Raw genomic sequence first — 72,089 nt, 5'->3', positions numbered from 1 at the left:
TATTATGGACCCTACAGTTAATGGGCAGAACTGTGGTCTTAGACCAGTTGATAGAGTAGTCAGAAAGTGCTGAGAATTTATTTATGAGTGTGATCGTGTGAGTGAGAGACGTCTGTGAGTTCTGAAGGAAAAGTAATACATCATCAGCATAAAGACTTATTTTATGCTCAATATTTTGGGATTAATTACTCACAAACGGGTAAGAAAAGGTAGTATTGCCAGACCATACATGATCAAAACAGGGAGCGGAGGTGGTTCAGCTGCAAGGTGTGAATGTCTGACTATAGTTTGTAAAAAGCGGGTAAGATAAGGTGCGAAAATTTTCGAATATCAAATAGGTTTGAATGCCCGAACATACACTATCAAAACAGGGAGCTGAGGTGGCTCAGCTGCAAGGTGTGAATGTCTGACAATAGTTTGTAAATAAGGTGCGAATGCCCAACAATGTATAATCAAAAGAGGGAGCGGAGGTTTTCGGCTACAAGAAGGTTTGAATGTCCGACCATAGTTTGTAAAAAGCGGGTAAGAAATGTTCAAATGCCTGACTATACACCATCAAAAGCGGGAGCAGAGGTGTTCCGCTGTAAGACGGTGTGATTGTCCGACCATATTTGGTAAAAAGCGGGTAAGAAAAGGTTAAAATACCCGACTGTACACAATCAATAGCGGGAGAGGAGGTGTTCAGCTGCAAGAAGGTGTGAATGTCCACCCATAATTACTGAAAAATGGGTAAGAAAAGGTGCGAATGCCAAACCATACATTATCAAAAGCAGGTGTTAATGTCAGATCATAATTTGCAAAAAGGTGATGAGAAAGGGTGAGAATGCCCGACTATACACCATCAAATGCGGGAGCGGAGTTGTTCGGCTGTGAGTAAGTGTGAATCTCCGACCGTAATTTCTGAAAAATGTGTTAGAAAAGGTAAGAATGCCAGTCCATACATCATCAAAAGCGAGAGAGGTGGTGTTCGGCTGCAAGTAGGTGTGAATGTCCAGCCATAATTACTAACAAACGGGTAAGAAAAGGTAGTATTGCCAGACCATACATGATCAAAACAGGGAGCGGAGGTGGTTCAGCTGCAAGAAGGTGTGAATGTCTCACTAAAGTTCAAATATATTAACAAAAGCGGGAGGAGAGGTCTTCGGATGAGAGTGGTTGAGAATTTCCAACCATAATCTATAAAATTCGGTGAAAAAAAGGTTTGATAGAACACTAAAAGGTGGAGCGGAAGTGTTCGGCTGCAAGAAGGTGTGAATGTCCGACTATATTTGGTGAAAAGCAGGTGAAGCAAGGTCTGAATGCCCAACCTTACATCATCAAAAGCGAGATCAGAGGTGTTTGGCTGCATGAAGGCCATAGTTTGCCAAAAGCGGGTAAGCTGCGAATGACCGACTAAATATCAACAAAAGGTCTTCGGATGCAAGTGGGTGTGAATATCCCACCATACAAGTATGGTGGAGAGGAAGCTGTGAACAGCCGACCATAGTTGGCAAAAAGCGGGTGAGAAAAGGTGCGAATGTCCAACCATACATGATCAAAACAGGGATCGGAGGTGTTTGGCTGTAACAAGGTGTGAATGTCCACCCAAAATTAATGAAAAGCGGGCAACAAGTAGGTTTGAATGCCCAACCATACATCATCAAAAGCAGGAGTGGATGTGTTCGGCTACAAGAAGGTTTGAATGTCCGAGCATAGTTTGTAAAAAGCGGGTAAGAAAAGGTTCGAATGCCCAAACATACACCATCAAAAGAGGGAGCGGAGGTGTTCCGCTGTAAGAAGGTGTGAATGTCCCCGACCATAGTTGGTAAAAAGCTGGTAAGAAAATGTTCGAATGCCCGAATATATACCATCAAAAGCGGAAGCGGAGGTGTTCGACTGCAAGTAGGTGTGAATGTCCAGCATTAATTACTCACAAACGGGTAAGAAAAGGTAGTATTGCCAAACCATACATGATCAAAACAGGGAGCTGAGGTGGTTCAGCTGCAAGGTGTGAATGTCTGACTATAGTTTGTAAAAAGCGGGTAAGACAAGGTGCGAATGCCCGACGATATATGATCAAAAGAGGGAGTGGAGGTCTTCGGCTGCAAGGTCTGAATGTCCAACCATAATTTCTAAAAACCGGGTAAGAAAAGGTTCGAAATTCCGACTATACACAATCAAAAGCGGGAGCGGGAGGTTTTCAGCTGCAAATCCTTCACTCAAACCAAGTGAAAACTGCTTTGTCCTTCATATTTATCAATGTCTAGATCGACTTCAACAAAGAACAACATTGTACTTTGCAGTAAAGAAAGAGCAAATCAAAAGTTTTAGGAATCCGAGAATAAGCTTATTTTCATGAGTTCTGCACGATTATTGATTTTACTATAAATGAATGCCTTCACTCAAACTATGTTAAAACTGCTTTGTCCTTCATATTTATCAATGTCTAGATTGACTTCAACAAAGAACAACACTGGATTTTGCAGTAGAAGAAAGAGCAACACTGAAGGATCAGTAATCCGAGAATAAGCTTATTTTCATACGTTCTGCATGATTTGGGATTTTATGTATAAAATGAATTCCTTCACTCAAACCAAGTTAAAACTGCTTTGTCCTTCATATTTATCAATGTCTAGATCGACTTCAACAAAGAACAACATTGTATTTTGCAGTAGAAGAAAAAGCAACACTGAAGGATCAGGAATCCGAAAATAAGCTTCTTTTCATACGTTCTGCATGATTTGGGATTTTATGTATAAAATGAATTCCTTCACTCAAACCAAGTGAAAACTGCTTTGTCCTTCATATTTATCAATGTCTAGATTTACTTCAACAAAGAACAACATTGTATTTTGCAGTAGTAGAAAGAGCAACACTTGAAGGAACAGGAATCCGAGAATAAGCTTATTTTCATACGTTCTGCATGATTTGGGATTTTATGTATAAAATGAATTCCTTTACTCAAACAATGTTAAAACTGCTTTGTCCTTCATATTTATCAATGTCTAGATTGACTTCAACAAAGAACAACATTGTATTTTGCAGTAGAAGAAATAGCAACACTGAAGGATCAGGAATCCGAAAACATGCTTATTTTCATACGTTCTGCTTGATTTGGGATTTTGCTATAAAATTAATTCCTTCACTCAAACAAAGTGGAAACTGCTTTGTCCTTCATATTTATCAATGTCTATATCGATTTCAACAAAGAACAAGGCTGTATTTTGCAGTATAGGAAAGAGCAACACTGGAGGATCAGGAATCCGAGAATAAGCTTACTTTCATGAGTCCTGCACGATTTGGGATTTTGCTATAAAATGAATTGCTTTGCTCAAACCAACTTAAAATTGCTTTGTCCTTCATAGTTATCCATGTCTAAAATGTATCAAGCATAAAGTTCCTCATATTACCCTGAATGAGAAAGAAGTATCCCTTTGGTTGAGCAATACGTTCCTTATACGGAGTTATGCATGATTTCGGATTTTGCTATAAAATTCATTCCTTCACACCTTTTTTTTTTCACCGCATTTTATAGATTATGGTTGGAAATTTCAACCACTCTAATCCGAAGACCTCTCCTCCCGCTTTTGTTAATATATTTGAACTTTAGTTGGACATTCACACCTTCTTGCAGCTGAACCACCTCCGCTCCCTGTTTTGATCATGTATGGTCTGGCAATACTACCTTTTCTTACCCGTTTGTGAGTAATTATGGCTGGACATTCACACCTACTTGCAGCCGAACACCACCTCTCTCGCTTTTGATGATGTATGGACCGGCATTCTTACCTTTTCTAACACATTTTTCAGAAATTACGGTCGGAGATTCACACCTACTCACAGCCGAACAACTCCGCTCCCGCATTTGATGGTGTGCAGTCGGACATTCTCACCCTTTCTCATCAGCTTTTTGCAAATTATGATCTGACATTCACACCTACTTGCAGTCGAAAAGCTATGCTCCCGCTTTTGATTATGTTTGGTTGGATATTCAAACCTTTTCTTAACTGCTTTTTACAAACTTTGGTTGGACGTTCACACCTTCTTGTAGCCGAACACATCCACTCCTGCTTTTGATGATGTATGGTTGGGTATTTTAACCTTTTCTTACCCGCTTTTTACCAACTATGGTCGGACATTCACACCGTCTTACAGCGGAACATCTCCGCTCCCGCTTTTAATGGTGTATAGTCAGGCATTTGAACCTTTTCTTACCCGCTTTTTACAAACTATGGTCGGACATTCAAACCTTCGTGTAGCCGAAAACCTCTGCTCCCTCTTTTGATTATACATTGTCGGGCATTCGCACCTTATCTTACCCGCTTTTTACAAACTATAGTCAGACATTCACACCTTGCAGCTGAACCACCTCAGCTCCCTGTTTTGATCATGTATGGTCTGGCAATACTACCTTTTCTTACCCCTTTGTGAGTAATTATGGCTGGACATTCACACCTACTTGCAGTCGAACAGCTCTGCTCCCGCTTTTGATTATGTTTGGTTGGATATTCGAACCTTTTCTTAACTGCTTTTTACAAAATATGCTCGGACTTTCACACCTTCTTGTAGCCGAACAACTCCGCTCCCCCTATTGATTGTGTACAGTCGGGTATTTTAACCTTTTCTTACCCACTTTTTACCAACTATGGTCGGACATTCACACCTTGTCACAGCCAAACACCTCCGCTCCCTGTTTTGATCATGTATGGTTGGACATTCGCACCTTGTCTCACCCGCTTTTTGCAAACTATGGTCGGCTGTTCACAGCTTCCTCTCCACCATACTTGTATGGTGGGATGTTCACACCCAGTTGCATCCGAAGACCTCCGCCCCCACTTTTGTTGATATTTAGTTGGTCATTCGCAGCTTACCCGCTTTTGGCAAACTATGGCCTTCTTGCAGCCAAACACCTCTGATCTCGCTTTTGATAATGTAAGGTTGGGCATTCAGACCTTGCTTCACCTGCTTTTCACCAAATATAGTCGGACATTCACACCTTCTTGCAGCCGAACACTTCCGCTCCACCTTTTAGTGTTCTATCAAACCTTTTTTTCACCGAATTTTATAGATTATGGTTGGAAATTCTCAACCACTCTCATCCGAAGACCTCTCCTCCCGCTTTTGTTAATATATTTGAACTTTAGTGAGACATTCACACCTTCTTGCAGCTGAACCACCTCCGCTCCCTGTTTTGATCATGTATGGTCTGGCAATACTACCTTTTCTTACCCGTTTGTGAGTAATTATGGCTGGACATTCACACCTACTTGCAGCCGAACACCACCTCTCTCGCTTTTGATGATGTATGGACCGGCATTCTTACCTTTTCTAACACATTTTTCAGAAATTACGGTCGGAGATTCACACCTACTCACAGCCGAACAACTCCGCTCCCGCATTTGATGGTGTGCAGTCGGACATTCTCACCCTTTCTCATCAGCTTTTTGCAAATTATGATCTGACATTCACACCTACTTGCAGTCGAAAAGCTATGCTCCCGCTTTTGATTATGTTTGGTTGGATATTCAAACCTTTTCTTAACTGCTTTTTACAAACTTTGGTTGGACGTTCACACCTTCTTGTAGCCGAACACATCCACTCCTACTTTTGATGATGTATGGTAGGGCATTCGCACCTTTTTTTTTACCCATTTGTCAGGAATAATGGGTGGACATTCACACCTTCTTGCAGCTGAACACCTCCTCTCCCACTTATGATCATGTGCGGTTTGATTTTCGAAAATTTTCTTTCATGTTTTCTAGCAATTATTGATGGACATTTAGACCTTCTTGCAGCTGAACACCTCCGCTCCTGCTTTTGATCATACCTTGTCAAGCATTCGCACCATGTCTTACCCGCTTTTTACAAACTTTAGTCGAACATTTACACCTTTTTGCAGCCGAACACCACCTCTCTCGCTTTTGATGATGTATGGTCCGGCATTCTTTCCTTTTCTAACACATTTTTCAGCAATTATGGTCGGACATTCACACCTACTCAGAGCCGAACACCTCCGCTCCCGCATTTGATGGTGTATAGTCGGGCATTCTCACCCTTTCTCATCAGCTTTTTGCAAGTTATGATCTGACATTCACACCTGCTTTTGATAATGTATGGTTGGGCATTCGCACCTTTTTTTACCCATTTTTCAGGAATTATGGGTGGACATTCACACCTTCTTGCAGCTGAACACCTCCTCTCCTTCTTATGATCATGTGCGGATGATATTCGAAAATTTTCTTTCATGTTTTAAAGCAATTATTGATGGACATTCAGACCTTCTTGCAGCTGAACCACTCTGCTCCCGCTTTTGATGGTGTATAGTCGGGCTTTCGAGCCTTTCCTTCCCGGTTTTTACAAATTATGGTTGGACATTCAGACCTTCTTGCAGCCGAACACCTCCGCTCCCTCTTTTGATCATACATTGTCGGGCATTAGCACCTTTTCTTACCCGCTTTTTACAAACCATAGTCGGACTTTCACATCTTTTAGTAGCCGAACAACTCCGCTCCCGCTATTGATTGTGTACAGTCGGGTATTTTAACCTTTTCTTACCCGCTTTTTACCAACTATGGTCGGACATTCACACCTTCTTACAGCGGAACACCTCCGCTCCCTCTTTTGATGGTGTATGTTCGGGCAGTCAAACCTTTTCTTACCTGCTTTTTACAAAGTATGGTCAGACATTCAACCCTTCTTGGAGCCGAACACATCCACTCCTGCTTTTGATTATGTATAGTTGGGCATTCGCACCTTTTCTTACCCATTTTTCAGTAATTATGGGTGTACATTCACACCTTCTTGCAGCCAAACACCTCCGCTCCCTCTTTTGATCATACATTTTCGGGCATTCGCACCTTTTCTTACCCGCTTTTTACAAACCATGGTCGGACTTTCACACCTTTTAGTAGCCGAACAACTCCGCACCCGCTACTGATTGTGTACAGTCGGGTATTTTAACCTTTTCTTACCCGTTTTTTACCAACTATGGTCGGACATTCACACCTTCTTACAGCGGAACACCTCCGCTCCCTCCTTTGATGGTGTATGTTCGGGCATTCGAACCTTTTCTTACCCGCTTTTTACAAACTATGGTCAGACGTTCAAACCTTCTTGTAGCCGAACATATCCACTCCTGCTTTTGATGATGTATGGTTGGGCATTCGAACCTACTTGTTGCCCGCTTTTCATTAATTATGGGTGGACATTCACACCTTGTCTCAGCCAAACACCTCCGCTCCCTGTTTTGATCATGTATGGTTTGACATTCGCACCTTTGCTTACCCTCTTTTTATACTGATTGCTCAAGATTAAGTTGTTCTTTCTCAAACTACAAAATTTTTTTAATTGTTGAAACTTGATTTGAAGTGGATAAATAAGGAAGACAAACAGTTTTAAGTCAGGCTGATAGCAATTAATTTTATAGCAAAATCTGTATTTCGTCATTTGTCGAGAGATGCTTATTGCTGAAGAAGTTCTTTCTCATTCTACAAAGTACAACGTTGTTTATCATTGAAACTTGATTAGACATGAATAAATATGAAGGACAAAGCAGTCTTAACATGGTTTGAGTTAAGGAATTCGTTTTATAGGAGAATCCGAATTCGTGCATAACTCGTAAAATAGAGCTTATTTTCGGATTCCTGAAGAATGAGTCTGGTTCTTTCTCATAATACAAAGTTTGTTGTTTATTGTTGAAACTTCATCAGACCGTTAGATATAGTCGGACTCACCTCGACGCACGGCTTGGGATCTGGAACCAGTACTCTTGAGAGGGGTTGGACTCTCTTCCACTCTGGAGTTGCCCGTGGTGAGAGGCGCAGAGCAGGTGTGGGCATACTTATTGCCCCCCGGCTGTGTGCCAGTACATTGGGGTTTACCCCAGTGAACGAGAGGGTAGCCTCCCTCCGCCTTTGGGTGGGGGGACGAGTCCTGACTGTTGTTTGTGCCTATGCGCCAAACAGCAGTTCAGAGTACCTACCCTTTTTGGAGTCTCTGGGGGAGGCACTGGAGAATGCTCCTACCGGAGACTCCCTCATTCTGCTGGGGGACTTCAATGCTCACGAGGGCAATGACAGTGAGACCTGGAGGGGTGTGATTGGGAGGAACGGCCCCCCCGATCTGAATCAGAGTGGTGTTATGTTGTTGGACTTCTGTGCCAGTCATAGACTGTCCATAACGAACACCATGTTCAGGCATAAGGGTGTCCATATGTGCACTTGGCACCCGCACACCCTTGGCCGCAGTTCGATGATCGACTTTGTGGTTGTATCATCGGACTTGCGGCCATATGTCCTGGACACTCGGGTGAAGAGAGGGGCGGAGCTGTCAACTGATCTGAGGATGCCGATCAGACCTGGCAGGCCCAAACGTATTGTGGCCCCAGCCGAGGCAGCTGGTCGGAGTTGTGGCCGTAAGGTGGTCGGTGCCTGTCGTGGCGGCAACCCTCGAACCTGCTGGTGGACACCAGTGGTGAGGGAAGCCGTCAAGCTGAAGAAGGAGTCCTATCGGGCCTTTTTGGCCAGTGGGACCCTGGAAGAAGCTGATAGGTACCGACGGGCCAGACGGGCCGCGGCTTCGGCGGTTGCTGAGGCAAAAACTCGGGCCTGGGAGGAGTTCGGTGAGACCATGGAGAACGATTTCCGGACGGCCTCGAAAAGATTCTGGTCCACCATCCGGCGTCTCAGGGGGGGGGGGAGCGGCTCACAGTCAACACTGTTTACAGTGGGGACGGGGCTTTGCTGACCTCAACTAGGGATGTTGTGAGTCGGTGGGGGGAGTACTTCGAGGAACTCCTCAATCCTACCAACACGTGCTCGGAAGAGGCAGAGTCGGAGAGCTCGGAGACGGGGCCTCCCATTTCTGGGGCTGAGGTTGCCGAGGTGGTTAAAAAGCTCCTCGGTGGCAAGGCCCCGGGGGTGGATGAGGTCCGACCTGAGTTTCTCAAGGCTCTGGATGTTGTAGGGCTGTCTTGGCTGACACGCCTCTGCAGTATCGCGTTGACATCGGGGACAGTGCCTCTGGACTGGCAGATTGGGGTGGTGGTCCCCCTCTATACCCTCGGCAGGATCCTGGAGGGTGCATGGGAGTTCGCCCAACCAGTCTACATGTGTTTTGTGGACTTGGAGAAAGCGTTCGACCGTGTCCCTTGTGGAGTCCTGTGGGGGGTGCTCCGGGAATATGGAGTGCCGGACCCCTTGATAGGGGCCGTTCGGTCTCTGTATGACCGGTGCCAGAGTTTGGTCCGCATTGCCGGCAGTAAGTCGGATACGTTTCCGGTGAGAGTTGGACTCCGTCAGGGCTGCCCTTTGTCACCGATTCTGTTCCTAACTTTTATGGACAGAATTTCTAGGCGGAGCCAGGGCGTTGAGGGTGTCCCATTTGGCGACCTCAGAATCGGGTCTCTGCTTTTTGCAGATGATGTGGTTCTGTTAGCGTCGTCAGGCCGTGACCTTCAGCTCTCACTGGAGTGATTCGCAGCCGAGTGTGAAGCGGCTGGGATGAGAATCAGCACCTCCAAATCCGAGACTATGGTTCTCAGCCGGAAAAGGGTGGAATGCTCTCTCCGGGTCGGGAATGAGATCCTTCCCCAAGAGGAGGAGTTCAAGTATCTCGGGGTCTTGTTCACGAGTGACGGACGAATGGAGCGGGAGATTGACGGGCGGATCGATGCGGCGCCTGCAGTGTTGCAGGCTCTGCACCGACCCGTCGTTGTGAAGAGGGAGCTGAGCCAGAAGGCGAAGCTCTCTACTTACTGGTCAATCTACGTTCCCATCCTCACCTATGGTCACGAGTTGTGGGTAGTGACCGAAAGAACAAGATCGCGAATACAAGCGGCCGAAATGGGTTTCCTCCGCAGGGTGTCTGGGCTCTCCCTTAGAGATAGGGTGAGAAGCTCAGTCATCCGGGAGGGGCTCGGAGTAGAACCGCTGCTCCTCCGCATTGAGAGGAGTCAGATGAGGTGGCTCGGGCATCTGGTTAGGATGCCCCCTGGGCGCCTCCCTGGGGAGGTGTTCCGGGCACGTCCCACTGGGAGGAGACCCCGGGGGAGACCCAGGACACGTTGGAGAGACTATGTCTCTCGGCTGGCCTGGGAACGCCTCGGGGTCCCCCCGGAAGAGCTGGAGGAAGTGGCCGGGGACAGAGACGTCTGGGTTTCTCTGCTCAAGCTGCTGCCCCCGCGACCCGACCCCCGGATAAGCGGCAGATGATGGATGGATGGATGGATATATCCTCCACCAACCAGACTTACAACCCCCGACTAGGGTAGCAGAATTTCTAAGCATCTGTACCCCAAAACTACTATCAAAAATATATAAATTATTGTCTAAGATAGATGACACAATGTCTCTTCCATCCTCAAAATGGGAGGCAGATTTATCCATCAGTTCTGGTCATAGCTTCTAACCACAAACTCGAAATCCTAATTTACAGCTCATACAATACAAAATCCTTCATAGAACACACTATACAGGACAAAGGATGTTCAGGATGGGTCTAACACACTCAAACATCTGCTCACATTGCACAGATAACACACCTGATGATTATGCACACGCTTTGTGGTTTTTCTGCGCCTGTCCAGAAGTTCTGGCTTGAAGTCTGTGAGGACCTATCAACATGGCTAAAGTGTAGCATCCCTGCATGCCCCACACTGTGCATACTGGGTGACTTAGACAACATCAACATGGAAATTAACTCAGCACACATGGTTGTCACAGTGTTATGTATCGCAAAGAAAACTATTCTCATGAACTGGAAAGCGAAGAACAATCTGTGTATTAACCAGTTTAGAAATTTTCTTTTAGATTATATTAGCATGGAAACAATGTCTGCCTCCTCAAAACATCAATTGGCTGAATTTCATTCTCTCTGGTCCCCTCTGATTAGTTTTATCACATAGTGGTGGGTTGCTGAGTGATGGTGGGTCTCAGGCCCGGGCTGCTGCGACTGGTGTGACCGGGTGGTTTGTTTGTTTGTTTTTTGATGTTGTTTGTTTGTTTTTTGTAGAGGTCCTCCTGGGTGGGGTTGGGTTGAGTGGGGTGGGGCGGGATGGGTACCTTCTGGGGGTACAGTAGCTCCCAGAATATGGTCGCTGCAGCCTCGAGCCTGGTGGACATCAGGCCCTCCTGCCCATTGTTGGCTCCCAGGTAGCGGGGATGCCTATTGCAGCCAGTCCCTGGCTGCCCTCTCTGGGGGAGAGTAGCTCCCCCGGTATATATCCCCATACCCCTCTCCCTTCTGGCTCCTGTACACAGCACACACTCACACATGAAGGGTTTTGGGGGCGTGTGTGTTCGGTGGGGTGTAGTGGATGGGGCCACGTAGGTGGTCCCCTTTGGTTGCACTCTGCAGTTCCCTGCCCCTGTTTTAATTACACCTTAGACATTACTACTTATCAAACACACTCACACACACACACATTAGGTCTTGGGGGGTGGTTACACTGAGTGGCATCTGGTGGGCGGGGCTCTTTGGGTATGTAGGCTGCCCAGAGTGCCGCGCTCCCAGTTCTACAAGTTTGGCTGCCCCTCAATTTTAATTGCTCACTATTAGAAAATATTGAAGAGCCAGAAGGGTGAGGGGAGGGGTCTTCTTCGCACACCCCTGCTTCCTGGTGTCTGCTCGGGGCCGGAGGGGCCAGGAGGATTAATTAATTGTTCTGCTGGTTCGGGGTCTGTGGTGGCTGGGGGGTTGCTGGCCTCCTGGTTTGCCCGCTGCACTACATCCCAGCAGAGTCGAGGGAGGTAGGATGTGTGGATGTGTGGATGTATGGGACGTGAAAGTGTGTGTGGTAATGATTGGGCCTGGATCTGGGACTTGCTGTCGCCTGGCCTGCCTGTGTTTCTCCCGATGGGGCATCAGCGTTGCCTCTCCCCACTGCTCGCGACTTCACCCACCTGTGGGCACGTCTTGACTCCCAGGGCACTTGGCCAGGGGCGCTGGGGCAGGCGCTGACCCACTTTGTGGCTGTCTGGGGCGCTTGGCCCTCCTGGGTATTGGGTGGGGCCTCTGCCGGGGGGTTTGGGGGCGCTCGGGCTCCTGGGGCCCAGGTCCAGTGCACGGCCCATGTCTGGGCGGCTGGGGCCTGGCGGGGTCGGTGGGCTGTTACCCCTGGTTCCCGGAGTGCCTCTGCCCTATGCTTATGGGGGCTCTTTCCGGGGGCTTCCTCTGCAGTCTTCTGGGTGGATGCGTGGTTGCCCCTGCGGTGGGCTGCCTGGGTTCTGTGCTCTGTGGGGGCTGCTGGTGGCCTGGGTCTTGTGGCCCTCTCTGCCTGCTTCTGATTGCTTGGGGGGGGGGGGGGGGGGGGGGCTGTGGATTGTGGCCCTGTACGCTTATACACTCATAACTAAGCACGGTTATCATGTAGGTCCTGTGCCATGGGTGTTGCATGTTCTCACACACACACACACACATTCATTAGTCCAGTAGCATGGTCACTAAGCAGTTGATGTATTATCATGTCGTCTCAGGTCATCTATATCCACAGCTGTGTTGTATGCGATTGCCGCTTCTTGTGCTTGTTTTTGTTTGTTTGTGTGTTTGTTTTTTCTCTGCTTGTCTGCTTTCAGGTGCTCCTGGTGGCGCTAAGGCTGGATTCCCCTCAGAGGCCATGGATTGTTGTCTGTTTTGTTTTTTACAGGTGTAGCAGCTGGTTGTCTGGTTTTTGTTTCTATTTTTTTTTCTGTTTCCTCTTCTTTCCCTCTTCTTCTTTCCTTGTCCCCCGGTCCGGTTCAGTTCAGTTCATGTCATATATTGTAAACAGAAATAAATAAATGGGCATCAAGGGGAGCTTTACATTTATAAAACTTCCCTTGGTAAAGCAAATCTGTTTGGCATCAAAGGTATTCAGACTACAATTCTTCTGACATAATGCTGAACAGGACAAGGGGAAAAAAAAAAAAAGTAAAGAAGACAGTTCTGCCGAAAGTCAGGGACTAGACCTGTTCTAAGTTCTATACTTTTTGAAAGGGGCATGTTTATCAACTATGGAATTAGAAGATTTACAAAAATGGTCAAGTGCTAGATCTTCATCTGAGATTTTAACAGTGTCATATAACTATTCAACAGATCGGTTAAAAAAAAGCCTGCTCATGGAGATGTTTCAGGATCTGGATACCAAGCGTGGACCTAATGTTTTCATTTTTGCAATTCTGATACAGGCTATTGAGCAGTGATAACTAACACCAAGTTCAGATACTGCGGATATTCTACCTTTGATTTGTTAAGATTGAGCCAATCAGGGACAACCTTGAAGGATCTCTTTGGTTTTGTAGGATCAGTAATTACCTGAGAAAGGTTGATATTGGTACACACCTTTTTTAAATGATCAGAGGCAGAGTTCAACTTGTTTAAATTAAAATTGCCACACAGAGATTGGGTTTAGGCCACATGCACACAGAATGACATCAACAAATATAAGAAATATTAAACATTTACACATAGATTTTTGAATACATGTAGAGGAATGATACTTTGAAATGTGCTCATTGCGGAGTTATGATCAGTTGAGTAATGAAGGTTGAACTATTCTGGGAAAGAGGTTCTATTCCCACCATCATGATGGACACTCCTGATATAGAAGGTTTCGCTAACGCATTGGAATTGTTTTACTATTTTCATATGCATGTGCAATGAAGAATTGCTTGCTGCTGATAAATGCAAAGAAGAACAGCTTACACATAGATGCTCACATATAGGTTGCTGAATGCAATGAAGACCTGCTTATCCAGTAAAGTTCAATGTCAATGTGTAATATTCAATTAGGATTTGCAAAACAGCGAAGTTAAACAATGAATGGGTCCATAGTCGGTATGAGAAGACTACAGGAATATTTACCTGGGTGTACGTTCAAACAGAGATGAGAAAATCGCGATAAATAATTGTTTGTTTGTTTGTTAGTATGTATATGAATGTTACGTGTATAAACTGTGTTGAGTTATAGTTACTCAGTAGTGTCTCAGTGAAACAACCGACGGGGGATGCCTTGCGGTGACAACAAAAGCAGTGTTTTACTGATCAGTCAAGTTGCTCCAGTGTACTCCATACAAACTGGTTGGCTACTGAAGGGATAGAAAATGGGGAATTCTTGTTTTAAAGCAAACAAGGAATTAGATGGGAAAAATACATGTTTTAACGGGACCTAGACAATATTAAATACTCAGACAGATGGGAGAAGAAGTGTAGTTTTGTAGGAAATCACAAAATTATTACATAGAATTAGTGAAATCAATTGAAGAATGCCTTTCTGAGGAGCTGTTTACCACAGATGAGCAGCTTTGCGACCAAGCACAATGTAGATCGCTTTACTGACAAAATGATCTAATTTAATGGATTGGTTTAGACATGCATAACAGCATTTTAAGAACAAAGAGAGAAACAAAAAGGGACAACGCTTCATGGTGGAAGGTGATGTATAAATAACTGTGTATATGATGAAGGGGGTGGCAACACCCATTCCGAAATCCCGCCATTCCGACATCCCGCTATTCCGACATCCCACCATTCCGACATGCAAACGTCCCACCATTCCGACGTTCAAATGTCCCACCATTCCGACATACCACCATTCCGACATGCAAACGTCCCACCATTCCGACGTTCAAATGTCCCACCATTCCGACAAGGCTTTCTGTATAAGGAAATGTGTGTTACTCAAAAGGTGAGTCCCTTCTTTCTGTTCATGCAATTTATATGTTTAACACGTTTATAGACAAGCGTTATTAAAAACACAAAGTCTCGGCAACTGGAGGAGGAGAAGCAGTCCGCGGTGGTTTTCAATCACACACTCCAATGCCACTTGTTTCAACTTCCGAAAATTTAATCCAGGAAAAAAAGGCTTACAAACATGGACCAAAACGGCTCCATAACACGCACAAGAATCCAAAAGAAACGAAAATTAACTAAAAGAAAGCAAATAAACAGTATGAAGTGGTCAAAATTGGTTTTACGCATGCCTATGTGCGTCTGGCACATGCGTCTTCGGGCTCTCCCACATTGGTTTGTGGATGAAAGCTATATGTTCAGCTGTAATGTCATGTAAAAACAATCTCTACATGACATTTACTACCAGGTGTGACCAGTTACGTCCTTAAGATATCAACAGGCTGTATAAAGCCTTGCGCAACGGCTGTGTGTTTGTGCCAAATGCGCAAAGCCCATCCGCGCTTCCCAAAATTGGAGCGAGTACTCATAAATCACGTGAATAACATGAATAAACGTTTTTACTGCATTTTGTTGTGTTTTATACGTTCTATGCTGTCATTTCTCTCTTCTCCTATTGGCAAGGCAAGGCAGAGTGCTCGCAACTGTGTCCTGTGCCGTAGCCGTGATATCTGTGCAATTATTACTTTTGCATATGATGACAGCGTGCAAAAGACGCATGGGCTCTGTGGAGAGCTCCGCTCCAGCTGGCTGCTGTGACAGCTCACTGACAATGTATTTCTGCTTAATCAGTTTCAGTCTCGCCAGAGTTACATTAATATCTGTATTTTTATATTTGAAATTCAGGGGATTTTGATAATAGATTATTAAAGTTTGTTTGCGAGGCTGTGGCCTCTGCATGTGCAGAGCTTGTGCGCCAAACTTTAGGGCGTATTTGCGCCGGCATATCATTAGTGCAAAATGTTTTGGGTAAAAAATAGGCTATTAAAAGGAACTGTCGGAATGGCGGTATGTTAAAAAAAAAAAACATACCGCCATTCCGACCATAGGAGGAAAAAAGTGTCGGAATGGTGGGACGTTTGATAAAAAATTAAGTGTCGCCATTCCGACAATTGGAGACCCATGTCGGAATGGCGAGATGTCGGAATGGCAGCATGTAACCATGATGAAGGAGAGACCATTTGAGCAGCACAGCCATTTCGCAGCACAGGGACAGCAGTCCAAGTTACAGGATCTCCCACGTGGTATCACCTGTCACATTGTGTCAAGGCATCAAAAGAAGAAAAAATCACCAAACTCAAGGACAAAAAGACGAAGACGCCGGTGAACGAAGAGAGAGCACTGACAAACCAGAAATACAAAAGGATTCTCGATATCAAGATCCAGAAGAAGAGGCTAACAATGCCACGAACACTTACGATGCTGGGAATGATGCCAGCAATGAACAGAGAAGAAGATTCAGTGTCATCAATCTGCAACACGTGCCTCTAATGAGGGGGTGAATATAGAATCCTCAACGATTACAACGTCTCTGGGAACTGTGACAAAAACAAGGTTTAAACCATTTTGATATATATTGTAACCTATTGGCTAAGGAATAGTGCTGAAAATGAGGTAAATCTAATCCACCATTGTCCTTGGTCTTCTGTAGGGTTTTTAAACTAATACGTGGTGGTTTGTTTTTCCACAGAAATTTGGAGATGCATGAATCTAGTGACTTAAACCAAGTAGCAGATGGTTTTATGGGGATCATTGAGAACAAATAGTTAACTTTTGGTAGTATCATCATTTTAATGGATGTAACTCTCCCCATAAGTGATATAGGTAAGGACTTCCAACGAGAGATCGTCCTCTACTGTCTTTAATAATTGCACATAATTTAGCTTTGTTAGCTCTGAGAGCCTGGAGGAAATGTTTATGCCTAAATATCTAATATTTCCTGACTGTAAAGTGATCGCAGGTATATTATGGACCCTACAGTTAATGGGCAGAACTGTGGTCTTAGACCAGTTGATAGAGTAGTCAGAAAGTGTTGAGAATTTATTTATGAGTGTGATCGTGTGAGTGAGAGACGTCTGTGAGTTCTGAAGGAAAAGTAATACATCATCAGCATAAAGACTTATTTTATGCTCAATATTTTGGGATTAATTACTCACAAACGGGTAAGAAAAGGTAGTATTGCCAGACCATACATGATCAAAACAGGGAGCGGAGGTGGTTCAGCTGCAAGAAGGTGTGAATGTCCAACTAAAGTTTATAAAAAGCGGGTAAGACAAGGTGCGAATGCCCGACAATGCATGATCAAAAGAGGGAGCGGAGGTTTTCGGCTGCAAGAAGGTCTGAATGTCCACCCATAATTCCTGAAAAATGGGTAAAAAAAGGGTGCGAATGCCAAACCATACATCATCAAAAGCAGGAGTGGATGTGTTCGGCTAGAAGAAGGTTTGAATGTCCGACCATAGTTTGTAAAAAGCGGGTAAGAAAAGGTTCGAATGCCCAAACATAGACCATCAAAAGAGGGAGCGGAGGTGTTCCGCTGTAAGAAGGTGTAAATGTCCGACCATAGTTGGTAAAAAGCGGGTAAGAAAAGGTTAAACTACCCGACTGTACACAATCAATAGCGGGAGCGGAGTTGTTCGGCTACAAGAAGGTGTGAAAGTCCGACCACGGTTTGTAAAAAGCGGGTAAGAAAAGGTTCGAATGCCCGAATATATACCATCAAAAGTGGAAGTGGAGGTGTTCGGCTGCAAGAAGGTGTGAACGTCCGACCAAAATTTGTAAAAAGCAGTTAAGAAAAGGTTTGAATATCCAACCAAACATAATCAAAAGCGGGAGCAGAGCTGTTCGACTGCAAGTAGGTGTGAATGTCAGATCATAATTTGCAAAAAGCTGATGAGAAAGGGTGAGAATGCCCGGTTATACACCATCAAATGCGGGAGCGGAAGTGTTCGGCTGTGAGTAGGTGTGAATGTCCGACCATAATTGCTGAAAAATGTGTTAGAAGAGACTAGAATGCCGGACAATACATCATCAAAAGCGGGAGAGGTGGTGTTCGGCTGCAAGTAGGTGTGAATGTCCAGCCATAATTACTCACAAATGGGTAAGAAAAGGTAGTATTGCCAGACCATACATGATCAAAAGAGGGAGCAGAGGTGTTCAGCTGCAAGAAGGTCTGAATGTCTACCAATAATTACTGAAAAATGGGTAAGAAAAGGTGCGAATGCCCAACCATACATCATCAAAAGCAGGAGTGGATGTGTTCGGCTACAAGAAGGTTTGAATGTCCGACCAAAGTTTGTAAAAAGCAGGTAAGAAAAGGTGAAAATACCCGACTGCACACAATCAAAAGAGGGAGCGGAGTTGTTCAGCAACAAAGAGTGAAAGTCTGACCATGGTTTGTAAAAAGTGGGTAAGAAAAGGTTTGTATGCCCGAATATACAACATCAAAAGCGGAAGCGGAGGTGTTCGACTGCAAGTAGGTGTGAATGTCCAGCCATAATTACTCACAAACGGGTAAGAAAAGGTAGTATTGCCAAACCATACATGATCAAAACAGGGAGCTGAGGTGGTTCAGCTGCAAGGTGTGAATGTCTGACTATAGTTTGTAAAAAGCGGGTAAGACAAGGTGCGAATGCCCGACGATATATGATCAAAAGAGGGAGTGGAGGTCTTCGGCTGCAAGGTCTGAATGTCCAACCATAATTTCTAAAAACCGGGTAAGAAAAGGTTCGAAATTCCGACTATACACAATCAAAAGCGGGAGCGGGAGGTTTTCAGCTGCAAATCCTTCACTCAAACCAAGTGAAAACTGCTTTGTCCTTCATATTTATCAATGTCTAGATCGACTTCAACAAAGAACAACATTGTACTTTGCAGTAAAGAAAGAGCAAATCAAAAGTTTTAGGAATCCGAGAATAAGCTTATTTTCATGAGTTCTGCACGATTATTGATTTTACTATAAATGAATGCCTTCACTCAAACTATGTTAAAACTGCTTTGTCCTTCATATTTATCAATGTCTAGATTGACTTCAACAAAGAACAACACTGGATTTTGCAGTAGAAGAAAGAGCAACACTGAAGGATCAGTAATCCGAGAATAAGCTTATTTTCATACGTTCTGCATGATTTGGGATTTTATGTATAAAATGAATTCCTTCACTCAAACCAAGTTAAAACTGCTTTGTCCTTCATATTTATCAATGTCTAGATCGACTTCAACAAAGAACAACATTGTATTTTGCAGTAGAAGAAAAAGCAACACTGAAGGATCAGGAATCCGAGAATAAGCTTCTTTTCATACGTTCTGCATGATTTGGGATTTTATGTATAAAATGAATTCCTTCACTCAAACCAAGTGAAAACTGCTTTGTCCTTCATATTTATCAATGTCTAGATTTACTTCAACAAAGAACAACATTGTATTTTGCAGTAGTAGAAAGAGCAACACTTGAAGGAACAGGAATCCGAGAATAAGCTTATTTTCATACGTTCTGCATGATTTGGGATTTTATGTATAAAATGAATTCCTTTACTCAAACAATGTTAAAACTGCTTTGTCCTTCATATTTATCAATGTCTAGATTGACTTCAACAAAGAACAACATTGTATTTTGCAGTAGAAGAAATAGCAACACTGAAGGATCAGGAATCCGAAAACACGCTTATTTTCATACGTTCTGCTTGATTTGGGATTTTGCTATAAAATTAATTCCTTCACTCAAACAAAGTGGAAACTGCTTTGTCCTTCATATTTATCAATGTCTATATCGATTTCAACAAAGAACAAGGCTGTATTTTGCAGTATAGGAAAGAGCAACACTGGAGGATCAGGAATCCGAGAATAAGCTTACTTTCATGAGTCCTGCACGATTTGGGATTTTGCTATAAAATGAATTGCTTTGCTCAAACCAACTTAAAATTGCTTTGTCCTTCATAGTTATCCATGTCTAAAATGTATCAAGCATAAAGTTCCTCATATTACCCTGAATGAGAAAGAAGTATCCCTTTGGTTGAGCAATACGTTCCTTATGCGGAGTTATGCATGATTTCGGATTTTGCTATAAAATTCATTCCTTCACACCTTTTTTTTTTCACCGCATTTTATAGATTATGGTTGGAAATTTCAACCACTCTAATCCGAAGACCTCTCCTCCCGCTTTTGTTAATATATTTGAACTTTAGTTGGACATTCACACCTTCTTGCAGCTGAACCACCTCCGCTCCCTGTTTTGATCATGTATGGTCTGGCAATACTACCTTTTCTTACCCGTTTGTGAGTAATTATGGCTGGACATTCACACCTACTTGCAGCCGAACACCACCTCTCTCGCTTTTGATGATGTATGGACCGGCATTCTTACCTTTTCTAACACATTTTTCAGAAATTACGGTCGGAGATTCACACCTACTCACAGCCGAACAACTCCGCTCCCGCATTTGATGGTGTGCAGTCGGACATTCTCACCCTTTCTCATCAGCTTTTTGCAAATTATGATCTGACATTCACACCTACTTGCAGTCGAAAAGCTATGCTCCCGCTTTTGATTATGTTTGGTTGGATATTCAAACCTTTTCTTAACTGCTTTTTACAAACTTTGGTTGGACGTTCACACCTTCTTGTAGCCGAACACATCCACTCCTGCTTTTGATGATGTATGGTTGGGTATTTTAACCTTTTCTTACCCGCTTTTTACCAACTATGGTCGGACATTCACACCGTCTTACAGCGGAACATCTCCGCTCCCGCTTTTAATGGTGTATAGTCAGGCATTTGAACCTTTTCTTACCCGCTTTTTACAAACTATGGTCGGACATTCAAACCTTCGTGTAGCCGAAAACCTCTGCTCCCTCTTTTGATTATACATTGTCGGGCATTCGCACCTTATCTTACCCGCTTTTTACAAACTATAGTCAGACATTCACACCTTGCAGCTGAACCACCTCAGCTCCCTGTTTTGATCATGTATGGTCTGGCAATACTACCTTTTCTTACCCCTTTGTGAGTAATTATGGCTGGACATTCACACCTACTTGCAGTCGAACAGCTCTGCTCCCGCTTTTGATTATGTTTGGTTGGATATTCGAACCTTTTCTTAACTGCTTTTTACAAAATATGCTCGGACTTTCACACCTTCTTGTAGCCGAACAACTCCGCTCCCCCTATTGATTGTGTACAGTCGGGTATTTTAACCTTTTCTTACCCACTTTTTACCAACTATGGTCGGACATTCACACCTTGTCACAGCCAAACACCTCCGCTCCCTGTTTTGATCATGTATGGTTGGACATTCGCACCTTGTCTCACCCGCTTTTTGCAAACTATGGTCGGCTGTTCACAGCTTCCTCTCCACCATACTTGTATGGTGGGATGTTCACACCCAGTTGCATCCGAAGACCTCCGCCCCCACTTTTGTTGATATTTAGTTGGTCATTCGCAGCTTACCCGCTTTTGGCAAACTATGGCCTTCTTGCAGCCAAACACCTCTGATCTCGCTTTTGATAATGTAAGGTTGGGCATTCAGACCTTGCTTCACCTGCTTTTCACCAAATATAGTCGGACATTCACACCTTCTTGCAGCCGAACACTTCCGCTCCACCTTTTAGTGTTCTATCAAACCTTTTTTTCACCGAATTTTATAGATTATGGTTGGAAATTCTCAACCACTCTCATCCCAAGACCTCTCCTCCCGCTTTTGTTAATATATTTGAACTTTAGTGAGACATTCACACCTTCTTGCAGCTGAACCACCTCCGCTCCCTGTTTTGATCATGTATGGTCTGGCAATACTACCTTTTCTTACCCGTTTGTGAGTAATTATGGCTGGACATTCACACCTACTTGCAGCCGAACACCACCTCTCTCGCTTTTGATGATGTATGGACCGGCATTCTTACCTTTTCTAACACATTTTTCAGAAATTACGGTCGGAGATTCACACCTACTCACAGCCGAACAACTCCGCTCCCGCATTTGATGGTGTGCAGTCGGACATTCTCACCCTTTCTCATCAGCTTTTTGCAAATTATGATCTGACATTCACACCTACTTGCAGTCGAAAAGCTATGCTCCCGCTTTTGATTATGTTTGGTTGGATATTCAAACCTTTTCTTAACTGCTTTTTACAAACTTTGGTTGGACGTTCACACCTTCTTGTAGCCGAACACATCCACTCCTACTTTTGATGATGTATGGTAGGGCATTCGCACCTTTTTTTTTACCCATTTGTCAGGAATAATGGGTGGACATTCACACCTTCTTGCAGCTGAACACCTCCTCTCCCACTTATGATCATGTGCGGTTTGATTTTCGAAAATTTTCTTTCATGTTTTCTAGCAATTATTGATGGACATTTAGACCTTCTTGCAGCTGAACACCTCCGCTCCTGCTTTTGATCATACCTTGTCAAGCATTCGCACCATGTCTTACCCGCTTTTTACAAACTTTAGTCGAACATTTACACCTTTTTGCAGCCGAACACCACCTCTCTCGCTTTTGATGATGTATGGTCCGGCATTCTTTCCTTTTCTAACACATTTTTCAGCAATTATGGTCGGACATTCACACCTACTCAGAGCCGAACACCTCCGCTCCCGCATTTGATGGTGTATAGTCGGGCATTCTCACCCTTTCTCATCAGCTTTTTGCAAGTTATGATCTGACATTCACACCTGCTTTTGATAATGTATGGTTGGGCATTCGCACCTTTTTTTACCCATTTTTCAGGAATTATGGGTGGACATTCACACCTTCTTGCAGCTGAACACCTCCTCTCCTTCTTATGATCATGTGCGGATGATATTCGAAAATTTTCTTTCATGTTTTAAAGCAATTATTGATGGACATTCAGACCTTCTTGCAGCTGAACCACTCTGCTCCCGCTTTTGATGGTGTATAGTCGGGCTTTCGAGCCTTTCCTTCCCGGTTTTTACAAATTATGGTTGGACATTCAGACCTTCTTGCAGCCGAACACCTCCGCTCCCTCTTTTGATCATACATTGTCGGGCATTAGCACCTTTTCTTACCCGCTTTTTACAAACCATAGTCGGACTTTCACATCTTTTAGTAGCCGAACAACTCCGCTCCCGCTATTGATTGTGTACAGTCGGGTATTTTAACCTTTTCTTACCCGCTTTTTACCAACTATGGTCGGACATTCACACCTTCTTACAGCGGAACACCTCCGCTCCCTCTTTTGATGGTGTATGTTCGGGCAGTCAAACCTTTTCTTACCTGCTTTTTACAAAGTATGGTCAGACATTCAACCCTTCTTGGAGCCGAACACATCCACTCCTGCTTTTGATTATGTATAGTTGGGCATTCGCACCTTTTCTTACCCATTTTTCAGTAATTATGGGTGTACATTCACACCTTCTTGCAGCCAAACACCTCCGCTCCCTCTTTTGATCATACATTTTCGGGCATTCGCACCTTTTCTTACCCGCTTTTTACAAACCATGGTCGGACTTTCACACCTTTTAGTAGCCGAACAACTCCGCACCCGCTACTGATTGTGTACAGTCGGGTATTTTAACCTTTTCTTACCCGTTTTTTACCAACTATGGTCGGACATTCACACCTTCTTACAGCGGAACACCTCCGCTCCCTCCTTTGATGGTGTATGTTCGGGCATTCGAACCTTTTCTTACCCGCTTTTTACAAACTATGGTCAGACGTTCAAACCTTCTTGTAGCCGAACATATCCACTCCTGCTTTTGATGATGTATGGTTGGGCATTCGAACCTACTTGTTGCCCGCTTTTCATTAATTATGGGTGGACATTCACACCTTGTCTCAGCCAAACACCTCCGCTCCCTGTTTTGATCATGTATGGTTTGACATTCGCACCTTTGCTTACCCTCTTTTTATACTGATTGCTCAAGATTAAGTTGTTCTTTCTCAAACTACAAAATTTTTTTAATTGTTGAAACTTGATTTGAAGTGGATAAATAAGGAAGACAAACAGTTTTAAGTCAGGCTGATAGCAATTAATTTTATAGCAAAATCTGTATTTCGTCATTTGTCGAGAGATGCTTATTGCTGAAGAAGTTCTTTCTCATTCTACAAAGTACAACGTTGTTTATCATTGAAACTTGATTAGACATGAATAAATATGAAGGACAAAGCAGTCTTAACATGGTTTGAGTTAAGGAATTCGTTTTATAGGAGAATCCGAATTCGTGCATAACTCGTAAAATAGAGCTTATTTTCGGATTCCTGAAGAATGAGTCTGGTTCTTTCTCATAATACAAAGTTTGTTGTTTATTGTTGAAACTTCATCAGACCGTTAGATATAGTCGGACTCACCTCGACGCACGGCTTGGGATCTGGAACCAGTACTCTTGAGAGGGGTTGGACTCTCTTCCACTCTGGAGTTGCCCGTGGTGAGAGGCGCAGAGCAGGTGTGGGCATACTTATTGCCCCCCGGCTGTGTGCCAGTACATTGGGGTTTACCCCAGTGAACGAGAGGGTAGCCTCCCTCCGCCTTTGGGTGGGGGGACGAGTCCTGACTGTTGTTTGTGCCTATGCGCCAAACAGCAGTTCAGAGTACCTACCCTTTTTGGAGTCTCTGGGGGAGGCACTGGAGAATGCTCCTACCGGAGACTCCCTCATTCTGCTGGGGGACTTCAATGCTCACGAGGGCAATGACAGTGAGACCTGGAGGGGTGTGATTGGGAGGAACGGCCCCCCCGATCTGAATCAGAGTGGTGTTATGTTGTTGGACTTCTGTGCCAGTCATAGACTGTCCATAACGAACACCATGTTCAGGCATAAGGGTGTCCATATGTGCACTTGGCACCCGCACACCCTTGGCCGCAGTTCGATGATCGACTTTGTGGTTGTATCATCGGACTTGCGGCCATATGTCCTGGACACTCGGGTGAAGAGAGGGGCGGAGCTGTCAACTGATCTGAGGATGCCGATCAGACCTGGCAGGCCCAAACGTATTGTGGCCCCAGCCGAGGCAGCTGGTCGGAGTTGTGGCCGTAAGGTGGTCGGTGCCTGTCGTGGCGGCAACCCTCGAACCTGCTGGTGGACACCAGTGGTGAGGGAAGCCGTCAAGCTGAAGAAGGAGTCCTATCGGGCCTTTTTGGCCAGTGGGACCCTGGAAGAAGCTGATAGGTACCGACGGGCCAGACGGGCCGCGGCTTCGGCGGTTGCTGAGGCAAAAACTCGGGCCTGGGAGGAGTTCGGTGAGACCATGGAGAACGATTTCCGGACGGCCTCGAAAAGATTCTGGTCCACCATCCGGCGTCTCAGGGGGGGGGGGGAGCGGCTCACAGTCAACACTGTTTACAGTGGGGACGGGGCTTTGCTGACCTCAACTAGGGATGTTGTGAGTCGGTGGGGGGAGTACTTCGAGGAACTCCTCAATCCTACCAACACGTGCTCGGAAGAGGCAGAGTCGGAGAGCTCGGAGACGGGGCCTCCCATTTCTGGGGCTGAGGTTGCCGAGGTGGTTAAAAAGCTCCTCGGTGGCAAGGCCCCGGGGGTGGATGAGGTCCGACCTGAGTTTCTCAAGGCTCTGGATGTTGTAGGGCTGTCTTGGCTGACACGCCTCTGCAGTATCGCGTTGACATCGGGGACAGTGCCTCTGGACTGGCAGATTGGGGTGGTGGTCCCCCTCTATACCCTCGGCAGGATCCTGGAGGGTGCATGGGAGTTCGCCCAACCAGTCTACATGTGTTTTGTGGACTTGGAGAAAGCGTTCGACCGTGTCCCTTGTGGAGTCCTGTGGGGGGTGCTCCGGGAATATGGAGTGCCGGACCCCTTGATAGGGGCCGTTCGGTCTCTGTATGACCGGTGCCAGAGTTTGGTCCGCATTGCCGGCAGTAAGTCGGATACGTTTCCGGTGAGAGTTGGACTCCGTCAGGGCTGCCCTTTGTCACCGATTCTGTTCCTAACTTTTATGGACAGAATTTCTAGGCGGAGCCAGGGCGTTGAGGGTGTCCCATTTGGCGACCTCAGAATCGGGTCTCTGCTTTTTGCAGATGATGTGGTTCTGTTAGCGTCGTCAGGCCGTGACCTTCAGCTCTCACTGGAGTGATTCGCAGCCGAGTGTGAAGCGGCTGGGATGAGAATCAGCACCTCCAAATCCGAGACTATGGTTCTCAGCCGGAAAAGGGTGGAATGCTCTCTCCGGGTCGGGAATGAGATCCTTCCCCAAGAGGAGGAGTTCAAGTATCTCGGGGTCTTGTTCACGAGTGACGGACGAATGGAGCGGGAGATTGACGGGCGGATCGATGCGGCGCCTGCAGTGTTGCAGGCTCTGCACCGACCCGTCGTTGTGAAGAGGGAGCTGAGCCAGAAGGCGAAGCTCTCTACTTACTGGTCAATCTACGTTCCCATCCTCACCTATGGTCACGAGTTGTGGGTAGTGACCGAAAGAACAAGATCGCGAATACAAGCGGCCGAAATGGGTTTCCTCCGCAGGGTGTCTGGGCTCTCCCTTAGAGATAGGGTGAGAAGCTCAGTCATCCGGGAGGGGCTCGGAGTAGAACCGCTGCTCCTCCGCATTGAGAGGAGTCAGATGAGGTGGCTCGGGCATCTGGTTAGGATGCCCCCTGGGCGCCTCCCTGGGGAGGTGTTCCGGGCACGTCCCACTGGGAGGAGACCCCGGGGGAGACCCAGGACACGTTGGAGAGACTATGTCTCTCGGCTGGCCTGGGAACGCCTCGGGGTCCCCCCGGAAGAGCTGGAGGAAGTGGCCGGGGACAGAGACGTCTGGGTTTCTCTGCTCAAGCTGCTGCCCCCGCGACCCGACCCCCGGATAAGCGGCAGATGATGGATGGATGGATGGATATATCCTCCACCAACCAGACTTACAACCCCCGACTAGGGTAGCAGAATTTCTAAGCATCTGTACCCCAAAACTACTATCAAAAATATATAAATTATTGTCTAAGATAGATGACACAATGTCTCTTCCATCCTCAAAATGGGAGGCAGATTTATCCATCAGTTCTGGTCATAGCTTCTAACCACAAACTCGAAATCCTAATTTACAGCTCATACAATACAAAATCCTTCATAGAACACACTATACAGGACAAAGGATGTTCAGGATGGGTCTAACACACTCAAACATCTGCTCACATTGCACAGATAACACACCTGATGATTATGCACACGCTTTGTGGTTTTTCTGCGCCTGTCCAGAAGTTCTGGCTTGAAGTCTGTGAGGACCTATCAACATGGCTAAAGTGTAGCATCCCTGCATGCCCCACACTGTGCATACTGGGTGACTTAGACAACATCAACATGGAAATTAACTCAGCACACATGGTTGTCACAGTGTTATGTATCGCAAAGAAAACTATTCTCATGAACTGGAAAGCGAAGAACAATCTGTGTATTAACCAGTTTAGAAATTTTCTTTTAGATTATATTAGCATGGAAACAATGTCTGCCTCCTCAAAACATCAATTGGCTGAATTTCATTCTCTCTGGTCCCCTCTGATTAGTTTTATCACATAGTGGTGGGTTGCTGAGTGATGGTGGGTCTCAGGCCCGGGCTGCTGCGACTGGTGTGACCGGGTGGTTTGTTTGTTTGTTTTTTGATGTTGTTTGTTTGTTTTTTGTAGAGGTCCTCCTGGGTGGGGTTGGGTTGAGTGGGGTGGGGCGGGATGGGTACCTTCTGGGGGTACAGTAGCTCCCAGAATATGGTCGCTGCAGCCTCGAGCCTGGTGGACATCAGGCCCTCCTGCCCATTGTTGGCTCCCAGGTAGCGGGGATGCCTATTGCAGCCAGTCCCTGGCTGCCCTCTCTGGGGGAGAGTAGCTCCCCCGGTATATATCCCCATACCCCTCTCCCTTCTGGCTCCTGTACACAGCACACACTCACACATGAAGGGTTTTGGGGGCGTGTGTGTTCGGTGGGGTGTAGTGGATGGGGCCACGTAGGTGGTCCCCTTTGGTTGCACTCTGCAGTTCCCTGCCCCTGTTTTAATTACACCTTAGACATTACTACTTATCAAACACACTCACACACACACACATTAGGTCTTGGGGGGTGGTTACACTGAGTGGCATCTGGTGGGCGGGGCTCTTTGGGTATGTAGGCTGCCCAGAGTGCCGCGCTCCCAGTTCTACAAGTTTGGCTGCCCCTCAATTTTAATTGCTCACTATTAGAAAATATTGAAGAGCCAGAAGGGTGAGGGGAGGGGTCTTCTTCGCACACCCCTGCTTCCTGGTGTCTGCTCGGGGCCGGAGGGGCCAGGAGGATTAATTAATTGTTCTGCTGGTTCGGGGTCTGTGGTGGCTGGGGGGTTGCTGGCCTCCTGGTTTGCCCGCTGCACTACATCCCAGCAGAGTCGAGGGAGGTAGGATGTGTGGATGTGTGGATGTATGGGACGTGAAAGTGTGTGTGGTAATGATTGGGCCTGGATCTGGGACTTGCTGTCGCCTGGCCTGCCTGTGTTTCTCCCGATGGGGCATCAGCGTTGCCTCTCCCCACTGCTCGCGACTTCACCCACCTGTGGGCACGTCTTGACTCCCAGGGCACTTGGCCAGGGGCGCTGGGGCAGGCGCTGACCCACTTTGTGGCTGTCTGGGGCGCTTGGCCCTCCTGGGTATTGGGTGGGGCCTCTGCCGGGGGGTTTGGGGGCGCTCGGGCTCCTGGGGCCCAGGTCCAGTGCACGGCCCATGTCTGGGCGGCTGGGGCCTGGCGGGGTCGGTGGGCTGTTACCCCTGGTTCCCGGAGTGCCTCTGCCCTATGCTTATGGGGGCTCTTTCCGGGGGCTTCCTCTGCAGTCTTCTGGGTGGATGCGTGGTTGCCCCTGCGGTGGGCTGCCTGGGTTCTGTGCTCTGTGGGGGCTGCTGGTGGCCTGGGTCTTGTGGCCCTCTCTGCCTGCTTCTGATTGCTTGGGGGGGGGGGGGGGGGGGCTGTGGATTGTGGCCCTGTACGCTTATACACTCATAACTAAGCACGGTTATCATGTAGGTCCTGTGCCATGGGTGTTGCATGTTCTCACACACACACACACACATTCATTAGTCCAGTAGCATGGTCACTAAGCAGTTGATGTATTATCATGTCGTCTCAGGTCATCTATATCCACAGCTGTGTTGTATGCGATTGCCGCTTCTTGTGCTTGTTTTTGTTTGTTTGTGTGTTTGTTTTTTCTCTGCTTGTCTGCTTTCAGGTGCTCCTGGTGGCGCTAAGGCTGGATTCCCCTCAGAGGCCATGGATTGTTGTCTGTTTTGTTTTTTACAGGTGTAGCAGCTGGTTGTCTGGTTTTTGTTTCTATTTTTTTTTCTGTTTCCTCTTCTTTCCTCTTCTTCTTTCCTTGTCCCCCGGTCCGGTTCAGTTCAGTTCATGTCATATATTGTAAACAGAAATAAATAAATGGGCATCAAGGGGAGCTTTACATTTATAAAACTTCCCTTGGCAAAGCAAATCTGTTTGGCATCAAAGGTATTCAGACTACAATTCTTCTGACATAATGCTGAACAGGACAAGGGGAAAAAAAAAAAAAGTAAAGAAGACAGTTCTGCCGAAAGTCAGGGACTAGACCTGTTCTAAGTTCTATACTTTTTGAAAGGGGCATGTTTATCAACTATGGAATTAGAAGATTTACAAAAATGGTCAAGTGCTAGATCTTCATCTGAGATTTTAACAGTGTCATATAACTATTCAACAGATCGGTTAAAAAAAAGCCTGCTCATGGAGATGTTTCAGGATCTGGATACCAAGCGTGGACCTAATGTTTTCATTTTTGCAATTCTGATACAGGCTATTGAGCAGTGATAACTAACACCAAGTTCAGATACTGCGGATATTCTACCTTTGATTTGTTAAGATTGAGCCAATCAGGGACAACCTTGAAGGATCTCTTTGGTTTTGTAGGATCAGTAATTACCTGAGAAAGGTTGATATTGGTACACACCTTTTTTAAATGATCAGAGGCAGAGTTCAACTTGTTTAAATTAAAATTGCCACACAGAGATTGGGTTTAGGCCACATGCACACAGAATGACATCAACAAATATAAGAAATATTAAACATTTACACATAGATTTTTGAATACATGTAGAGGAATGATACTTTGAAATGTGCTCATTGCGGAGTTATGATCAGTTGAGTAATGAAGGTTGAACTATTCTGGGAAAGAGGTTCTATTCCCACCATCATGATGGACACTCCTGATATAGAAGGTTTCGCTAACGCATTGGAATTGTTTTACTATTTTCATATGCATGTGCAATGAAGAATTGCTTGCTGCTGATAAATGCAAAGAAGAACAGCTTACACATAGATGCTCACATATAGGTTGCTGAATGCAATGAAGACCTGCTTATCCAGTAAAGTTCAATGTCAATGTGTAATATTCAATTAGGATTTGCAAAACAGCGAAGTTAAACAATGAATGGGTCCATAGTCGGTATGAGAAGACTACAGGAATATTTACCTGGGTGTACGTTCAAACAGAGATGAGAAAATCGCGATAAATAATTGTTTGTTTGTTTGTTAGTATGTATATGAATGTTACGTGTATAAACTGTGTTGAGTTATAGTTACTCAGTAGTGTCTCAGTGAAACAACCGACGGGGGATGCCTTGCGGTGACAACAAAAGCAGTGTTTTACTGATCAGTCAAGTTGCTCCAGTGTACTCCATACAAACTGGTTGGCTACTGAAGGGATAGAAAATGGGGAATTCTTGTTTTAAAGCAAACAAGGAATTAGATGGGAAAAATACATGTTTTAACGGGACCTAGACAATATTAAATACTCAGACAGATGGGAGAAGAAGTGTAGTTTTGTAGGAAATCACAAAATTATTACATAGAATTAGTGAAATCAATTGAAGAATGCCTTTCTGAGGAGCTGTTTACCACAGATGAGCAGCTTTGCGACCAAGCACAATGTAGATCGCTTTACTGACAAAATGATCTAATTTAATGGATTGGTTTAGACATGCATAACAGCATTTTAAGAACAAAGAGAGAAACAAAAAGGGACAACGCTTCATGGTGGAAGGTGATGTATAAATAACTGTGTATATGATGAAGGGGGTGGCAACACCCATTCCGAAATCCCGCCATTCCGACATCCCGCTATTCCGACATCCCACCATTCCGACATGCAAACGTCCCACCATTCCGACGTTCAAATGTCCCACCATTCCGACATACCACCATTCCGACATGCAAACGTCCCACCATTCCGACGTTCAAATGTCCCACCATTCCGACAAGGCTTTCTGTATAAGGAAATGTGTGTTACTCAAAAGGTGAGTCCCTTCTTTCTGTTCATGCAATTTATATGTTTAACACGTTTATAGACAAGCGTTATTAAAAACACAAAGTCTCGGCAACTGGAGGAGGAGAAGCAGTCCGCGGTGGTTTTCAATCACACACTCCAATGCCACTTGTTTCAACTTCCGAAAATTTAATCCAGGAAAAAAAGGCTTACAAACATGGACCAAAACGGCTCCATAACACGCACAAGAATCCAAAAGAAACGAAAATTAACTAAAAGAAAGCAAATAAACAGTATGAAGTGGTCAAAATTGGTTTTACGCATGCCTATGTGCGTCTGGCACATGCGTCTTCGGGCTCTCCCACATTGGTTTGTGGATGAAAGCTATATGTTCAGCTGTAATGTCATGTAAAAACAATCTCTACATGACATTTACTACCAGGTGTGACCAGTTACGTCCTTAAGATATCAACAGGCTGTATAAAGCCTTGCGCAACGGCTGTGTGTTTGTGCCAAATGCGCAAAGCCCATCCGCGCTTCCCAAAATTGGAGCGAGTACTCATAAATCACGTGAATAACATGAATAAACGTTTTTACTGCATTTTGTTGTGTTTTATACGTTCTATGCTGTCATTTCTCTCTTCTCCTATTGGCAAGGCAAGGCAGAGTGCTCGCAACTGTGTCCTGTGCCGTAGCCGTGATATCTGTGCAATTATTACTTTTGCATATGATGACAGCGTGCAAAAGACGCATGGGCTCTGTGGAGAGCTCCGCTCCAGCTGGCTGCTGTGACAGCTCACTGACAATGTATTTCTGCTTAATCAGTTTCAGTCTCGCCAGAGTTACATTAATATCTGTATTTTTATATTTGAAATTCAGGGGATTTTGATAATAGATTATTAAAGTTTGTTTGCGAGGCTGTGGCCTCTGCATGTGCAGAGCTTGTGCGCCAAACTTTAGGGCGTATTTGCGCCGGCATATCATTAGTGCAAAATGTTTTGGGTAAAAAATAGGCTATTAAAAGGAACTGTCGGAATGGCGGTATGTTAAAAAAAAAAAACATACCGCCATTCCGACCATAGGAGGAAAAAAGTGTCGGAATGGTGGGACGTTTGATAAAAAATTAAGTGTCGCCATTCCGACAATTGGAGACCCATGTCGGAATGGCGAGATGTCGGAATGGCAGCATGTAACCATGATGAAGGAGAGACCATTTGAGCAGCACAGCCATTTCGCAGCACAGGGACAGCAGTCCAAGTTACAGGATCTCCCACGTGGTATCACCTGTCACATTGTGTCAAGGCATCAAAAGAAGAAAAAATCACCAAACTCAAGGACAAAAAGACGAAGACGCCGGTGAACGAAGAGAGAGCACTGACAAACCAGAAATACAAAAGGATTCTCGATATCAAGATCCAGAAGAAGAGGCTAACAATGCCACGAACACTTACGATGCTGGGAATGATGCCAGCAATGAACAGAGAAGAAGATTCAGTGTCATCAATCTGCAACACGTGCCTCTAATGAGGGGGTGAATATAGAATCCTCAACGATTACAACGTCTCTGGGAACTGTGACAAAAACAAGGTTTAAACCATTTTGATATATATTGTAACCTATTGGCTAAGGAATAGTGCTGAAAATGAGGTAAATCTAATCCACCATTGTCCTTGGTCTTCTGTAGGGTTTTTAAACTAATACGTGGTGGTTTGTTTTTCCACAGAAATTTGGAGATGCATGAATCTAGTGACTTAAACCAAGTAGCAGATGGTTTTATGGGGATCATTGAGAACAAATAGTTAACTTTTGGTAGTATCATCATTTTAATGGATGTAACTCTCCCCATAAGTGATATAGGTAAGGACTTCCAACGAGAGATCGTCCTCTACTGTCTTTAATAATTGCACATAATTTAGCTTTGTTAGCTCTGAGAGCCTGGAGGAAATGTTTATGCCTAAATATCTAATATTTCCTGACTGTAAAGTGATCGCAGGTATATTATGGACCCTACAGTTAATGGGCAGAACTGTGGTCTTAGACCAGTTGATAGAGTAGTCAGAAAGTGTTGAGAATTTATTTATGAGTGTGATCGTGTGAGTGAGAGACGTCTGTGAGTTCTGAAGGAAAAGTAATACATCATCAGCATAAAGACTTATTTTATGCTCAATATTTTGGGATTAATTACTCACAAACGGGTAAGAAAAGGTAGTATTGCCAGACCATACATGATCAAAACAGGGAGCGGAGGTGGTTCAGCTGCAAGAAGGTGTGAATGTCCAACTAAAGTTTATAAAAAGCGGGTAAGACAAGGTGCGAATGCCCGACAATGCATGATCAAAAGAGGGAGCGGAGGTTTTCGGCTGCAAGAAGGTCTGAATGTCCACCCATAATTCCTGAAAAATGGGTAAAAAAAGGGTGCGAATGCCAAACCATACATCATCAAAAGCAGGAGTGGATGTGTTCGGCTAGAAGAAGGTTTGAATGTCCGACCATAGTTTGTAAAAAGCGGGTAAGAAAAGGTTCGAATGCCCAAACATAGACCATCAAAAGAGGGAGCGGAGGTGTTCCGCTGTAAGAAGGTGTAAATGTCCGACCATAGTTGGTAAAAAGCGGGTAAGAAAAGGTTAAACTACCCGACTGTACACAATCAATAGCGGGAGCGGAGTTGTTCGGCTACAAGAAGGTGTGAAAGTCCGACCACGGTTTGTAAAAAGCGGGTAAGAAAAGGTTCGAATGCCCGAATATATACCATCAAAAGTGGAAGTGGAGGTGTTCGGCTGCAAGAAGGTGTGAACGTCCGACCAAAATTTGTAAAAAGCAGTTAAGAAAAGGTTTGAATATCCAACCAAACATAATCAAAAGCGGGAGCAGAGCTGTTCGACTGCAAGTAGGTGTGAATGTCAGATCATAATTTGCAAAAAGCTGATGAGAAAGGGTGAGAATGCCCGGTTATACACCATCAAATGCGGGAGCGGAAGTGTTCGGCTGTGAGTAGGTGTGAATGTCCGACCATAATTGCTGAAAAATGTGTTAGAAGAGACTAGAATGCCGGACAATACATCATCAAAAGCGGGAGAGGTGGTGTTCGGCTGCAAGTAGGTGTGAATGTCCAGCCATAATTACTCACAAATGGGTAAGAAAAGGTAGTATTGCCAGACCATACATGATCAAAAGAGGGAGCAGAGGTGTTCAGCTGCAAGAAGGTCTGAATGTCCACCAATAATTACTGAAAAATGGGTAAGAAAAGGTGCGAATGCCCAACCATACATCATCAAAAGCAGGAGTGGATGTGTTCGGCTACAAGAAGGTTTGAATGTCCGACCAAAGTTTGTAAAAAGCAGGTAAGAAAAGGTGAAAATACCCGACTGCACACAATCAAAAGAGGGAGCGGAGTTGTTCAGCAACAAAGAGTGAAAGTCTGACCATGGTTTGTAAAAAGTGGGTAAGAAAAGGTTTGTATGCCCGAATATACAACATCAAAAGCGGAAGCGGAGGTGTTCGACTGCAAGTAGGTGTGAATGTCCAGCCATAATTACTCACAAACGGGTAAGAAAAGGTAGTATTGCCAAACCATACATGATCAAAACAGGGAGCTGAGGTGGTTCAGCTGCAAGGTGTGAATGTCTGACTATAGTTTGTAAAAAGCGGGTAAGACAAGGTGCGAATGCCCGACGATATATGATCAAAAGAGGGAGTGGAGGTCTTCGGCTGCAAGGTCTGAATGTCCAACCATAATTTCTAAAAACCGGGTAAGAAAAGGTTCGAAATTCCGACTATACACAATCAAAAGCGGGAGCGGGAGGTTTTCAGCTGCAAATCCTTCACTCAAACCAAGTGAAAACTGCTTTGTCCTTCATATTTATCAATGTCTAGATCGACTTCAACAAAGAACAACATTGTACTTTGCAGTAAAGAAAGAGCAAATCAAAAGTTTTAGGAATCCGAGAATAAGCTTATTTTCATGAGTTCTGCACGATTATTGATTTTACTATAAATGAATGCCTTCACTCAAACTATGTTAAAACTGCTTTGTCCTTCATATTTATCAATGTCTAGATTGACTTCAACAAAGAACAACACTGGATTTTGCAGTAGAAGAAAGAGCAACACTGAAGGATCAGTAATCCGAGAATAAGCTTATTTTCATACGTTCTGCATGATTTGGGATTTTATGTATAAAATGAATTCCTTCACTCAAACCAAGTTAAAACTGCTTTGTCCTTCATATTTATCAATGTCTAGATCGACTTCAACAAAGAACAACATTGTATTTTGCAGTAGAAGAAAAAGCAACACTGAAGGATCAGGAATCCGAGAATAAGCTTCTTTTCATACGTTCTGCATGATTTGGGATTTTATGTATAAAATGAATTCCTTCACTCAAACCAAGTGAAAACTGCTTTGTCCTTCATATTTATCAATGTCTAGATTTACTTCAACAAAGAACAACATTGTATTTTGCAGTAGTAGAAAGAGCAACACTTGAAGGAACAGGAATCCGAGAATAAGCTTATTTTCATACGTTCTGCATGATTTGGGATTTTATGTATAAAATGAATTCCTTTACTCAAACAATGTTAAAACTGCTTTGTCCTTCATATTTATCAATGTCTAGATTGACTTCAACAAAGAACAACATTGTATTTTGCAGTAGAAGAAATAGCAACACTGAAGGATCAGGAATCCGAAAACACGCTTATTTTCATACGTTCTGCTTGATTTGGGATTTTGCTATAAAATTAATTCCTTCACTCAAACAAAGTGGAAACTGCTTTGTCCTTCATATTTATCAATGTCTATATCGATTTCAACAAAGAACAAGGCTGTATTTTGCAGTATAGGAAAGAGCAACACTGGAGGATCAGGAATCCGAGAATAAGCTTACTTTCATGAGTCCTGCACGATTTGGGATTTTGCTATAAAATGAATTGCTTTGCTCAAACCAACTTAAAATTGCTTTGTCCTTCATAGTTATCCATGTCTAAAATGTATCAAGCATAAAGTTCCTCATATTACCCTGAATGAGAAAGAAGTATCCCTTTGGTTGAGCAATACGTTCCTTATGCGGAGTTATGCATGATTTCGGATTTTGCTATAAAATTCATTCCTTCACACCTTTTTTTTTTCACCGCATTTTATAGATTATGGTTGGAAATTTCAACCACTCTAATCCGAAGACCTCTCCTCCCGCTTTTGTTAATATATTTGAACTTTAGTTGGACATTCACACCTTCTTGCAGCTGAACCACCTCCGCTCCCTGTTTTGATCATGTATGGTCTGGCAATACTACCTTTTCTTACCCGTTTGTGAGTAATTATGGCTGGACATTCACACCTACTTGCAGCCGAACACCACCTCTCTCGCTTTTGATGATGTATGGACCGGCATTCTTACCTTTTCTAACACATTTTTCAGAAATTACGGTCGGAGATTCACACCTACTCACAGCCGAACAACTCCGCTCCCGCATTTGATGGTGTGCAGTCGGACATTCTCACCCTTTCTCATCAGCTTTTTGCAAATTATGATCTGACATTCACACCTACTTGCAGTCGAAAAGCTATGCTCCCGCTTTTGATTATGTTTGGTTGGATATTCAAACCTTTTCTTAACTGCTTTTTACAAACTTTGGTTGGACGTTCACACCTTCTTGTAGCCGAACACATCCACTCCTGCTTTTGATGATGTATGGTTGGGTATTTTAACCTTTTCTTACCCGCTTTTTACCAACTATGGTCGGACATTCACACCGTCTTACAGCGGAACATCTCCGCTCCCGCTTTTAATGGTGTATAGTCAGGCATTTGAACCTTTTCTTACCCGCTTTTTACAAACTATGGTCGGACATTCAAACCTTCGTGTAGCCGAAAACCTCTGCTCCCTCTTTTGATTATACATTGTCGGGCATTCGCACCTTATCTTACCCGCTTTTTACAAACTATAGTCAGACATTCACACCTTGCAGCTGAACCACCTCAGCTCCCTGTTTTGATCATGTATGGTCTGGCAATACTACCTTTTCTTACCCCTTTGTGAGTAATTATGGCTGGACATTCACACCTACTTGCAGTCGAACAGCTCTGCTCCCGCTTTTGATTATGTTTGGTTGGATATTCGAACCTTTTCTTAACTGCTTTTTACAAAATATGCTCGGACTTTCACACCTTCTTGTAGCCGAACAACTCCGCTCCCCCTATTGATTGTGTACAGTCGGGTATTTTAACCTTTTCTTACCCACTTTTTACCAACTATGGTCGGACATTCACACCTTGTCACAGCCAAACACCTCCGCTCCCTGTTTTGATCATGTATGGTTGGACATTCGCACCTTGTCTCACCCGCTTTTTGCAAACTATGGTCGGCTGTTCACAGCTTCCTCTCCACCATACTTGTATGGTGGGATGTTCACACCCAGTTGCATCCGAAGACCTCCGCCCCCACTTTTGTTGATATTTAGTTGGTCATTCGCAGCTTACCCGCTTTTGGCAAACTATGGCCTTCTTGCAGCCAAACACCTCTGATCTCGCTTTTGATAATGTAAGGTTGGGCATTCAGACCTTGCTTCACCTGCTTTTCACCAAATATAGTCGGACATTCACACCTTCTTGCAGCCGAACACTTCCGCTCCACCTTTTAGTGTTCTATCAAACCTTTTTTTCACCGAATTTTATAGATTATGGTTGGAAATTCTCAACCACTCTCATCCGAAGACCTCTCCTCCCGCTTTTGTTAATATATTTGAACTTTAGTGAGACATTCACACCTTCTTGCAGCTGAACCACCTCCGCTCCCTGTTTTGATCATGTATGGTCTGGCAATACTACCTTTTCTTACCCGTTTGTGAGTAATTATGGCTGGACATTCACACCTACTTGCAGCCGAACACCACCTCTCTCGCTTTTGATGATGTATGGACCGGCATTCTTACCTTTTCTAACACATTTTTCAGAAATTACGGTCGGAGATTCACACCTACTCAGAGCCGAACAACTCCGCTCCCGCATTTGATGGTGTGCAGTCGGACATTCTCACCCTTTCTCATCAGCTTTTTGCAAATTATGATCTGACATTCACACCTACTTGCAGTCGAAAAGCTATGCTCCCGCTTTTGATTATGTTTGGTTGGATATTCAAACCTTTTCTTAACTGCTTTTTACAAACTTTGGTTGGACGTTCACACCTTCTTGTAGCCGAACACATCCACTCCTACTTTTGATGATGTATGGTAGGGCATTCGCACCTTTTTTTTTACCCATTTGTCAGGAATAATGGGTGGACATTCACACCTTCTTGCAGCTGAACACCTCCTCTCCCACTTATGATCATGTGCGGTTTGATTTTCGAAAATTTTCTTTCATGTTTTCTAGCAATTATTGATGGACATTTAGACCTTCTTGCAGCTGAACACCTCCGCTCCTGCTTTTGATCATACCTTGTCAAGCATTCGCACCATGTCTTACCCGCTTTTTACAAACTTTAGTCGAACATTTACACCTTTTTGCAGCCGAACACCACCTCTCTCGCTTTTGATGATGTATGGTCCGGCATTCTTTCCTTTTCTAACACATTTTTCAGCAATTATGGTCGGACATTCACACCTACTCAGAGCCGAACACCTCCGCTCCCGCATTTGATGGTGTATAGTCGGGCATTCTCACCCTTTCTCATCAGCTTTTTGCAAGTTATGATCTGACATTCACACCTGCTTTTGATAATGTATGGTTGGGCATTCGCACCTTTTTTTACCCATTTTTCAGGAATTATGGGTGGACATTCACACCTTCTTGCAGCTGAACACCTCCTCTCCTTCTTATGATCATGTGCGGATGATATTCGAAAATTTTCTTTCATGTTTTAAAGCAATTATTGATGGACATTCAGACCTTCTTGCAGCTGAACCACTCTGCTCCCGCTTTTGATGGTGTATAGTCGGGCTTTCGAGCCTTTCCTTCCCGGTTTTTACAAATTATGGTTGGACATTCAGACCTTCTTGCAGCCGAACACCTCCGCTCCCTCTTTTGATCATACATTGTCGGGCATTAGCACCTTTTCTTACCCGCTTTTTACAAACCATAGTCGGACTTTCACATCTTTTAGTAGCCGAACAACTCCGCTCCCGCTATTGATTGTGTACAGTCGGGTATTTTAACCTTTTCTTACCCGCTTTTTACCAACTATGGTCGGACATTCACACCTTCTTACAGCGGAACACCTCCGCTCCCTCTTTTGATGGTGTATGTTCGGGCAGTCAAACCTTTTCTTACCTGCTTTTTACAAAGTATGGTCAGACATTCAACCCTTCTTGGAGCCGAACACATCCACTCCTGCTTTTGATTATGTATAGTTGGGCATTCGCACCTTTTCTTACCCATTTTTCAGTAATTATGGGTGTACATTCACACCTTCTTGCAGCCAAACACCTCCGCTCCCTCTTTTGATCATACATTTTCGGGCATTCGCACCTTTTCTTACCCGCTTTTTGCAAACCATGGTCGGACTTTCACACCTTTTAGTAGCCGAACAACTCCGCACCCGCTACTGATTGTGTACAGTCGGGTATTTTAACCTTTTCTTACCCGTTTTTTACCAACTATGGTCGGACATTCACACCTTCTTACAGCGGAACACCTCCGCTCCCTCCTTTGATGGTGTATGTTCGGGCATTCGAACCTTTTCTTACCCGCTTTTTACAAACTATGGTCAGACGTTCAAACCTTCTTGTAGCCGAACATATCCACTCCTGCTTTTGATGATGTATGGTTGGGCATTCGAACCTACTTGTTGCCCGCTTTTCATTAATTATGGGTGGACATTCACACCTTGTCTCAGCCAAACACCTCCACTCCCTGTTTTGATCATGTATGGTTTGACATTCGCACCTTTGCTTACCCTCTTTTTATACTGATTGCTCAAGATTAAGTTGTTCTTTCTCAAACTACAAAATTTTTTTAATTGTTGAAACTTGATTTGAAGTGGATAAATAAGGAAGACAAACAGTTTTAAGTCAGGCTGATAGCAATTAATTTTATAGCAAAATCTGTATTTCGTCATTTGTCGAGAGATGCTTATTGCTGAAGAAGTTCTTTCTCATTCTACAAAGTACAACGTTGTTTATCATTGAAACTTGATTAGACATGAATAAATATGAAGGACAAAGCAGTCTTAACATGGTTTGAGTTAAGGAATTCGTTTTATAGGAGAATCCGAATTCGTGCATAACTCGTAAAATAGAGCTTATTTTCGGATTCCTGAAGAATGAGTCTGGTTCTTTCTCATAATACAAAGTTTGTTGTTTATTGTTGAAACTTCATCAGACCGTTAGATATAGTCGGACTCACCTCGACGCACGGCTTGGGATCTGGAACCAGTACTCTTGAGAGGGGTTGGACTCTCTTCCACTCTGGAGTTGCCCGTGGTGAGAGGCGCAGAGCAGGTGTGGGCATACTTATTGCCCCCCGGCTGTGTGCCAGTACATTGGGGTTTACCCCAGTGAACGAGAGGGTAGCCTCCCTCCGCCTTTGGGTGGGGGGACGAGTCCTGACTGTTGTTTGTGCCTATGCGCCAAACAGCAGTTCAGAGTACCTACCCTTTTTGGAGTCTCTGGGGGAGGCACTGGAGAATGCTCCTACCGGAGACTCCCTCATTCTGCTGGGGGACTTCAATGCTCACGAGGGCAATGACAGTGAGACCTGGAGGGGTGTGATTGGGAGGAACGGCCCCCCCGATCTGAATCAGAGTGGTGTTATGTTGTTGGACTTCTGTGCCAGTCATAGACTGTCCATAACGAACACCATGTTCAGGCATAAGGGTGTCCATATGTGCACTTGGCACCCGCACACCCTTGGCCGCAGTTCGATGATCGACTTTGTGGTTGTATCATCGGACTTGCGGCCATATGTCCTGGACACTCGGGTGAAGAGAGGGGCGGAGCTGTCAACTGATCTGAGGATGCCGATCAGACCTGGCAGGCCCAAACGTATTGTGGCCCCAGCCGAGGCAGCTGGTCGGAGTTGTGGCCGTAAGGTGGTCGGTGCCTGTCGTGGCGGCAACCCTCGAACCTGCTGGTGGACACCAGTGGTGAGGGAAGCCGTCAAGCTGAAGAAGGAGTCCTATCGGGCCTTTTTGGCCAGTGGGACCCTGGAAGAAGCTGATAGGTACCGACGGGCCAGACGGGCCGCGGCTTCGGCGGTTGCTGAGGAAAAAACTCGGGCCTGGGAGGAGTTCGGTGAGACCATGGAGAACGATTTCCGGACGGCCTCGAAAAGATTCTGGTCCACCATCCGGCGTCTCAGGGGGGGGGGGAGCGGCTCACAGTCAACACTGTTTACAGTGGGGACGGGGCTTTGCTGACCTCAACTAGGGATGTTGTGAGTCGGTGGGGGGAGTACTTCGAGGAACTCCTCAATCCTACCAACACGTGCTCGGAAGAGGCAGAGTCGGAGAGCTCGGAGACGGGGCCTCCCATTTCTGGGGCTGAGGTTGCCGAGGTGGTTAAAAAGCTCCTCGGTGGCAAGGCCCCGGGGGTGGATGAGGTCCGACCTGAGTTTCTCAAGGCTCTGGATGTTGTAGGGCTGTCTTGGCTGACACGCCTCTGCAGTATCGCGTTGACATCGGGGACAGTGCCTCTGGACTGGCAGATTGGGGTGGTGGTCCCCCTCTATACCCTCGGCAGGATCCTGGAGGGTGCATGGGAGTTCGCCCAACCAGTCTACATGTGTTTTGTGGACTTGGAGAAAGCGTTCGACCGTGTCCCTTGTGGAGTCCTGTGGGGGGTGCTCCGGGAATATGGAGTGCCGGACCCCTTGATAGGGGCCGTTCGGTCTCTGTATGACCGGTGCCAGAGTTTGGTCCGCATTGCCGGCAGTAAGTCGGATACGTTTCCGGTGAGAGTTGGACTCCGTCAGGGCTGCCCTTTGTCACCGATTCTGTTCCTAACTTTTATGGACAGAATTTCTAGGCGGAGCCAGGGCGTTGAGGGTGTCCCATTTGGCGACCTCAGAATCGGGTCTCTGCTTTTTGCAGATGATGTGGTTCTGTTAGCGTCGTCAGGCCGTGACCTTCAGCTCTCACTGGAGTGATTCGCAGCCGAGTGTGAAGCGGCTGGGATGAGAATCAGCACCTCCAAATCCGAGACTATGGTTCTCAGCCGGAAAAGGGTGGAATGCTCTCTCCGGGTCGGGAATGAGATCCTTCCCCAAGAGGAGGAGTTCAAGTATCTCGGGGTCTTGTTCACGAGTGACGGACGAATGGAGCGGGAGATTGACGGGCGGATCGATGCGGCGCCTGCAGTGTTGCAGGCTCTGCACCGACCCGTCGTTGTGAAGAGGGAGCTGAGCCAGAAGGCGAAGCTCTCTACTTACTGGTCAATCTACGTTCCCATCCTCACCTATGGTCACGAGTTGTGGGTAGTGACCGAAAGAACAAGATCGCGAATACAAGCGGCCGAAATGGGTTTCCTCCGCAGGGTGTCTGGGCTCTCCCTTAGAGATAGGGTGAGAAGCTCAGTCATCCGGGAGGGGCTCGGAGTAGAACCGCTGCTCCTCCGCATTGAGAGGAGTCAGATGAGGTGGCTCGGGCATCTGGTTAGGATGCCCCCTGGGCGCCTCCCTGGGGAGGTGTTCCGGGCACGTCCCACTGGGAGGAGACCCCGGGGGAGACCCAGGACACGTTGGAGAGACTATGTCTCTCGGCTGGCCTGGGAACGCCTCGGGGTCCCCCCGGAAGAGCTGGAGGAAGTGGCCGGGGACAGAGACGTCTGGGTTTCTCTGCTCAAGCTGCTGCCCCCGCGACCCGACCCCCGGATAAGCGGCAGATGATGGATGGATGGATGGATATATCCTCCACCAACCAGACTTACAACCCCCGACTAGGGTAGCAGAATTTCTAAGCATCTGTACCCCAAAACTACTATCAAAAATATATAAATTATTGTCTAAGATAGATGACACAATGTCTCTTCCATCCTCAAAATGGGAGGCAGATTTATCCATCAGTTCTGGTCATAGCTTCTAACCACAAACTCGAAATCCTAATTTACAGCTCATACAATACAAAATCCTTCATAGAACACACTATACAGGACAAAGGATGTTCAGGATGGGTCTAACACACTCAAACATCTGCTCACATTGCACAGATAACACACCTGATGATTATGCACACGCTTTGTGGTTTTTCTGCGCCTGTCCAGAAGTTCTGGCTTGAAGTCTGTGAGGACCTATCAACATGGCTAAAGTGTAGCATCCCTGCATGCCCCACACTGTGCATACTGGGTGACTTAGACAACATCAACATGGAAATTAACTCAGCACACATGGTTGTCACAGTGTTATGTATCGCAAAGAAAACTATTCTCATGAACTGGAAAGCGAAGAACAATCTGTGTATTAACCAGTTTAGAAATTTTCTTTTAGATTATATTAGCATGGAAACAATGTCTGCCTCCTCAAAACATCAATTGGCTGAATTTCATTCTCTCTGGTCCCCTCTGATTAGTTTTATCACATAGTGGTGGGTTGCTGAGTGATGGTGGGTCTCAGGCCCGGGCTGCTGCGACTGGTGTGACCGGGTGGTTTGTTTGTTTGTTTTTTGATGTTGTTTGTTTGTTTTTTGTAGAGGTCCTCCTGGGTGGGGTTGGGTTGAGTGGGGTGGGGCGGGATGGGTACCTTCTGGGGGTACAGTAGCTCCCAGAATATGGTCGCTGCAGCCTCGAGCCTGGTGGACATCAGGCCCTCCTGCCCATTGTTGGCTCCCAGGTAGCGGGGATGCCTATTGCAGCCAGTCCCTGGCTGCCCTCTCTGGGGGAGAGTAGCTCCCCCGGTATATATCCCCATACCCCTCTCCCTTCTGGCTCCTGTACACAGCACACACTCACACATGAAGGGTTTTGGGGGCGTGTGTGTTCGGTGGGGTGTAGTGGATGGGGCCACGTAGGTGGTCCCCTTTGGTTGCACTCTGCAGTTCCCTGCCCCTGTTTTAATTACACCTTAGACATTACTACTTATCAAACACACTCACACACACACACATTAGGTCTTGGGGGGTGGTTACACTGAGTGGCATCTGGTGGGCGGGGCTCTTTGGGTATGTAGGCTGCCCAGAGTGCCGCGCTCCCAGTTCTACAAGTTTGGCTGCCCCTCAATTTTAATTGCTCACTATTAGAAAATATTGAAGAGCCAGAAGGGTGAGGGGAGGGGTCTTCTTCGCACACCCCTGCTTCCTGGTGTCTGCTCGGGGCCGGAGGGGCCAGGAGGATTAATTAATTGTTCTGCTGGTTCGGGGTCTGTGGTGGCTGGGGGGTTGCTGGCCTCCTGGTTTGCCCGCTGCACTACATCCCAGCAGAGTCGAGGGAGGTAGGATGTGTGGATGTGTGGATGTATGGGACGTGAAAGTGTGTGTGGTAATGATTGGGCCTGGATCTGGGACTTGCTGTCGCCTGGCCTGCCTGTGTTTCTCCCGATGGGGCATCAGCGTTGCCTCTCCCCACTGCTCGCGACTTCACCCACCTGTGGGCACGTCTTGACTCCCAGGGCACTTGGCCAGGGGCGCTGGGGCAGGCGCTGACCCACTTTGTGGCTGTCTGGGGCGCTTGGCCCTCCTGGGTATTGGGTGGGGCCTCTGCCGGGGGGTTTGGGGGCGCTCGGGCTCCTGGGGCCCAGGTCCAGTGCACGGCCCATGTCTGGGCGGCTGGGGCCTGGCGGGGTCGGTGGGCTGTTACCCCTGGTTCCCGGAGTGCCTCTGCCCTATGCTTATGGGGGCTCTTTCCGGGGGCTTCCTCTGCAGTCTTCTGGGTGGATGCGTGGTTGCCCCTGCGGTGGGCTGCCTGGGTTCTGTGCTCTGTGGGGGCTGCTGGTGGCCTGGGTCTTGTGGCCCTCTCTGCCTGCTTCTGATTGCTTGGGGGGGGGGGGGGGGGGGGGGGGGGGGGGGGGGGCTGTGGATTGTGGCCCTGTACGCTTATACACTCATAACTAAGCACGGTTATCATGTAGGTCCTGTGCCATGGGTGTTGCATGTTCTCACACACACACACACACATTCATTAGTCCAGTAGCATGGTCACTAAGCAGTTGATGTATTATCATGTCGTCTCAGGTCATCTATATCCACAGCTGTGTTGTATGCGATTGCCGCTTCTTGTGCTTGTTTTTGTTTGTTTGTGTGTTTGTTTTTTCTCTGCTTGTCTGCTTTCAGGTGCTCCTGGTGGCGCTAAGGCTGGATTCCCCTCAGAGGCCATGGATTGTTGTCTGTTTTGTTTTTTACAGGTGTAGCAGCTGGTTGTCTGGTTTTTGTTTCTATTTTTTTTTCTGTTTCCTCTTCTTTCCTCTTCTTCTTTCCTTGTCCCCCGGTCCGGTTCAGTTCAGTTCATGTCATATATTGTAAACAGAAATAAATAAATGGGCATCAAGGGGAGCTTTACATTTATAAAACTTCCCTTGGCAAAGCAAATCTGTTTGGCATCAAAGGTATTCAGACTACAATTCTTCTGACATAATGCTGAACAGGACAAGGGGAAAAAAAAAAAAAGTAAAGAAGACAGTTCTGCCGAAAGTCAGGGACTAGACCTGTTCTAAGTTCTATACTTTTTGAAAGGGGCATGTTTATCAACTATGGAATTAGAAGATTTACAAAAATGGTCAAGTGCTAGATCTTCATCTGAGATTTTAACAGTGTCATATAACTATTCAACAGATCGGTTAAAAAAAAGCCTGCTCATGGAGATGTTTCAGGATCTGGATACCAAGCGTGGACCTAATGTTTTCATTTTTGCAATTCTGATACAGGCTATTGAGCAGTGATAACTAACACCAAGTTCAGATACTGCGGATATTCTACCTTTGATTTGTTAAGATTGAGCCAATCAGGGACAACCTTGAAGGATCTCTTTGGTTTTGTAGGATCAGTAATTACCTGAGAAAGGTTGATATTGGTACACACCTTTTTTAAATGATCAGAGGCAGAGTTCAACTTGTTTAAATTAAAATTGCCACACAGAGATTGGGTTTAGGCCACATGCACACAGAATGACATCAACAAATATAAGAAATATTAAACATTTACACATAGATTTTTGAATACATGTAGAGGAATGATACTTTGAAATGTGCTCATTGCGGAGTTATGATCAGTTGAGTAATGAAGGTTGAACTATTCTGGGAAAGAGGTTCTATTCCCACCATCATGATGGACACTCCTGATATAGAAGGTTTCGCTAACGCATTGGAATTGTTTTACTATTTTCATATGCATGTGCAATGAAGAATTGCTTGCTGCTGATAAATGCAAAGAAGAACAGCTTACACATAGATGCTCACATATAGGTTGCTGAATGCAATGAAGACCTGCTTATCCAGTAAAGTTCAATGTCAATGTGTAATATTCAATTAGGATTTGCAAAACAGCGAAGTTAAACAATGAATGGGTCCATAGTCGGTATGAGAAGACTACAGGAATATTTACCTGGGTGTACGTTCAAACAGAGATGAGAAAATCGCGATAAATAATTGTTTGTTTGTTTGTTAGTATGTATATGAATGTTACGTGTATAAACTGTGTTGAGTTATAGTTACTCAGTAGTGTCTCAGTGAAACAACCGACGGGGGATGCCTTGCGGTGACAACAAAAGCAGTGTTTTACTGATCAGTCAAGTTGCTCCAGTGTACTCCATACAAACTGGTTGGCTACTGAAGGGATAGAAAATGGGGAATTCTTGTTTTAAAGCAAACAAGGAATTAGATGGGAAAAATACATGTTTTAACGGGACCTAGACAATATTAAATACTCAGACAGATGGGAGAAGAAGTGTAGTTTTGTAGGAAATCACAAAATTATTACATAGAATTAGTGAAATCAATTGAAGAATGCCTTTCTGAAGAGCTGTTTACCACAGATGAGCAGCTTTGCGACCAAGCACAATGTAGATCGCTTTACTGACAAAATGATCTAATTTAATGGATTGGTTTAGACATGCATAACAGCATTTTAAGAACAAAGAGAGAAACAAAAAGGGACAACGCTTCATGGTGGAAGGTGATGTATAAATAACTGTGTATATGATGAAGGGGGTGGCAACACCCATTCCGAAATCCCGCCATTCCGACATCCCGCTATTCCGACATCCCACCATTCCGACATGCAAACGTCCCACCATTCCGACGTTCAAATGTCCCACCATTCCGACATACCACCATTCCGACATGCAAACGTCCCACCATTCCGACGTTCAAATGTCCCACCATTCCGACAAGGCTTTCTGTATAAGGAAATGTGTGTTACTCAAAAGGTGAGTCCCTTCTTTCTGTTCATGCAATTTATATGTTTAACACATGTTTATAGACAAGCGTTATTAAAAACACAAAGTCTCGGCAACTGGAGGAGGAGAAGCAGTCCGCGGTGGTTTTCAATCACACACTCCAATGCCACTTGTTTCAACTTCCGAAAATTTAATCCAGGAAAAAAAGGCTTACAAACATGGACCAAAACGGCTCCATAACACGCACAAGAATCCAAAAGAAACGAAAATTAACTAAAAGAAAGCAAATAAACAGTATGAAGTGGTCAAAATTGGTTTTACGCATGCCTATGTGCGTCTGGCACATGCGTCTTCGGGCTCTCCCACATTGGTTTGTGGATGAAAGCTATATGTTCAGCTGTAATGTCATGTAAAAACAATCTCTACATGACATTTACTACCAGGTGTGACCAGTTACGTCCTTAAGATATCAACAGGCTGTATAAAGCCTTGCGCAACGGCTGTGTGTTTGTGCCAAATGCGCAAAGCCCATCCGCGCTTCCCAAAATTGGAGCGAGTACTCATAAATCACGTGAATAACATGAATAAACGTTTTTACTGCATTTTGTTGTGTTTTATACGTTCTATGCTGTCATTTCTCTCTTCTCCTATTGGCAAGGCAAGGCAGAGTGCTCGCAACTGTGTCCTGTGCCGTAGCCGTGATATCTGTGCAATTATTACTTTTGCATATGATGACAGCGTGCAAAAGACGCATGGGCTCTGTGGAGAGCTCCGCTCCAGCTGGCTGCTGTGACAGCTCACTGACAATGTATTTCTGCTTAATCAGTTTCAGTCTCGCCAGAGTTACATTAATATCTGTATTTTTATATTTGAAATTCAGGGGATTTTGATAATAGATTATTAAAGTTTGTTTGCGAGGCTGTGGCCTCTGCATGTGCAGAGCTTGTGCGCCAAACTTTAGGGCGTATTTGCGCCGGCATATCATTAGTGCAAAATGTTTTGGGTAAAAAATAGGCTATTAAAAGGAACTGTCGGAATGGCGGTATGTTAAAAAAAAAAAACATACCGCCATTCCGACCATAGGAGGAAAAAAGTGTCGGAATGGTGGGACGTTTGATAAAAAATTAAGTGTCGCCATTCCGACAATTGGAGACCCATGTCGGAATGGCGAGATGTCGGAATGGCAGCATGTAACCATGATGAAGGAGAGGCCATTTGAGCAGCACAGCCATTTCGCAGCACAGGGACAGCAGTCCAAGTTACAGGATCTCCCACGTGGTATCACCTGTCACATTGTGTCAAGGCATCAAAAGAAGAAAAAATCACCAAACTCAAGGACAAAAAGACGAAGACGCCGGTGAACGAAGAGAGAGCACTGACAAACCAGAAATACAAAAGGATTCTCGATATCAAGATCCAGAAGAAGAGGCTAACAATGCCACGAACACTTACGATGCTGGGAATGATGCCAGCAATGAACAGAGAAGAAGATTCAGTGTCATCAATCTGCAACACGTGCCTCTAATGAGGGGGTGAATATAGAATCCTCAACGATTACAACGTCTCTGGGAACTGTGACAAAAACAAGGTTTAAACCATTTTGATATATATTGTAACCTATTGGCTAAGGAATAGTGCTGAAAATGAGGTAAATCTAATCCACCATTGTCCTTGGTCTTCTGTAGGGTTTTTAAACTAATACGTGGTGGTTTGTTTTTCCACAGAAATTTGGAGATGCATGAATCTAGTGACTTAAACCAAGTAGCAGATGGTTTTATGGGGATCATTGAGAACAAATAGTTAACTTTTGGTAGTATCATCATTTTAATGGATGTAACTCTCCCCATAAGTGATATAGGTAAGGACTTCCAACGAGAGATCGTCCTCTACTGTCTTTAATAATTGCACATAATTTAGCTTTGTTAGCTCTGAGAGCCTGGAGGAAATGTTTATGCCTAAATATCTAATATTTCCTGACTGTAAAGTGATCGCAGGTATATTATGGACCCTACAGTTAATGGGCAGAACTGTGGTCTTAGACCAGTTGATAGAGTAGTCAGAAAGTGTTGAGAATTTATTTATGAGTGTGATCGTGTGAGTGAGAGACGTCTGTGAGTTCTGAAGGAAAAGTAATACATCATCAGCATAAAGACTTATTTTATGCTCAATATTTTGGGATTAATTACTCACAAACGGGTAAGAAAAGGTAGTATTGCCAGACCATACATGATCAAAACAGGGAGCGGAGGTGGTTCAGCTGCAAGAAGGTGTGAATGTCCAACTAAAGTTTATAAAAAGCGGGTAAGACAAGGTGCGAATGCCCGACAATGCATGATCAAAAGAGGGAGCGGAGGTTTTCGGCTGCAAGAAGGTCTGAATGTCCACCCATAATTCCTGAAAAATGGGTAAAAAAAGGGTGCGAATGCCAAACCATACATCATCAAAAGCAGGAGTGGATGTGTTCGGCTAGAAGAAGGTTTGAATGTCCGACCATAGTTTGTAAAAAGCGGGTAAGAAAAGGTTCGAATGCCCAAACATAGACCATCAAAAGAGGGAGCGGAGGTGTTCCGCTGTAAGAAGGTGTAAATGTCCGACCATAGTTGGTAAAAAGCGGGTAAGAAAAGGTTAAACTACCCGACTGTACACAATCAATAGCGGGAGCGGAGTTGTTCGGCTACAAGAAGGTGTGAAAGTCCGACCACGGTTTGTAAAAAGCGGGTAAGAAAAGGTTCGAATGCCCGAATATATACCATCAAAAGTGGAAGTGGAGGTGTTCGGCTGCAAGAAGGTGTGAACGTCCGACCAAAATTTGTAAAAAGCAGTTAAGAAAAGGTTTGAATATCCAACCAAACATAATCAAAAGCGGGAGCAGAGCTGTTCGACTGCAAGTAGGTGTGAATGTCAGATCATAATTTGCAAAAAGCTGATGAGAAAGGGTGAGAATGCCCGGTTATACACCATCAAATGCGGGAGCGGAAGTGTTCGGCTGTGAGTAGGTGTGAATGTCCGACCATAATTGCTGAAAAATGTGTTAGAAGAGACTAGAATGCCGGACAATACATCATCAAAAGCGGGAGAGGTGGTGTTCGGCTGCAAGTAGGTGTGAATGTCCAGCCATAATTACTCACAAATGGGTAAGAAAAGGTAGTATTGCCAGACCATACATGATCAAAAGAGGGAGCAGAGGTGTTCAGCTGCAAGAAGGTCTGAATGTCCACCAATAATTACTGAAAAATGGGTAAGAAAAGGTGCGAATGCCCAACCATACATCATCAAAAGCAGGAGTGGATGTGTTCGGCTACAAGAAGGTTTGAATGTCCGACCAAAGTTTGTAAAAAGCAGGTAAGAAAAGGTGAAAATACCCGACTGCACACAATCAAAAGAGGGAGCGGAGTTGTTCAGCAACAAAGAGTGAAAGTCTGACCATGGTTTGTAAAAAGTGGGTAAGAAAAGGTTTGTATGCCCGAATATACAACATCAAAAGCGGAAGCGGAGGTGTTCGGCTGCTTGAAAGTTTGAACGTCCTACCAAAGTTTGTAAAAAGCAGTTAAGAAAAGTTTCGAATATCCAACCAAACATAATCAAAAGCGGGAGCAGAGCATTTCGACTGCAAGTAGGTGTGAATGTCAGATAATAATTAGCAAAAAGCTGATGAGAAAGGGTGAGAATGCCCGACTATACACCATCAAATGCGGGAGCTGAGTTGTTCGGCTGTGAGTAGGTGTGAATCTCCGAGCATATTTTGTAAAAAGGGGGTAAGAATAGATTCGAATGCCCGAACATACACTATCAAAAGAGGGAGCGGAGGTGTTCCGCTGTAAGAAGGTGTGAATGTAAGACCATAGTTGGTAAAAAAACGGGTAAGAAAAGGTTAAAATACCCGACTGTACACAATCAATAGTGGGAGCGGATGTGTTTGGCTACAAGAATGTGTGACAGTCCGACCATGGTTTGTAAAAAACGGGTAAGAAAAGGTGCGAATGCCCGACAATGTATGATCAAAAGAGGGAGCGGAGGTTTTCGGCTACAAGAAGGTTTAAATGTCCGACCATAGTTTGTAAAAAGCGGGTAAGAAAAGGTTCAAATGCCTGACTATACACCATCAAAAGCGGGAGCGGAGTTGTTCCGCTGTAAGACGGTGTGAATGTCCGACCATAGTTGGTAAAAAGCGGGTAAGAAAAGGTTAAAATACCCGACTGTACACAATCAATAGGGGGAGCGGAGTTGTTCGGCTACAAGAAGGTGTGAAAATTCAACCATGGTTTGTAAAAAGCTGGTAAGAAAAGGTTCGAATGCCCGAATATATACCATCAAAAGCGGAAGCGGAAGTGTTCGGCTGCAAGAAGGTGTGAACGTCCGACCAAAGTTTGTAAAAAGCAGTTAAGAAAAGGTTAGAATATCCTACCAAACATAATCAAAAGCGGGAGCAGAGCTGTTCGACTGCAAGTAGGTGTGAATGTCCAGCCATAATTACTCACAAACGGGTAAGAAAAGGTAGTATTGCCAGACCATACATGATCAAAACAGGGAGCTGAGGTGGTTCAGCACCAAGGTGTGAATGTCTGACTATAGTTTGTACAAAGCGGGTAAGATAAGGTGCGAATGCCCGACAATGTATAATCAAAAGAGGGAGCAGAGGTTTTCGGCTACAAGAAGGTTTGAATGTCCGACCATAGTTTGTAAAAAGCGGGTAAGAAAAGGTTCAAATGCCTGACTATACACCATCAAAAGCGGGAGCGGAGATGTTCCGCTGTAAGACGGTGTGAATGTCCGACCATAGTTGATAAAAAGCGGGTAAGAAAAGGTTAAAATACCCGACTGTACACAATCAATAGGGGAAGTGGAGTTGTTCGGCTACAAGAAGGTGTGAAAATTCAACCATGGTTTGTAAAAAGCTGGTAAGAAAAGGTTCGAATGCCCGAATATATACCATCAAAAGCGGAAGCGGAAGTGTTCGGCTGCAAGAAGGTGTGAACGTCCGACCAAAGTTTGTAAAAAGCAGTTAAGAAAAGGTTAGAATATCCTACCAAACATAATCAAAAGCGGGAGCAGAGCTGTTCGACTGCAAGTAGGTGTGAATGTCCAGCCATAATTACTCACAAACGGGTAAGAAAAGGTAGTATTGCCAGACCATACATGATCAAAACAGGGAGCTGAGGTGGTTTAGCTGCAAAAAGGGGTGAATGTCCAACTAAAGTTCAAATATATTAACAAAAGCGGGAGGAGAGGTCTTCGGATTAGAGTGGTTGAGAATTTCCAACCATAATCTATAAAATGTGGTGAAATAAAAAGGTGTGAAGGAATGAATTTTATAGCAAAGTCCGAAATCATGCATAACTCCGCAAAAGGAACGTATTGCTCAACCAAAGGGATGCTTCTTTCTCATTCAGGGTAATATGAGGAACTTTATGCTTGATACATTTTAGACATGGATAACTATGAAGGACAAAGCAATTTTAACTTGGTTTGAGCAAAGCAATTCATTTTATAGGAAAATCCGAAATCGTGCAGGACTCATGAAAGTAAGCTTTTTCTCGGATTCCTGATCCTCCAGTGTTGCTCTTTCCTATAATGAAAAATACAGCCTTGTTCTTTGTTGAAATTTATATAGACATTGATAAATATGAAGGACAAAGCAGTTTCCACTTTGTTTGAGTGAAGGAATTAATTTTATAGCAAAATCCCAAATCAAGCAGAACGTATGAAAATAAGCTTGTTTTCGGATTCCTGATCCTTCAGTGTTGCTATTTCTTCTACTGCAAAATACAATGTTGTTCTTTGTTGAAGTAAATCTAGACATTGATAAATATGAAGGACAAAGCAGTTTTCACTTGGTTTGAGTGAAGGAATTCATTTTATACATAAAATCCCAAATCATTCAAAACGTATGAAAAGAAGCTTATTCTCGGATTCCTGATCCTTCAGTGTTGCTTTTTCTTCTACTGCAAAATACAATGTTGTTCTTTGTTGAAGTCGATCTAGACATTGATAAATATGAAGGACAAAGCAGTTTTAACTTGGTTTGAGTGAAGGAATTCATTTTATACATAAAATCCCAAATCATGCAGAACGTATGAAAATAAGCTTATTCTCGGATTCCTGATCCTTCAGTGTTGCTTTTTCTTCTACTGCAAAATACAATGTTGTTCTTTGTTGAAGTCGATCTAGACATTGATAAATATGAAGGACAAAGCAGTTTTAACTTGGTTTGAGTGAAGGAATTCATTTTATACATAAAATCCCAAATCATGCAGAACGTATGAAAATAAGCTTATTCTCGGATTACTGATCCTTCAGTGTTGCTCTTTCTTCTACTGCAAAATCCAGTGTTGTTCTTTGTTGAAGTCAATCTAGACATTGATAAATATGAAGGACAAAGCAGTTTTAACATAGTTTGAGTGAAGGCATTCATTTATAGTAAAATCAATAATCGTGCAGAACTCATGAAAATAAGCTTATTCTCGGATTCCTAAAACTTTTGATTTGCTCTTTCTTTACTGCAAAGTACAATGTTGTTCTTTGTTGAAGTCGATCTAGACATTGATAAATATGAAGGACAAAGCAGTTTTCACTTGGTTTGAGTGAAGGATTTGCAGCTGAAAACCTCCCGCTCCCGCTTTTGATTGTGTATAGTTGGGCTTTCGAGCCTTTTCTTACCCGGTTTTTAGAAATTATGGTTGGACATTCAGACCTTGCAGCCGAAGACCTCCACTCCCTATTTTGATCATACATTGTCGGGCATTCGCACCTTGTCTTACCCGCTTTTTACAAACTATAGTCAGACATTCACACCTTGCAGCTGAACCACCTCAGCTCCCTGCTTTGAATCATGTATGGTCTGGCAATACTACATTTTCTTACCCGTTTGTGAGTAATTATGGCTTGACATTCACACCTACTTGCAGTCGAACAGCTCTGCTTCCGCTTTTGATGGTATATATTCGGGCATTCGAACCTTTTCTTAACTGCTTTTTGCAAACTTTGGTCGGACGTTCACACCTTCTTGCAGCCGAACACCGCTTCCGCTTTTGATGGTATATATTCGGGCATTCGAACCTTTTCTTAGCAGCTTTTTACAAACCATGGTTGAACTTTCACACCTTCTTGTAGCCGAACAACTCCGCTCCCGCTATTGATTGTGTACAGTCAGGTATTTTAACCTTTTCTTACCCGCTTTTTACCAACTATGGTCGGACATTCACACCGTCTTACAGCGGAACACCTCCGCTCCCGCTTTTGATGGTGTATAGTCAGGCATTTGAACCTTTTCTTACCCGCTTTTTACAAACTATGGTCGGACATTCAAACCTTCTTGTAGCCGAAAACCTCCGCTCCCTCTTTTGATCATACATTGTCGGGCATTCGCACCTTTTCTTACCCGTTTTTTACAAACCATGGTCGGACTGTCACACATTCTTGTAGCCAAATACATCCGCTCCCGCTATTGATTGTGTACAGTCGGGTATTTTAACCTTTTCTTACCCGTTTTTTTACCAACTATGGTCGGACATTCACACCTTCTTACAGCGGAACACCTCCGCTCCCTCTTTTGATGGTGTATGTTTGGGCATTCGAACCTTTTCTTACCCGCTTTTTACAAACTATGCTCGGACATTCAAACCTTGTAGCCGAACACATCCACTCCTGCTTTTGATGATGTATGGTTGGGCATTCAAACCTACTTGTTGCCCGCTTTTCATTAATTTTGGGTTGACATTCACACCTTGTCACAGCCAAACACCTCCGCTCCCTGTTTTGATCATGTATGGTTGGACATTCGCACCTTTTCTCACCCGCTTTTTGCCAACTATGGTCAGCTGTTCACAGCTTCCTCTCCACCATACCTGTATGGTGGGATATTCACACCCAGTTGCATCCGAAGACCTTTTGTTGATATTTAGTCGGTCATTCGCAGCTTACCCGCTTTTGGCAAACTATGGCCTTCATGCAGCCAAACACCTCTGATCTCGCTTTTGATGATGTAAGGTTGGGCATTCAGACCTTGCTTCACCTGCTTTTCACCAAATATAGTCGGACATTCACACCTTCTTGCAGCCGAACACTTCCGCTCCACCTTTTAGTGTTCTATCACACCTTTTTTTTCACCGCATTTTATAGATTATGGTTGGAAATTCTCAACCACTCTCATCCGAAGACCTCTCCTCCCGCTTTTGTTAATATATTTGAACTTTAGTCGGACATTCACACCTTCTTGCAGCTGAACCACCTCCGCTCCCTGTTTTGATCATGTATGGTCTGGCAATACTACCTTTTCTTACCCGTTTGTGAGTAATTATGGCTGGACATTCACATCTACTTGCAGCCGAACACCACCTCTCCCGCTTTTGATGATGTATGGACCGGCATTCTTACCTTTTCTAACACATTTTTTAGCAATTATGGTCGGAGATTCACACTTACTCACAGCCGAACAACTCCGCTCCCGCATTTGATGGTGTATAGTCGGGCATTCTCACCCTTTCTCATCAGCTTTTTTCAAATTATGATCTGACATTCACACCTGCTTTTGATAATGTATGGTTGGGCATTCGCACCTTTTCTTACCCATTTTTCAGTAATTATGGGTGGACATTCACACCTTCTTGCAGCTGAACACCTCCTCTCCCGCTATTGATTGTGTACAGTCGGGTATTTTAACCTTTTCTTACCCGCTTTTTACAAACTATGGTCGGACATTCAAACCTTCTTGTAGCCGAAAACCTCTGCTCCCTCTTTTGATTATACATTGTTGGGCATTCGCACCTTATTTACAAACTATAGTCAGACATTCACACCTTGCAGCTGAGCCACCTCAGCTCCCTGTTTTGATAGTGTATGTTCGGGCATTCGAACCTATTCTTACCCCCTTTTTACAAACTATGCTCGGAGATTCACACCTACTCACAGCCGAACAACTCCGCTCCCGCATTTGATGATGTATTGTCCGGCATTCTAGTCTCTTCTAACACATTTTTCAGCAATTATGGTCGGACATTCACACCTACTCACAGCCAAAAACTTCCGCTCCCGCATTTGATGGTGTATAGCCGGGCATTCTCACCCTTTCTCATCAGCTTTTTGCAAATTATGATCTGACATTCACACCTACTTGCAGTCGAACAGCTCTTTTCCCGCTTTTGATTATGTTTGGTTGGATATTCGAACCTTTTCTTAACTGCTTTTTACAAACTTTGGTCGGACGTTCACACCTTCTTGCAGCCGAACACATCCACTTCCACTTTTGATGGTATATATTCGGGCATTCGAACCTTTTCTTACCCGCTTTTTACAAACCGTGGTCGGACTTTCACACCTTCTTGTAGCCAAACAACTCCGCTCCCGCTATTGATTGTGTACAGTCGGGTATTTTAACCTTTTCTTACCCGCTTTTTACCAACTATGGTCGGACATTTACACATTCTTACAGCGGAACACCTCCGCTCCCTCTTTTGATGGTCTATGTTCGGGCATTCGAACCTTTTCTTACCCGCTTTTTACAAACTATGGTCGGACATTCAAACCTTCTTGTAGCCGAACACATCCACTCCTGCTTTTGATGATGTATGGTTTGGCATTTTCACCTTTTCTTACCCATTTTTCAGTAATTATGGGTGGACATTCACACCTTCTTGCAGCTGAACAACTCCTCTCCCGCTTATGATCATGTGCGGTTTGATATTCGAAAATTTTCTTTCATGTTTTAAAGCAATTATTGATGGACATTCAAATCTTCTTGTAGCCGAACACATCCACTCCTGCTTTTGATGATGTATGGTTTGGCATTCGCACCCTTTTTTTACCCATTTTTCAGGAATTTTGGGTGGACATTCAGACCTTCTTGCAGCCGAAAACCTCCGCTCCCTCTTTTGATCATACATTGTCGGGCATTCGCACCTTATCTTACCCGCTTTTTACAAACTATAGTCAGACATTCACACCTTGCAGCTGAACCACCTCCGCTCCCTGTTTTGATCATGTATGGTCTGGCAATACTGCCTTTTCTTACCCGTTTGTGAGTAATTAATCCCAAAATATTGAGCATAAAATAAGTCTTTATGCTGATGATGTATTACTTTTCCTTCAGAACTCACAGACGTCTCTCAGTCACACGATCACACTCATAAATAAATTCCACAGTTCCCAGAGACGTTGTAATCGTTGAGGATTCTATATTCACCCCCTCATTAGAGGCACGTAATGCAGATTGATGACACTGAATCTTCTTCTCTGTTCATTGCTGGCATCATTCCCAGCATCGTAAGTGTTCGTGGCATTGTTAGCCTCTTCTTCTGGATCTTGATATCGAGAATCCTTTTGTATTTCTGGTTTGTCAGTCCTCTGTCTTCGTTCACCGGAGTCTTCGTCTTTTTGTCCTTGAGTTTGGTGATTTTTTCTTCTTTTGATGCCTTGACACAATGTGACAGGTGATACCACGTGGGAGATCCTGTAACTTGGACTGCTGTCCCTGTGCTGCGAAATGGCTGTGCTGCTCAAATGGTCTCTCCTTCATCATGGTTACATGCTGCCATTCCGACATCTCGCCATTCCGACATGGGTCTCCAATTGTCGGAATGGCGACACTTAATTTTTTATCAAACGTCCCACCATTCCGACACTTTTTTCCTCCTATGGTCGGAATGGCGGTATGTTTTTTGTTTTTTTTAACATACCGCCATTCCGACAGTTCCTTTTAATAGCCTATTTTTTACCCAAAACATTTTGCACTAATGATATGCCGGAGCAAATACGCCCTAAAGTTTGGCGCACAAGCTTTGCACATGCAGAGGCCACAGCCTCGCAAACAAACTTTAATAATCTATTATCAAAATCCCCTGAATTTCAAATATAAAAATACAGATATTAATGTAACTCTGGCGAGACTGAAACTGATTAAGCAGAAATACAGTGTCAGTGAGCTGTCACAGCAGCCAGCTGGAGCGGAGCTCTCCACAGAGCCCATGCGTCTTTTGCACGCTGTCATCATATGCAAAAGTAATAATTGCAATTACAGATATCACGGCTACTGCACAGGACACAGTTGCGAGCACTCTGCCTTGCCTTGCCAATAGGAGAAGAGAGAAATGACAGCATAGAACGTATAAAACACAACAAAATTCAGTAAAAACGTTTATTCATGTTATTCACGTGATTTATGAGTACTCACTCCAATTTTTGGAAGCGTGGATGGGCTTTGCGCATTTGGCACAAACACACAGCCGCAACGGTTGTAGCTTTATACAGCCTGTTGATATCTTAAGGACCTAACTGGTCACACAATGTCATGTAGAGATTGTTTTTACATGACATTACAGCTGAACATATAGCTTTCATCCACAAACCAACGTGGGAGAGCCCGAAGACGCATGTGCCAGACGCACATAGGCATGCGTAAAACCAATTTTGACCACTTCATACTGTTTATTTGCTTTCTTTTAGTTAACTTTCGTTTCTTTTGGATTCTTGTGCGTGTTATGGAGCCGTTTTGGTCCATGTTTGTAAGCCTTTTTTTCCTGGATTAAATTTTCGGAAGTTGAAACAAGTGGCATTGGAGTGTGTGATTGAAAACCACCGCGGACTGCTTCTCCTCCTCCAGTTGCCGAGACTTTGTGTTTTTAATAACGCTTGTCTATAAACATGTGTTAAACATATAAATTGCATGAACAGAAAGAAGGGACTCACCTGTTGAGTAACACACATTTCCTTATACGGAAAGCCTTGTCGGAATGGTGGGACATTTGAACGTCAGAATAGCGGGATGTCGCAATGGTGGGATGTCGGAATGGTGGGACGTTTGCATGTCGGAATGGTGGTATGTCGGAATGGTGGGACGTTTGCATGTCGGAATGGTGGTATGTCGGAATGGCGGGATTTCGGAATGGGTGTTGCCACCCCCTTCATCATATACACAGTTATTTATACATCACCTTCCACCATGAAGCGTTGTCCCTTTTTGTTTCTCTCTTTGTTCTTAAAATGCTGTTATGCATGTCTAAACCAATCCATTAAATTAGATCATTTTGGCAGTAAAGCGATCTACAATGTGCTTGGTCGCAAAGCTGCTCATCTGTGGTAAACAGCTCTTCAGAAAGGCATTCTTCAATTGATTTCACTAATTCTATGTAATAATTTTGTGATTTCCTACAAAACTACACTTCTTCTCCCATCTGTCTGAGTATTTAATATTGTCTGGGTCCCGTTAAAACATGTATTTTTCCCATCTAATTCCTTGTTTGCTTTAAAACAAGTATTCCCCATTTTCTATCCCTTCAGTAGCCAACCAGTTTGTATGGAGTACACTGGAGCAACTTGACTGATCAGTAAAACACTGCTTTTGTTGTCACCGCAAGGCTTCCCCCGTCGGTTGTTTCACTGAGACACTACTGAGTAACTATAACTCAACACAGTTTATACACATAACATTCCTATACATACTAACAAACAAACAAACAATTATTTATCGCAATTTTCTCATCTCTGTTTGAACGTACACCCAGGTAAATATTCCTGTAGTCTTCTCATACCGACTATGGACCCATTCATTGTTTAACTTCACTGTTTTGCAAATCCTAATTGAATATTACACATTGACATTGAACTTTACTTGATAAGCAGGTCTTCATTGCATTCAGCAGCCTATATGTGAGCATCTATGTGTAAGCTGTTCTTCTTTGCATTTATCAGCAGCAAGCAATTCTTCATTGCACATGCATATGAAAATAGTAAAACAATTCCAATGCGTTAGCGAAACCTTCTATATCAGGAGTGTCCATCATGATGCTGGGAATAGAACCTCTTTCCCAGAATAGTTCAACCTTCATTACTCAACTGATCATAACTCCGCAATGAGCACATTTCAAAGTATCATTCCTCTACATATATTCAAAAATCTATGTGTAAATGTTTAATATTTCTTATATTTGTTGATGTCATTCTGTGTGCATGTGGCCTGAACCCAATCTCTGTGTGGCAATTTTAATTTAAACAAGTTGAACTCTGCCTCTGATCATTTAAAAAAGGTGTGTACCAATATCAACCTTTCTCAGGTAATTACTGATCCTACAAAACCAAAGAGATCCTTCAAGGTTGTCCCTGATTGGCTCAATCTTAACAAATCAAAGGTAGAAAATCCGCAGTATCTGAACTTGGTGTTAGTTATCACTGCTCAATAGCCTGTATCAGAATTGCAAAAATGAAAACATTAGGTCCACGCTTGGTATGCAGATCCTGAAACATCTCCATGAGCAGGCTTTTTTTTAACTGATCTGTTGAATAGTTATATGACACTGTTAAAATCCCAGATGAAGATCTAGCACTTGACCATTTTTGTAAATCTTCTAATTCCATAGTTGATAAACACGCCCCTTTTAAAACGTATAGAACTTAGAACAGGTCTATCCCTGGCTTTCGGCAGAACTGTCTTCTTTACTTTTTTTTCCCCTTGTCCTGTTCAGCATTATGTCAGAAGAATTGTAGTCTGAATACCTTTGATGCCAAACAGATTTGTTTTGCCAAGGGAAGTTTTATAAATGTAAAGCTCCCCTTGATGCCCATTTATTTATTTCTGTTTACAATATATGACATGAACTGAACTGAACCGGACCGGGGGACAAGGAAAGAAGAAGAGGAAAGAAGAGGAAACAGAACAAAAATAGAAACAAAAACCAGACAACCAGCTGCTACACCTGTAAAAAACAAAACAGACAACAATCCATGGCCTATGAGGGGAATCCAGCCTTAGCGCCACCAGGAGCACCTGAAAGCAGACAAGCAGAGAAAAAAACAAACACACAAACAAACAAAAACAAGCACAAGAAGCGGCAATCGCATACAACACAGCTGTGGATATAGATGACCTGAGACGACATGATAATACATCAACTGCTTAGTGACCATGCTACTGGACTAATGAATGTGTGTGTGTGTGTGTGAGAACATGCAACACCCATGGCACAGGACCTACATGATAACCGTGCTTAGTTATGAGTGTATAAGCGTACAGGGCCACAATCCACAGCCCCCCCCCCAAGCAATCAGAAGCAGGCAGAGAGGGCCACAAGACCCAGGCCACCAGCAGCCCCCACAGAGCACAGAACCCAGGCAGCCCACCGCAGGGGCAACCACGCATCCACCCAGAAGACTGCAGAGGAAGCCCCCGGAAAGAGCCCCCATAAGCATAGGGCAGAGGCACTCCGGAAACCAGGGGTAACAGCCCACCGACCCCGCCAGGCCCCAGCCGCCCAGACATGGGCCGTGCACTGGACCTGGGCCCCAGGAGCCCGAGCGCCCCCAAACCCCCCGGCAGAGGCCCCACCCAATACCCAGGAGGGCCAAGCGCCCCAGACAGCCACAAAGTGGGTCAGCGCCTGCCCCAGCGCCCCTGGCCAAGTGCCCTGGGAGTCAAGACGTGCCCACAGGTGGGTGAAGTCGCGAGCAGTGGGGAGAGGCAACGCTGATGCCCCATCGGGAGAAACACAGGCAGGCCAGGCGACAGCAAGTCCCAGATCCAGGCCCAATCATTACCACACACACTTTCACGTCCCATACATCCACACATCCACACATCCTACCTCCCTCGACTCTGCTGGGGTGTAGTGCAGCGGGCACACCAGGAGGCCAGCAACCCCCCAGCCACCACAGACCCCGAACCAGCAGAACAATTAATTAATCCTCCTGGCCCCTCCTGCCCCGAGCAGACACCAGGAAGCAGGGGTGTGCGAAGAAGACCCCTCCCCTCACCCTTCTGGCTCTTCAATATTTTCTAATAGTGAGCAATTAAAATTGAGGGGCAGCCAAACTTGTAGAACTGGGAGCGCGGCCCTCTGGGCAGCCTACATACCCAAAGAGCCCCGCCCACCAGATGCCACTCAGTGTAACCACCCCCCAAGACCTAATGTGTGTGTGTGAGTGTGTTTGATAAGTAGTAATGTCTAAGGTGAAATTAAAACAGGGGCAGGGAACTGCAGAGTGCAACCAAAGGGGACCACCTACGTGGCCCCATCCACTACACCCCACCGAACACACACGCCCCCAAAACCCTTCATGTGTGAGTGTGTGCTGTGTACAGGAGCCAGAAGGGAGAGGGGTATGGGGATATATACCGGGGGAGCTACTCTCCCCCAGAGAGGGCAGCCAGGGACTGGCTGCAATAGGCATCCCCGCTACCTGGGAGCCAACAATGGGCAGGAGGGCCTGATGTCCACCAGGCTCGGGGCCTGCAGCGACCATATTCCGGGAGCTACTGTACCCCCAGAAGGTACCCATCCCGCCCCACCCCACTCAACCCAACCCCACCCAGGAGGACCTCAACAAAAAACAAACAAACAACATAAAAAAACAAACAAACAAACCACCCGGTCACACCAGTCGCAGCAGCCCGGGCCTGAGACCCACCATCACCCAGCAACCCACCATCACCACTATGTGATAAAACTAATCAGAGGGGACCAGAGAGAATGAAATCCAGCCAATTGATGTTTTGAGGAGGCAGACATTGTTTCCATGCTTATATAATCTAAAAGAAAATTTCTAAACTGGTTAATACACAATTGTTCTTCGCTTTCCAGTTCATGAGAATAGTTTTCTTTGCGATACATAACACTGTGACAACCATGTGTGCTGAGTTAATTTCCATGTTGATGTTGTCTAAGTCACCCAGTATGCACAGTGTGGGGCATGCAGGGATGCTACACTTTAGCCATGTTGATAGGTCCTCACAGACTTCAAGCCAGAACTTCTGGACAGGCGCAGAAAACCACAAAGCGTGTGGATAATCATCAGGTGTGTTATCTGTGCAATGTGAGCAGATGTTTGAGTGTGTTAGACCCATCCTGAACATCCTTTGTCCTGTATAGTGTGTTCTATGAAGGATTTTGTATTGTATGAGCTGTAAATTAGGATTTCGAGTCTTTATGAAGGTGTTCAAACATATTTGTGGTTAGAAGCTATGACCAGAACTGATGGATAAATCTGCCTCCCATTTTGAGGATGGAAGAGACATTGTGTCATCTATCTTAGACAATAATTTATATATTTTTGATAGTAGTTTTGGGGTACAGATGCTTAGAAATTCTGCTACCCTAGTCGGGGGTTGTAAGTCTGGTTGGTGGAGGATATATACATCCATCCATCCATCATCTGCCGCTTATCCGGGGGTCGGGTCGCGGGGGCAGGAGCTTGAGCAGAGAAACCCAGACGTCTCTGTCCCCGGCCACTTCCTCCAGCTCTTCCGGGGGGACCCCGAGGCGTTCCCAGGCCAGCCGAGAGACATAGTCTCTCCAACGTGTCCTGGGTCTCCCCCGGGGTCTCCTCCCAGTGGGACGTGCCCGGAACACCTCCCCAGGGAGGCGCCCAGGGGGCATCCTAACCAGATGCCCGAGCCACCTCATCTGACTCCTCTCAATGCGGAGGAGCAGCGGTTCTACTCCGAGCCCCTCCCGGATGACTGAGCTTCTCACCCTATCTCTAAGGGAGAGCCCAGACACCCTGCGGAGGAAACCCATTTCGGCCGCTTGTATTCGCGATCTTGTTCTTTCGGTCACTACCCACAACTCGTGACCATAGGTGAGGATGGGAACGTAGATTGACCAGTAAGTAGAGAGCTTCGCCTTCTGGCTCAGCTCCCTCTTCACAACGACGGGTCGGTGCAGAGCCTGCAACACTGCAGGCGCCGCACCGATCCGCCCGTCAATCTCCCGCTCCATTCGTCCGTCACTCGTGAACAAGACCCCGAGATACTTGAACTCCTCCTCTTGGGGAAGGATCTCATTCCCGACCCGGAGAGAGCATTCCACCCTTTTCCGGCTGAGAACCATAGTCTCGGATTTGGAGGTGCTGATTCTCATCCCAGCCGCTTCACACTCGGCTGCGAATCACTCCAGTGAGAGCTGAAGGTCACGGCCTGACGACGCTAACAGAACCACATCATCTGCAAAAAAGCAGAGACCCGATTCTGAGGTCGCCAAATGGGACACCCTCAACACCCTGGCTCCGCCTAGAAATTCTGTCCATAAAAGTTAGGAACAGAATCGGTGACAAAGGGCAGCCCTGACGGAGTCCAACTCTCACCGGAAACGTATCCGACTTACTGCCGGCAATGCGGACCAAACTCTGGCACCGGTCATACAGAGACCGAACGGCCCCTATCAAGGGGTCCGGCACTCCATATTCCCGGAGCACCCCCCACAGGACTCCACGAGGGACACGGTCGAACGCTTTCTCCAAGTCCACAAAACACATGTAGACTGGTTGGGCGAACTCCCATGCACCCTCCAGGATCCTGCTGAGGGTATAGAGCTGGTCCACTGTTCCACGGCCAGGACGAAAGCCACACTGCATCTCCTGAATCCGAGGCTCGATTATCCGACGGATCCTCCTCTCCAATACCCCCGAATAGACCTTACCAGGGAGGCTGAGGAGTGTGATACCCCTATAGTTGGAACACACCCTCCGGTCCCCCTTTTATAAGAGGGGGACCACCACCCCAATCTGCCAGTCCAGAGGCACTGTCCCCGATGTCCACGCGATACTGCAGAGGCGTGTCAGCCAAGACAGCCCTACAACATCCAGAGCCTTGAGAAACTCAGGACGGACCTCTTCCACCCCCGGGGCCTTGCCACCGAGGAGCTTTTTAACCACCTCGGCAACCTCAGCCCCAGAAATGGGAGGCCCCGTCTCCGAGCTCTCCGACTCTGCCTCTTCCGAGCATGTGTTGGTAGGATTGAGGAGTTCCTCGAAGTACTCCCCCCACCGACTCACAACATCCCTAGTTGAGGTCAGCAAAGCCCCGTCCCCACTGTAAACAGTGTTGACTGTGAGCCGCTTCCCCCCCCCCGAGACGCCGGATGGTGGACCAGAATCTTTTCGAGGCCGTCCGGAAATCGTTCTCCATGGTCTCACCGAACTCCTCCCAGGCCCGAGTTTTTGCCTCAGCAACCGCCGAAGCCGTGGCCCGTCTGGCCCGTCGGTACCTATCAGCTTCTTCCAGGGTCCCACTGGCCAAAAAGGCCCGATTGGACTCCTTCTTCAGCTTGACGGCTTCCCTCACCACTGGTGTCCACCAGCAGGTTCGAGGGTTGCCGCCACGACAGGCACCGACCACCTTACGGCCACAACTCCGACCAGCTGCCTCGGCAATGGAGTCACGGAACATGGCCCATTCGGACTCAATATCCCCCACCTCAAATATGGTTGAAGCTCTGCCGGAGGTGGGAGTTAAAGCTCCTTCTGACGGGGGATTCTGACAAACGCTCCCAGCAGACCCTCACAATACGTTTGGGCCTGCCAGGTCTGATTGGCATCCTCCCCCACCAGCGGAGCCAACTCACCACCAGGTGGTGATCAGTTGACAGCTCCGCCCCTCTCTTCACCCGAGTGTCCAGGACATACGGCCGCAAGTCCGATGATACAACCACAAAGTCGATCATCGAACTGCGGCCAAGGGTGTCCTGGTGCCAAGTGCACATATGGACACCCTTATGCCTGAACATGGTGTTCGTTATGGACAGTCTATGACTGGCACAGAAGTCCAACAACATAACACCACTCTGATTGAGATCGGGGGGGCCGTTCCTCCCAATCACACCCCTCCAGGTCTCACTGTCATTGCCCACGTGAGCATTGAAGTCCCCCAGCAGAATGAGGGAGTCTCCGGTAGGAGCATTCTCCAGTGCCTCCCCCAGAGACTCCAAAAAGGGTAGGTACTCTGAACTGCTGTTTGGCGCATAGGCACAAACAACAGTCAGGACTCGTCCCCCCACCCAAGGCGGAGGGAGGCTACCCTCTCGTTCACTGGGGTAAACCCCAATGTACTGGCACACAGCCGGGGGGCAATAAGTATGCCCACACCTGCTCTGCGCCTCTCACCACGGGCAACTCCAGAGTAGAAGAGAGTCCAACCCCTCTCAAGAGTACTGGTTCCAGATCCCAAGCCGTGCGTCGAGGTGAGTCCGACTATATCTAACGGTCTGATGAAGTTTCAACAATAAACAACAAACTTTGTATTATGAGAAAGAACCAGACTCATTCTTCAGGAATCCGAAAATAAGCTCTATTTTACGAGTTATGCACGAATTCAGATTCTCCTATAAAACGAATTCCTTAACTCAAACCAAGTTAAGACTGCTTTGTCCTTCATATTTATTCATGTCTAATCAAGTTTCAATGATAAACAACGTTGTACTTTGTAGAATGAGAAAGAACTTCTTCAGCAATAAGCATCTCTCGACAAATGACGAAATACAGATTTTGCTATAAAATTAATTGCTATCAGCCTGACTTAAAACTGTTTGTCTTCCTTATTTATCCACTTCAAATCAAGTTTCAACAATTAAAAAAATTTTGTAGTTTGAGAAAGAACAACTTAAACTTGAGCAATCAGTATAAAAAAAGGGTGGGCAAAGGTGCGAATGTCAAACCATACATGATCAAAACAGGGAGCGGAGGTGTTTGGCTGAGACAAGGTGTGAATGTCCACCCATAATTAATGAAAAGCGGGCAACAAGTAGGTTCGAATGCCCAACCATACATCATCAAAAGCAGGAGTGGATATGTTCGGCTACAAGAAGGTTTGAACGTCTGACCATAGTTTGTAAAAAGCGGGTAAGAAAAGGTTCGAATGCCCGAACATACACCATCAAAGGAGGGAGCGGAGGTGTTCCGCTGTAAGAAGGTGTGAATGTCCGACCATAGTGGGTAAAAAGCGGGTAAGAAAAGGTTAAAATACCCGACTGTACACAATCAATAGCGGGAGCGGAGTTGTTCGGCTACTAAAAGATGTGAAAGTCCGACTATGGTTTGTAAAAAGCGGGTAAGAAAAGGTTCAAATGCCTGACTATACACCATCAAAAGCGGGAGCGGAGGTGTTCGGCTGCAAGAAGGTGTGAACGTCCGACCAAAGTTTGTAAAAAGCAGTTAAGAAAAGGTTCGAATATCCAACCAAACATAATCAAAAGCGGGAGCAGAGCTGTTCAACTGCAAGTAGGTGTGAATGTCAGATCATAATTTGCAAAAAGCTGATGAGAAAGGGTGAGAATGCCCGGCTATACACCATCAAATGCGGGAGCGGAAGTGTTCGGCTGTGAGTAGGTGTGAATGTCCGACCATAATTGCTGAAAAATGTGTTAGAAGAGACTAGAATGCCGGACAAGACATCATCAAATGCGGGAGCGGAGTTGTTCAGCTGTGAGTACGTGTGAATCTCCGAGCATAGTTTGTAAAAAGGGGGTAAGAATAGGTTCGAATGCCCGAACATACACTATCAAAACAGGGAGCTGAGGTGGCTCAGCTGCAAGGTGTGAATGTGTGACTATAGTTTGTAAATAAGGTGCGAATGCCCAACAATGTATAATCAAAAGAGGGAGCGGAGGTTTTCGGCTACAACAAGGTTTGAATGTCCGACCATAGATTGTAAAAAGCGGGTAAGAAAAGGTTCAAATGCCTGACTATACACCATCAAAAGCGGGAGCAGAGGTGTTCCGCTGTAAGACGGTGTGAATGTCCGACCATATTTGGTAAAAAGCGGGTAAGAAAAGGTTAAAATACCCGACTGTACACAATCAATAGCGGGAGAGGAGGTGTTCAGCTGCAAGAAGGTGTGAATGTCCACCCATAATTACTGAAAAATGGGTAAGAAAAGGTGCGAATGCCCAACCATACATCATCAAAAGCAGGTGTGAATGTCAGATCATAATTTGCAAAAAGCTGATGAGAAAGGGTGAGAATGCCCGACTATACACCATCAAATGCGGGAGCGGAGTTGTTCGGCTGTGAGTAAGTGTGAATCTCCGACCATAATTGCTGAAAAATGTGTTAGAAAAGGTAAGAATGCCGGTCCATACATCATCAAAAGCGGGAGAGGTGGTGTTGGGCTGCAAGTAGGTGTGAATGTCCAGCCAGAATTACTAACAAACGGGTAAGAAAAGGTAGTATTGCCAGACCATACATGATCAAAACAGGGAGCGGAGGTGGTTCAGCTGCAAGAAGGTGTGAATGTCCGACTAAAGTTCAAATATATTAACAAAAGCGGGAGGAGAGGTCTTCGGATGAGAGTGGTTGAGAATTTCCAACCATAATCTATAAAATGCGGTGAAAAAAAAGGTGTTATAGAACACTAAAAGGTGGAGCGGAAGTGTTCGGCTGCAAGAAGGTGTGAATGTCCGACTATATTTGGTGAAAAGCAGGTGAAGCAAGGTCTGAATGCCCAACCTTACATCATCAAAAGCGAGATCAGAGGTGTTTGGCTGCATGAAGGCCATAGTTTGCCAAAAGCGGGTAAGCTGCGAATGACCGACTAAATATCAACAAAAGGTCTTCGGATGCAAGTGGGTGTGAATATCCCACCATACAAGTATGGTGGAGAGGAAGCTGTGAACAGCCGACCATAGTTGGCAAAAAGCGGGTGAGAAAAGGTGCGAATGTCCAACCATACATGATCAAAACAGGGAGCGGAGGTGTTTGGCTGTGACAAGGTGTGAATGTCCGACCATAGTTGGTAAAAAGTGGGTAAGAAAAGGTTAAAATACCCGACTGTACACAATCAATAGCGGGAGCGGATGTGTTTGGCTACAAGAATGTGTGACAGTCCGACCATGGTTTGTAAAAAACGGGTAAGAAAAGGTGCGAATGCCCGACAATGTATGATCAAAAGAGGGAGCGGAGGTTTTCGGCTACAAGAAGGTTTAAATGTCCGACCATAGTTTGTAAAAAGCTGCTAAGAAAAGGTTCGAATGCCTGAATATATACCATCAAAAGCGGAAGCGGAGGTGTTCGGCTACAAGAAGGTGTGAAAGTTCAACCATGGTTTGTAAAAAGCTGCTAAGAAAAGGTTCGAATGCCCGAATATATACCATCAAAAGCTGAAGCGGAGGTGTTCGGCTGCAAGAAGGTGTGAACGTCCGAACAAAGTTTGCAAAAAGCAGTTAAGAAATGGTTGGAATGCCCGAATATATACCATCAAAAGCGGGAGCAGAGCTGTTCGACTGCAAGTAGGTGTGAATGTCCAGCCATAATTACTCACAAACGGGTAAGAAAAGGTAGTATTGCCAGACCATACATGATCAAAACAGGGAGCTGAGGTGGTTCAGCTGCAAGGTGTGAATGTCTGACTATAGTTTGTAAAAAGCGGGTAAGACAAGGTGCGAATGCCCGACAATGTATGATCAAAAGAGGGAGTGGAGGTCTTCGGCTGCAAGGTCTGAATGTCCAACCATAATTTCTAAAAACCGGGTAAGAAAAGGCTCGAAAGCCCGACTATACACAATCAAAAGCGGGAGCGGGAGGTTTTCAGCTGCAAATCCTTCACTCAAACCAAGTGAAAACTGCTTTGTCCTTCATATTTATCAATGTCTAGATTTACTTCAACAAAGAACAACATTGTATTTTGCAGTAGTAGAAAGAGCAACACTTGAAGGAACAGGAATCCGAGAATAAGCTTATTTTCATACGTTCTGCATGATTTGGGATTTTATGTATAAAATGAATTCCTTTACTCAAACTATGTTAAAACTGCTTTGTCCTTCATATTTATCAATGTCTAGAATGACTTCAACAAAGAACAACATTGTATTTTGCAGTAGAAGAAATAGCAACACTGAAGGATCAGGAATCCGAAAACAAGCTTATTTTCATACGTTCTGCTTGATTTGGGATTTTGCTATAAAATTAATTCCTTCACTCAAACAAAGTGGAAACTGCTTTGTCCTTCATATTTATCAATGTCTATATCGATTTCAACAAAGAACAAGGCTGTATTTTGCAGTATAGGAAAGAGCAACACTGGAGGATCAGGAATCCGAGAATAAGCTTACTTTCATGAGTCCTGCACGATTTCGGATTTTCCTATAAAATGAATTGCTTTGCTCAAACCAAGTTAAAATTGCTTTGTCCTTCATAGTTATCCATGTCTAAAATGTATCAAGCATAAAGTTCCTCATATTACCCTGAATGAGAAAGAAGCATCCCTTTGGTTGAGCAATACGTTCCTTTTGCGGAGTTATGCATGATTTCGGATTTTGCTAAAATCCGAACCTTTTTTTTTCACCGCATTTTATAGATTATGGTTGGAAATTTCAACCACTCTAATCCGAAGACCTCTCCTCCCGCTTTTGTTAATATATTTGAACTTTAGTTGGACATTCACCCCTTTTTGCAGCTAAACCACCTCCGCTCCCTGTTTTGATCAGGTATGGTCTGGCAATACTACATTTTCTTACCCGTTTGTGAGTAATTATGGCTGGATATTCACACCTACTTGCAGCTGAACACAATCTCTCTCGCTTTTAATTATGTTTGGATATTCGAACCTTTTCTTTACTGCTTTTTGCCAACTTTGGTCGGACGTTCACACCTTCTTGCAGCCGAACACCTCCGCATCCGCTTTTGATGGTATATATTCTGGCATTCGCACCTTTTCTTACCCGCTTTTTACAAACCATGGTCGGACTTTCACACCTTTTAGTAGCCAAACAACTCCGCACCCGCTACTGATTGTGTACAGTCGGGTATTTTAACCTTTTCTTACCCGTTTTTTACCAACTATGGTCGGACATTCACACCTTCTTACAGCGGAACACCTCCGCTCCCTCCTTTGATGGTGTATGTTTGGGCATTCGAACCTTTTCTTACCCGCTTTTTACAAACTATGGTCAGACGTTCAAACCTTCTTGTAGCCGAACATATCCACTCCTGCTTTTGATGATGTATGGTTGGGCATTCGAACCTACTTGTTGCCCGCTTTTCATTAATTATGGGTGGACATTCACACCTTGTCTCAGCCAAACACCTCCGCTCCCTGTTTTGATCATGTATGGTTTGACATTCGCACCTTTGCCCACCCTCTTTTTATACTGATTGCTCAAGATTAAGTTGTTCTTTCTCAAACTACAAAATTTTTTTAATTGTTGAAACTTGATTTGAAGTGGATAAATAAGGAAGACAAACAGTTTTAAGTCAGGCTGATAGCAATTAATTTTATAGCAAAATCTGTATTTCGTCATTTGTCGAGAGATGCTTATTGCTGAAGAAGTTCTTTCTCATTCTACAAAGTACAACGTTGTTTATCATTGAAACTTGATTAGACATGAATAAATATGAAGGACAAAGCAGTCTTAACTTGGTTTGAGTTAAGGAATTCGTTTTATAGGAGAATCCGAATTCGTGCATAACTCGTAAAATAGAGCTTATTTTCGGATTCCTGAAGAATGAGTCTGGTTCTTTCTCATAATACAAAGTTTGTTGTTTATTGTTGAAACTTCATCAGACCGTTAGATATAGTCGGACTCACCTCGACGCACGGCTTGGGATCTGGAACCAGTACTCTTGAGAGGGGTTGGACTCTCTTCCACTCTGGAGTTGCCCGTGGTGAGAGGCGCAGAGCAGGTGTGGGCATACTTATTGCCCCCCGGCTGTGTGCCAGTACATTGGGGTTTACCCCAGTGAACGAGAGGGTAGCCTCCCTCCGCCTTTGGGTGGGGGGACGAGTCCTGACTGTTGTTTGTGCCTATGCGCCAAACAGCAGTTCAGAGTACATACCCTTTTTGGAGTCTCTGGGGGAGGCACTGGAGAATGCTCCTACCGGAAACTCCCTCATTCTGCTGGGGGACTTCAATGCTCACGTGGGCAATGACAGTGAGACCTGGAGGGGTGTGATTGGGAGGAACGGCCCCCCCGATCTCAATCAGAGTGGTGTTATGTTGTTGGACTTCTGTGCCAGTCATAGACTGTCCATAATGAACACCATGTTCAGGCATAAGGGTGTCCATATGTGCACTTGGCACCAGGACACCCTTGGCCGCAGTTCGATGATCAACTTTGTGGTTGTATCATCGGACTTGCGGCCGTATGTCCTGGACACTCGGGTGAAGAGAGGGGCGGAGCTGTCAACTGATCACCACCTGGTGGTGAGTTGGCTCCGCTGGTGGGGGAGGATGCCGATCAGACCTGGCAGGCCCAAACGTATTGTGAGGGTCTGCTGGTAGCGTTTGTCAGAATCCCCCGTCAGA

This window comes from Leuresthes tenuis, unplaced genomic scaffold (assembly GCF_036924035.1).
Source record: "Leuresthes tenuis unplaced genomic scaffold, fLeuTen1.0.hap1 SCAF_16, whole genome shotgun sequence".
In the NCBI taxonomy this organism is placed as follows: Eukaryota; Metazoa; Chordata; class Actinopteri; order Atheriniformes; family Atherinopsidae; genus Leuresthes; species Leuresthes tenuis.
Note: the sequence above shows the minus strand (reverse complement) of the source record.